We start from the raw sequence: 72,089 nt of genomic DNA on the forward strand, positions 1-72,089 counted from the left end.
ACCAATGGCTTCAAGTTACATGAAGGGGGATTCTGACGAAATGTCAGGAAAAACTGTGACAGTATTTTACTTTGTAGAACAGCCTCTACACTGAAGGAACTCCATAAACCATATTAATGTGTAAGCTATATAAGAAATGCCTTGTTTTCTTGCATCAGAATCACTTTATGAGACCTTCCTCTCAAATTCTTATAAATGCTCACCTGTTAATAATGATATTTAAATGTCTCTTGAGATAAACACCTGCATCTTCTGGTGCTTCCTATCAGTTGCATCATGGCCAAGCTTGCTTGGCAACTGGGCTTCAAAGTGAGTGCAGGAAGCGATGATGGCGATGAGCCATGCTTCCTCCTACTTGAAGAGAAACAGGGCTGGATAATAAGACCTAAGATCAAGGCCCTGACTAATTGCGGTAATTGAAAGGCCTTGTGATTCTGTCCTGCCCCACTTCTCCTTGGGGGAAGCTACCATTCTGTCCTTTATTCCTATACTATGATTTGTTCAGAGGCGCAGGAAAACCGCTCACAAGCAGGAGAAATTACAGGTGGCACCCGCAACAAAATCTTGCAGTGCAGACTACACCTAAGAGCCAGCCATGCCCTCTTTCAGGAAACTCCATTCCATTTCTCCTTCCTCTAGTTTTCTGTCTTCCTGCCCCCAACAGTCAGTATAACATGCCCACGGCATGTGCTTAGTCCTCAATAGATTGTTTTTTATTTACACCCCTGAGATTCCACCCCTGAAATATTTTTCTTTTTTGCACTTCTTCAAATCTCAGGGATCCTCCTAGCCTGCTAATAACTCCCCCTTCTATGTGGATGGTGCTTTTCTTTGGCTGCATACAGGATCCACAGGTTCACTATAAGTTAGTTATTGCTTAATTAAAAGTCCAAAATAATGGACGCCAAGCTTGCTGAATATCCCCTGTCCCCAATGTATCTCATCTTCATTGGACACACAGCAAACGAAAACAAGCTTGCAATTATAAAAGAAAAAGGGGAGGAATGCCAAGTATTGGAATAAGGTTGTGCAAATGACCTGCTACAATTTACCAAAGGATTATTAGGACTGATTGAAGGAGAAGCTCAGAACCAGGAACTAATATCAGTAGATCTGTACTTTGCCAGTTGGTTGGTGTTGATAACAAGCCAGAAACCAGCAGAATAACCCACAACTGGTTGGCCTGCCAGTCCCCCGGCCATCACAGGCTTGGGTGTTATGGTCAGGCTACAACAAAGTCAGCATAACATACACACCCAGCAGCAGAGCCAACTGCGCAACTGCTGCAGAAACAGAAGCTGTCAGCTTTTTCCTGTGCTCAGGTGGCTACGGTTGCTTGGAGGGGCTTTTATCAGCTTCAGCTGATATGCCAGATGTGACCATTATTACCTGGAGAAGGCAAATTTGGCTCCAGTCATCCATGCTTCAATTACTTCCAGGACTGGATTACTGTAATTCAAGGGTGGGGAACCTTAGGCCTAGGAACTGAATGAGGCGCTTCAGGCCCCTCTGTTTGGCCTCTGGGGTTGTCCCCTGTCATACGTGCCTCACTAGCCTTGCATTGTACCCTTACTCCAATGTTTGGAACGTGTCCTTTATTGTAATATACAGTTACTGACTTTCACTTGTGTACAAGTTCCCAGTACAGTGGTACCTCAGGTTAAGTACTTAATTCGTTCCGGAGGTCCGTACTTAACCTGAAACTATTCTTAACCTGAAGCACCACTTTAACTAATGGGGCCTCCTCCTGCTGCTGCGCTGCCGAAGCACGATTTCTGTTCTCATCCTGAAGCAAAGTTCTTAACCTGAAGCACTATTTCTGGGTTAGCGGAGTCTGTAACCTGAAGCGTATGTAACCTGAGGTACCACTGTATTAGTTTCTGGCTGCAGCAGAAGCCCAGCTGAGATAGCAGGACCCATTCCATTAGCTCAGCGAAGAATCTAGCTGCCTTTTGGGTCCTCCTCTCCCTGCACTGTCTTCATTCAAGATGGCCATACTAACCATGATGTGGTGCCTGAGTTTGCTTGTTTTCCTTTGCCCTCCTCCACCCCTTTTTCTTCTGTGTTATCTCTTTTAGGTTACAGATGGGCAGGCCCCAGACTTGCAGGATTTAATTTGTTACTTACCAGAACCCTGAGGTCCACCAGCCTGAGCCAGGTCCAAATAGTAGCTTAGCAAGGGCAGGCATACACCAAGAGGGTACAACAGAGTGCTTCTGAGCATATGCTCAGCTCACAGATTTGTGATCCGTACTAGAAGTAAGGTCACATATTGTTTCAGATGAAATGCACTCTAACCTACAGTAATTTGGGGCAGGGGAAAATGCTTTTTAGTTGTTGTGGTTGTTGGGTAACTAGGAATCAAATGACCTTAGCTAATTTACTGCCAGTCACCCAGAGATCTACCAGTATATTCTGATCTTGCCACCCGTGTTTTAGAGATTGCACATTTGCAATAATATATTGTTCTTCTTTTTTTAAACTGCGTGTTGCTTAGTAAATTTAGATGCCTTATAAATAATGGCGATGATTGCAGGAAGCCACTTGCCGTCATGAAGGCACAAGATTTATAAAGTGGGATTGCTGTGTTTACCTTTCTTTCGGCCTAACCTGCCCGCACAAAAGGTCATTTTTACATTAAGAGTTTCTGCCTCTCAAATCTATTACGGGCAATCACTGGAGCTTTGAAATGCAAATAGGTGAAGTTCAGAAAGCTGTCTAAGTTTGCTTTTGACCTCTAGTCAACAAACCACACTCTACCTCTTGGAAGAGCAGCTGACCTATTTTATACTGTCGCACCTTTGTGAAAGGTTTTGGCAGCCGTTCCAGGAAAACACTGAGTAATGGAATAAAACCTTGGTTTCAGAGAAAACTTTCCATGAAAATAAGTTTTCTGTAGCGGAGAACGCCTCTGATCACAGGGGGGACAGTCAGCACTCGGCCTTAATGTAAAAAGTGGCGAATGATTATTTGAAAAGTAGGGCAAGAATCTACACATTGCATGTGTGTGCGCATGTAATTCTGGCAGTGTTGCACCTCAAGCATAATGCATTATGTCCCCCACTCCTCTGATATAGGACACTGAATGTCATGCTCTAGGAAAAGAGAACAGATATATTTAAAAAAATTAATGGACATGCTAGTTCCAATCAGGCATAAATAAAGAACTTCTGAGTTGCATGGCTAAAAGCAAATGTAAGACCTGAGTACATTCTGTTGTAAACAAAAACTGCTCCTTTTCCCTTATGGGGTACACGAGAGCCCTTAGAGGCCTTTGTAGGTTCTCCATCAGTAGGAGAAAATAACCGGCCAACCAGAGAATATTGAGAAGCAAAGCAGCTAGTAAGCCTGATCTTTATTAAAGCTGTTGCAACAGGGTGCTCCGCCCACACGCAGGAGAGAGGAGGAGGACCCAGGACAAAGGTGTGCAAGCCCTTATACAGACTTTTGAACTGCCCACCCTGTAGCTCAGAACCACCCCTCCATACATCATACGTACATCACAGAAGGGGCAGACTACAACAGAAATTTGAGTTGTTTTTATCCTGTCTGCCTGGTTACCTGACTGGATTACCCGGGCATCCTGGCCACTCTTTTGTTATGATAACTACTCAATTCCTGAATCCAGGTCACAGGCTTACCCTATTCAAGTATTAAATGTGCCCTTGAGACAGGATTTGTGAGTAAAGAGACAATGGGGAGGCTCCCCATTTCCTTTGACCTTGCAGAGAAATATTTGAGGTCAATTTGGAAGAGACAAATGGTTTCAGGACTTTTTCTGTAGGGTTTTAGACATGTGGTTTATACATTTATGAATATTTATTATATATATATTATATTATATATATATATATATATATAAAAGATCTTAAAATTCTTATAACAATACAGTTTGAAAGCCCTTAAAAAAAAAATCTCTTCCCAAAACAATGAGATACAGTGGTACCTCGGGTTAAGTACTTAATTTGTTCCGGAGGTCCGTTCTTAACCTGAAACTGTTCTTAATCTGAAGCACCACTTTAGCTAATGGGGCCTCCTGCTGCTGCCGCGCTGCCGGAGCACAATTTCTGTTCTCATCCTGAAGCAAAGTTCTTAACCTGAAGCACTATTTCTGGGTTAGTGGAGTCTGTAATCTGAAGTATATGTAACCTGAAGCGTATGTAACCCGAGGTACCACTGTACTTTAGCTGAGATTCCTGCATTCTACAATTCTGTGTAAGGCTGAACAATGGGCCTGATCCAGGTGAAACTCTTTCCTCCATTAGCACTACCAAATAACTTATTCCCAGGGCTGCCGGATGTGCTTACACAGCCCCCATTCACTCCAATTGCGCCCACTCACAATATTAGCCATGCTCTAGCTGGCGCGATGTGGGATAGCAAAGGAAAGGAAAGGGGATCCTTTTACAGAGGAAGGAAACATTTAAGTATCAGTAGGCATAACAAACCGCCCGCTTTTGCAACTGACAGTTTAAAGCCTTTCCACTCGTGGTATTTGTTTGTAGCTCAGCATTGCCCAAGTCTAACTGGAATAGTAACTAATTTTGCAATGTTCATTGCTCAAATACCTATCGAAATGCTCTAGAAATGGGGTTTTTTTGTGGGGAGTGGGTGGGGCCGGAGGAGAAGAGACTCTGGCAGTGCCAGTAAGCTTTGGAGAGGGATGCCAACAGGATTTCCTAGGCATAGCACCTCCCTGGCCCTCAATCCATTGGCAAGAACTGCTGCTAATGTACATATATTAACATAGCCTAACCTACCTCACAGGGCTATTGTGATGATTATTATTTGATTTATTGCCCACCCTTCACCTTAAGGTTTCAGGGCATGTTACAGCCATATAAAACCCGATATTAAAGCAGTTTTTTAAAAAAGCACATTAGTTAGAGGAATAGGTTGGATCCTATTGTAAAGTTGAAAGCGGAAGAAGGGGGTGGGTAATTTACACAACCTTGAGCTCCTTCGTGGAAAAGCAAAATGCAAATATAAGTCATTCACACTGGTCCCCTTGCTTTACCGCAACATTTCGAAGTCCTTCAAGGAAAAAAAGAAAAAGAAAAGGGCCGACTCTGATAAGGAAAAATAAGTGCACGTGCACACACACACACACACACACACACACACTTAAGTGTGTGCGGTTTCACTGCTTGGGTGTCTGAACTGCCGACTCCCAGCCTAGCTTCCCTCTCAGGGCTGTTGTGAAGGGGGAAGAGGAAGACAATGTATGCAGCCTGGAGCTCCTGGGAGTAAAATCAAGATACAAATCTACAACCACGAGCACAAGTCACAGCTCTCAGCAAAACACGTACACAAAACTTTTATGAGAAATAAAAAAGGATCATTGAGTTAATACATTGCCTATAGGAATTTTAGCTTGCTGCAGCCCAAACGTGTTTGCTGATTCCTTTTGCATTTTCTATTTTGTTTATGGTTGCTGCATATTCATAAATAACAGCCCAGTGATGACAAACCAATCAACACCAGGGGTGTTGCAATAGCATCTTTTTTTTCTAAGTAGGAAGGAAGCTTTATTTATTTCAAGTGAGTTACTTCTGAGTAACACATACCCAAGTCAGCCAAGTTGCCTTTTATTCTGTAAAGGCAGTGCTCTTGGGGAGTGAATTAAATCATTTGAATGTAGAGGAAAGTGCTTAACCATTTCCCAGGATCCACCTCTGTCTAGCTTCAGGCTAGTAGCAGCCACCACTCTTGCTGGTATGGGGGGCATCCCAAGACCCTGGTGGGAGTGGTCAGCCTTTTTTGCTTTGATTGTTTCGCAACAATGATTAAGTGTCCTTAGCAATGGTGCCTCCACATTTGGTGTGCTAACTTTTTTCAGAAATGTCTGATTGACTAAAACAAACAAACAAACAAAATTTAGGAGTCTGAGGTCTCTGCTGGCTAAGTACATGTGAAACCCCTGTACTCCTATCACTGGTCCTGTTCAGGGATGAAGTAGAATCATAGAATTGTAAAGTTGGACGGGACCCCAAGGGTCATCTAGTCCAACCCCCTGCAATGCAGGAATCTCTGCTAAAACAGATGGAAGTGTTCCAATATTCACCTCTCAGTGCTTGTGCCATGATTATTAAAAGCCTAAGAAACAAATGATGCCAAGTTGACTGTAGACGAGAACACTACAAGCACTCTTGTGAAACCACCACAGCCTGGATAAATTGCAGAAAAACAAACATTAAGACTTGCATTTGCTCAAGGTTATTAGGGGGAAAGCTAGAGTTTGGAAACATGCATGCTCATGGTGGGCCAGAGTTGTTTTATCTGGCCCTGACACAAGCAAGCCATTTCATTATACTCTTCCAGTTGCTGCCGGAGGAAATGTTTTTTGTTTCATTTTGAAAGCAACACATTTCAACATAAAGGAAATGTGCAGGTTGTATTCATGTGTTGTTTTTTTACCTAGGCAATTGCAGCCCTTCTTAAATAATAGGCAGCCCTGTTTAGGGAAGTTTTTAATATTTAATGCTGTATTGTTTTTAACACTCGATTGGAAGCCACCCAGAGTGGCTGGGAAAACTCAGCCAGATGGGTGGGGTATAAATATATTATTATTATTAATTAATAATTTTTTATTTATACTCCCTCTTCCCGGTTCAGAAAACTAGGCTCAGGGCGGCTAACAACAAATTTAAAACACTTAATTGATGCAACAAAAAACAGCATAAAATACAGTATAAATGATGTTCCAGTAGTCGTTCACATTTACATGTTAAGGTCCTTTGAAAGCACATTGCTCCCCACCCCACCCCACTGAATACTGGGAAGTGTAGTTTGCTAAGACTGCTGGGAATTGTGGCTCTGGGAGGGGTAAATTAGGATTCCCAGGATTCTTTGCTGGGGATGCCCTGTGCCTTTAATGTATGTTTCCCACAAACATCTGCTTGGAAACAGGATGCTGGACTAGATGGGCCATGGCCTGATCTGGCAGGCTGGTCTGCTTAGCCAAGAGGGTGGGGAAAGGATGAGAACAATGCTTGTTTGTATAGACTATTAGCCATGAGGACTCGTTAAAATTTGTTCAGGCCTCGTTCTAAAGGCAGGATCTCCAGATGTACAAGGCCTTGCCACGTTGACATTTGGCCAAGATGCTAGCTCAGCACATATTAAGTTAAAAGGTGCCACATTCTGGATAATCATCTTCCCGGCAGGACCGATGGGAGACCTTAAATGCTGCAGGAAGCAGTCTTAAGCCGGCCAGTACATACTGTGTCTATTTGCAGCATGTTCTGTTCTGTGCAGAGATCTTCGGAGGTCATGTCCAAAGGTTTTTTGTTTTGATCTGCCTCTTGATTTAATTCAACCGGACATAGATCCATGATACAAATCCTGCCTTTTGTTCTTACCTTGGTTTATTATATTAAATGCTTCCACAGAACCCATAGTCTCTGAAGTCCCCGTTTTCAACGTTAACAGATCCGAGTGAAAAATGTTTGTAATGTTTCCATTACGAAATAAAAAGCCACCTGGTTGGTTTTTTTTTTAAAGGGCATTTTAGTTAAGAGTAAAGCAGTTTCATAGGCAAGACACTTGAAAATATCTGGTTACTGCCCTATAATTCATATTTCTAATGTTTGATTAGTAGTGTTAGTGAGAGAAACTGCATAAACCATCTAGTTCAGGCATAGGCAAACTTGGCCCTCCAGATGTTTTGGGACTACAACTCCCATCATCCCTGACCGCTGGTCCTGTTAGCTAGGGATGATGGGAGTTGTAGTCCCAAAACATCTGGAGGGCCAAGTTTGCCTATGCCTGATCTAGTTAAAGGAACTGACGAGTTCACCATAGATTGTCAGGAAGAAAGTTTTAATTGTGGACAGACATACTTGTATGCTAAATACTACTTTGGACATGCCTTTTTTGTTTTTTACTGTAACTCATTTAGTAAAAGAAACAGCCCTCACCTACTAGATAATACAGTTCCTGTTCCTCCTGTCTTAGGTCATATGCATACCATACCTTGAAAGCACACGGCTTCCCCAAAAGAATCCTGGGAACGATAGTTTACCCTACACAGAACTAAAATTCCCAACACCCTTAACAAATCAAGAGAGCACAGGATTCTTTGGGGGAAACCATGTGCTTTCAATGTGTATAGTGTGGATGTGACCCTGTTGAATGTGATTCTTACCTGCCCCCCTGATCTACTGGGAGGTCATAAAGACATTCTGTGCTGTTTCAGAGGAGTATGTATTTAAAATTTTAGCAACAGAATTACACTACTGATGTTATCTCATTGACTCAGTGCACTGCCATTTTGGTTCCTGGCCACAGCTTTGTAACACTATTATTAATTTGGCACTGTCAATATATGTGACCCTTAACAATTTATAATACTCCGTTTCCAGAGCAGTTGCCATGTTAACCTTCTGAAGCAAAAACAGCACTTAAATGACAACAAAATCATATGCATTTGAAGTCTAAAGTTCGCTTTGTCCAGCTGTGGGAAATGAATTTTGTTTGCAGAAATATTATGTTAAGGAGAATGTGGATTGAGAGGTTAGTGTGTGGAACAACTGGACATTTCCCAGGCCTCATGGAGAATGTGCACATAATCCGCCCACAAAGAAGGAATTGTGCACATTTCTCAGACAATCTATGTAGTCTCCAACTGGCCTTGGTAAATACACATATATTGACTGAATTTTGTCCATTCTCAGGTCATTATGCATTATGTCCAACAGGCTATGAGAAATCCTGTCAACGTATACAAAAGGAGGATGGAAAGAGGGAAAATGTAAGGTGGGGGTTCAACGGCAATGAAATGTGAAAAGTACATTCAATTAACACTTAAATGTATATTCAATATAATGCACTGGGCCAGATGGTGTATCTTGTCTAAGGCCATGCTGTGGGTTCATGGGTGCACTGAAATTTGAACTTAGAACTTTTTGTTCATAAATCACTTCGCTATACTGCTACAGCAATTCTCAAATTACAGTTCATTTAAAGTAGTTGTCAGCTTTCAAGGCATGTAATGATGGAACCTTAGAGAAATAATCACTCTTCAGCTACTTGTAAACAAACCTGTAAAATCATGAAGTGCATGCAACTTCACGGGTGGATTTATTTTGCATTATGATGTATTACAAATGCAGCATTAGTGCTTTACAATCTCTCTGCCAATTAGCTGTATCACCACTTTGAGCTAAGTAACCATCATTCTGGTTTTACAGGGAGGAAATGAGATGGAGGAAGTGATTTGCCCAAGGCCATGGCTGAGTTAGGTTACAAACCAAAGCTTCTCTGCCGCTCAGGCTGATGTCCATGCACTTGCAGCAGATTGAGATTTCCCACTCAAGTCTCGTAAGTAACAAAACTACATATGACAACTGGTCAAAAACCAAGTTTGATATTACTGTTGGGTCCTCTATGCAAATAACATGAACATAAAAAAGAATGTTGCCAAATGCAATTCAGAAATTTCTGCATCAGTCCACTAAGCCTTGAAAGCCAATACACCAAAAAAGTACTCCTGAGGAAGAGGTTTGACTGTAGTAAGTCATAATATGTTAAAATACACTAAAAAGCTGTGAAAATGTATGCTTTGTGGCTAAAATAATGGGCTGTGAAGAGGTACATGGTTTCTTGTGAAAAATGTTCCAGATATTATAATTTTTTGTCTTTAAAATCTGAGTCCAGAATTTCAGAGTTATATGTGTATAACGCTTACAGTATTTGTATGAAATGTACCATGTTCTGCTGTACAGCAACACACAACAACTGAGTTGATGCTGGAGACAAGTTTATTAAAGATACTACCAAAATTTTGGCAAACATTCCAAAAAATAAAATAAAATCAGACTTGTAAACATAATGCTTCCCTTTTCAATTGGCAGCACTTTTGAAAGAAATATATTAAGACAAAAGAAAAGACAAGTATAAGTCAATTTTGTGACCAAATAACTTATGTTCCCACATGATAAAGTGACGGTTTAACTTAAATTAAACCAATTAACTGCATGAAATGAAAGTTTGTGCTGTTTGATGATCACAGTATTTTATAGTTAAATACATCTTTGTTATATTCCTGACACACAGGAAGAAAAATCTTTAAATATACATTTCATGTAGGCAATAGCTTCATTGCATATTCTCTTCAAAAATACTTTTATAGCAGTATATAAATAGGTCACCTACATGTTAATTTTATAATTTTGCCCCAAAACTATAGAATATTTTTTTTGTAAAGTATCAATTTTTCCTGGATAAGAAAGCTGACAAATCGTTGAAATGGAAATATTTGTCTTCCAGAACAGATGCAGCAGTTTTATTGGGAAAAAACCCTGCATTAACACTTGTCAGTTGTCAACCTGAACATTTGGCCTATATAGCAGATTTACCCCCCAACTGTGTATGAACACAACCCCCTCCTCTCTCTCTCTCTCTCTCTCTCTCTCTCATGCACACACGCAGACATACACACACACTTATTTCAGACACAGTAGTGCTTCCCATTTTAATGTACCGGGAAGCAGTGTTTATGGAGAAATGGATTAAGTACAATTCAGATACATAAGCAAACAATGTAAGGCAATCATTGCAGTGGGGGTTGAAATCACAGAAATAAGTTACTCTTGTTGATAGGTGTGTGCATGTGGGCATTCACACATACACACCTCTGAACCCTCCAGAAACAATGTTTATTTTATTGTGCAAATTTTTAAACTTTCTACCATTTAAGGCAAATCGTTTTTGCATTAACAAGAAAAAGTCAGGAAGAAAACAGGCTTGTAATTCATCCAAAAGCATCTGCTTCTGCTACAATTTATATATATATATATTTTAAAAATGTGCACAACCTCAGAACTACAGAGACTGGATCCCCAGTACCCAATGGTAAAATGATTTCCATGGATAAACGAGTAAATGTTAAGGATAAAAAGGGACCGGGGGAAAAAGCAGCTTCAACTATGTAGGGAAGCAACATCCTCACCATCAAGAAAAACAGCAACTCGGCCTGCTAATGCTGAAACTCCCGCATTAGAGATTTCACTTTGTTTTTAAACCTTAGAGCAAGTCATATGGAATTTTAAATAAATAATCTTTAGTTTATTCACATCTTCTGGTCCAGAGCCCTAGTGCCATGACTCTGCGTGCCGTTGGTCATATTCACCTATAAGTCTCTTAATGTGAGCCAGCTTGTTGTGGAGATATTCACATCTGTACTTTTCTTCATGGTAGTTAGGACTAGACTGCAACAGAAACAAACGTAAAATTCTAACTATATACAGAGTATATATTTAGCATATTTATATCTCATCGTCCTATCTGACACTGAGGGTATATAAACCACAAAACAATGCTAAAAAGTAATGAAATATGCAAGCATGTAAAACCACAGATAAAACAAAACCTAATTTGACCCCCTCCCCGCCACAAGCATCTCCTGAAACCTACCAATTCAGAAAGAATTGGAACCATCCCAAAGTTGGGCTCTTAAACCCATCTCAGATACACAGTTCACGAGGACACCATGGTCGTTGGCACTGATGCCGAGAGGTCCTGCACAATAATCAGGGACATGCTTCCCCTGTCTAGGATCAGTCACAAAATTGGAATAGAAAACAGACTGAGAAGATTCAGACAATCAAATTCCATAGAGGAAACTTTTGATTTCAGGTGTTGTTGTTTTTTGTTAGCCTTTTTTTTGCCCTTTGTATGCTATGCAACCCATGCCCTGGCATTTTCCATAATTAATCAGATAGTTAACAAAACTTACACAATTATACAGTGTAATTCACTGTATTCTGTTCTCTGCCTATCAAGCAACTTGTGTGTTTTGCTTAAGGCTGGTGACAGATCTGGCAGCGACCACATGTTTTAAAAAATGAGGGTACTTCCTTCTCAGAGAATCCATGGTGTAACCTGAGACAACTCTTGACATACACAGTATTCAAAAGGCATATCTAACTAATGCTACATAGGAACAAGCAATGTTCCAATACTAACGTGGCCTTGCGGTTACAGTGGAGGTTGGCTGCATATCGTACTGCAGTAGAAAGGACAGGTGCCATTTTGTTTCAAAACAGGACTAGCTGAGATGTTTGTGAAGTGCTTTATGTGGACCCAGGATGTGCTTCTGGAGACATAGTGCATATAAAGTGTGTGACATGTCCACAAATACAGCCATGGGTTCCCAGAACTAATTTGATCACTGTGGTAACTGAAAAAAATGGTTACCGCACAAAAGAGAATTGAGCACAGCTATTGCTTTTGGACCCATGGCTGAACCAGATCATGTACTACTTCCTCCACACTGCTGGGTCCTTGCAGTCACTCTCACAGTTTTAACATGGGTTTAACATACATGAATTGACCCAGAATTTTTAGGAACTTTGTAAAATTCTGGAAGCAGGAGGTACAATGCAGGGAATACTAGGTACTTCTAAATCCTACTGTGCAGGGGGAGCCCAATGAACACAGTTACATGAGATAGGATGAAGCCTCTTGCACTTTAGTGGGATTCAGACATTAATGTATCTCGATTGCTCATGTGAAAAACACTTGTTGTGGGGTTTCTACCACCCTCATCTGCCTCTCTCCACCTCCGCCAATGGGACCAGCTGATGTCCTTCTCAGTTCATGCCTCTCTGGCAGAAGGCTCCTCCCCAATCCTCAACAGATGGTTCTTCCAAGGTCTGAGTGACTGTCATTTCCCTTTCCAGCTCTGCTCTGCTTCCTAAGTTATGTGCCCAGGCTCAGAAAGTGATGCAGCCACATAAGGCATACAGATGCTCAGTACCATATTTGCAATTACTCCTTCAGTTTTAAGCAGCAAATGAGGGAGAGCACATAAGAAGAGGCATATGGTCAATTAGAGCCTCATTTCTAAGTCACATTTCTAAAATTCTCATTGTTTTAAGAGCACTATTTATAATTCTGAATATCTGGGATCAATACCAAGCCTTGGCTGTCACTATGGCTAGAGGATTCAGTTGGAGAGTGGAATGCTATAGAAGGCAGGACAAAAATGTGTATCACTCATATGAAGATTCACAATTCACATTGATCATAGAAGCCAAAACAAAACACTTGCCACAAACGTATTAAAAACAGACAAATAGAAGCATTTGTCCAGACTGAAAAGCAAGCCCAATGCAATGAGAATCCGAGAGGCAATGATCCAATATGGTTTCAGTATTTAAATACACGTCACCTAAATATGTGTTTTAATCCATTTCACTGTAAAATTAGAAGTGCTAGAATTCTATACAGTGAAGCCAATATGAGTACAGGAATTAGGTCTTTTTGATATTAACTCTGAGCTCTAATTAATCCTATTCAACTGCCATGGCATACTGTTTTATACATACACCATACACAATAATTAAGTATAGGTTATACAAACCTGTTTGATCTTCCGATATTCTTGTAAAACTTCATCATGAAGGATCTACAAGTTTAAGGATAAATTTATGGTTACTAAGTACAGCTAGCAATTAACAATTACCTTAAGATTAACTGAAGACACTGTACCACACCTGTACAGTAAGAACATCCATCTTAACACATTCCTGGATCACACATTCATTTTACCAAAAACTCCCACTCTCCCCTCAAGAATTGGGATGGTGTGAATTTGGTATTACAGTTTGAAAACCCATTTGGTAGAGCCCCTCATTTCTGCCTTCTCTGCAGAGAAAAAGAATCGCTCACTAATAGAGAAGAACAGTCAGTAACAAAGAGTCACTGAGCCAGTTCAGACAATCATATCTCAGCTTACTAGGCCAAAATATGAATAAGACTATAAACCAACTTCAAACTGTTGCTTAATGTCTTGGCTTGTTCTGGAGCTGGTATCCATGGAATACTGAAGCTACAGTATCCCAGTTTGGATGAAACAGGAAACTATGATTTGTGGGAGAGCTTTGTTGTTTTGATGGATGTCACTGGAGGCTAGAGCTTAAACAACCCCCCCCCCCAGGGGACTATGAACTTAAAGCAATGTTGAGATACAACTTATGTTTAAGAGGAAGAACATGGGCCAAAAAGTAAAAAGTCACTGTGGAGGTGAGAGGAATTTTGCAACGTATGTGTGAAGCGGTGCAGGGTCTCTGGAGATGCTTCTGATGGGAGCGGGATGGTGGTCACCACTTGTCAGCTATACTTGGAGAAAAATACCCTGCCTTCAGACTGAGGAAGAAAATGGCAATTTCCTGTTGATCTAGCTGACCAACTGAAAGGAGAAGACTATAGTTCCTTTGGAACTTCCTACTATGGGATGGAAGGGACAGGAACTGAGCAGAGGAAGATTGGAGTTATACTTGAGATTTCAGCTGTCCACCCCAATCACAATGGAACAACAATACAGTGGTACCTCGGTTTACGAACTTAATCCGTTCTGGAAGTCCGTTCTTAAACCGAGGCGTGCTTTCCCTAGTGAGGCCTCCCACCACCGGTGCCCTTCCACTGTTCGGATTTCGTTCTTAGACCAAGGTAAAATTTGCAAATCAGGACAGTACTTCTGGTTTTGCGGAGTTCATAAACTGAATCGTTCGTAAACAGGACTGTTCTTAAACTGAGGTACCACTGTATTGTGACCAGCCAACAAAGAATGCAGTTTAATACATTAATGGCAGATACACAAGACCAATGAATGTCAACAACTGGATTTATCAGATCACATCTGGACTGAAAAGAAAAGAAATATTGCTCCTCACTTGATGTTATATGAAAAGTTAAATAATATAATACAATGAATGGAAATCATTAGGAGTACAGCTGTTGACTAAGTGATAATTTTATAAAATGGAATATAACCAGAGGTAAATAGGAGTATGAAACACAGTATTAGTAGATGATAAAGACGCATCAAGAATGGCATGTGGGAAGCCACTTAAACAAAATTGTATTAATTTGGAAATAATTAGTATAATTTTCATAATCAAGCTAAAATTTGGAAAACCAATAAAACTGACAAAAAAAGAAACAGGAAGCTATGGCTAATTAGCGGCTTTCTGGTTGGTTGGTTTACACTGCATGCATACAGCCCCTTTGCTCTTCCATTTGCAGTGTGAGCAAATGTTCATCTCAGTTTATTAAACCAAGATATGCTGAATGTGAATGCTGAATGTGGACATTGCCTTTCAGCATCAGAGAGCTTTCCGACTAGACACTTTAGGAAGTCGTCTCTCCTCCTGTTGTGTTTGTGCTAAGCAATACTCCAGGGGTTAGAGGCTAGGACAAAAGAACCAAGTTTATACAAATATATTGTTGATCCTACCACAACATGAGCATCATCCTGCTCTTGCACAACTCTTTGTCATCACTAATCATTGGTTTTAAGACCCAGCAGCAAGCACTACTTCTCATTTATCTTAAAGTAATCTGAGGGCACAAGACTGATGAACCTACATCCCTAATCACTATATTGGTTTGAACCAGAGAATGGGAGTAAACACTGCGGATCAGTTCATGATTGATATGTAAATAATTCTCCTAAAATAATCCAATACTAGTTTAAGCCTTGCCAAGGAAAGTAAAGATCCATCACTTCCCAAAATAAAAAGATGTGACGGGGTTTACAAAATAGAACCAGCCTCTGCCAAGTCTGCAGGACAGGAATGATCACAATTGTGGAACATTTCCCAAAAGTTATTCTCTATAAGGCCTCCATGGAGGGATTTGGCACATGCAAGGTACAGTCAAAAGTTCTTATAGAACTTAACATTATGGCCATACCATGGGGAACAGATGTAACGTGCGTCCAACAATACTAATCCAAATCATGAGGCATACTTGGATGAAGGTTAAAGCTACATTAACATCAGAGGAAAGTGGAAAGCAAGTTTTACCTGATATTCTTTTGATCCTGGAGAAACCAGCTTACGCTGTGCATCTAGTTTCATAAACCTTCTAGTAACACTCTCCATCCTTGCATGCAAGGTTCTATATTCATCATATTCTGCGTTGAAGTCATCCTTGTAACTTTGTCGTTGCTCATAAGAGATAATAGCTATGTATTTTCTTTTTTAAAAAAAAGAAGAAATAAAATAAACAAGATTTAAAATTCATGGTATTGTAATTTTTTTAAAGGTTACCATAATTCACTTCCCCTTAAAAACTTATTAAGAGGTATAAATTACTTAATTCCCCCTTCACTGTCATGGTGATCTAACCACCTTTTAACTAGTCAGAATTTAGTTTCTGCAATCTCCAGGTTACCGGTTATTTTGTTCAAAAAAATGTTCACAATGACATGCATTTTTTACATAGGAACCAAGAATATTAAAATCAAACACTGCTGGTTTTTAAAATTATTCTGTGAATCTGATTATAGTTTATGTTTCCTACAATTAATACAACTGAAGGACCTTTTAAATATCAGGCAAAATCTCATGACTTGGGTGGACTAAAGAAGTTAATAAAAAGCCCAGGTGGCTAAGACTTAAGAAATGGTTACAGTACTGTATCAACTACGATTGTGTGGGAGGAAAGATAAACAGCTTCCACCTCACTGAAGATGTTTTAGTGGAAATACATTTTATGCAATCAAATTAATTGCTGCCTATTGCTACATATCTCCAAGCCTCCCTCTCTGCCGGGTTAGGGGAATTAGAAGGAACAATAGTATAGATTGTCTCCTTTCTGTTCTTGCATTGTCCTACGTTATACCCTTCACTTTATCATTATTCACCTTTTCATCGCTCTGACCATGCAACAGCCCTCTTTAATTCCCTAAACTGGCTTCCTGTTTGCTCCTAGATCATGCACAAGATTCTTATCCGTACCTTCGCAACCCTCCATGGCCTTTGCCTTTCCATATTCAGTTCTTGTATCTTGACACAACCCTAACTGTAGCTATTACTCATACAGCTCCACCCTCAACTATCTGAAGGTCTTCTCCTACCTGAAATAACTTCTACCCAAAACTGTCTTCCTGAACACCTCCATGTTGTTTACTCTCTTCAAGTACTTCTTCAAAACCCGCATTTGCCATGTTATGAAGCCTCTGGGACAACCCCCAGTCCCGAGAGCCGATTGTAACTAAACCCAAGTACATTTATGAGAAATAATGGTACATTCTACTTTTATTTACTACTGCCTCCATCATTCTCCACTTCCTTTATTTCCCTTGTGCCTATTTTTAGACTGCAGATGCTTAAAGACCCGTTTTCTCTCTTTTTGTAAAACGCCATGTACATAGGCAGCACTGTAGATTAAAAAAAACATTATTCCACTGGCCTTGCAACCCTTTATCTGTTTTCTGCATGACTGCTAACAAACAGTGCCTTTGGGAGAGAAATTGCTAGCCACACCGTCAAGTGAGTTTCTACAGGAATGCAAGACACCATCGTCTCAGATTTTTCTGCACAAAAGGAGTGTGTGCTGCCCAAGTAGAACAAAACAGGGCTCTGTGCCAGTTACAGCTGATATGCGATAGACATGTGCAGGCAGCGTGATTCCAGGGACAAGGGTCATGTGAACATGATTGGAGTCATTGCACTCTCACCGCCCTGTTGTACAGTAGCACTACTGGGCAAGGTTGTGTCAGCATTTCGATTCACAACATTCAAAAGCACACACTGCTCTTCCCCCCCCCTTTTTTTTACACCAAGGGTTATTAGGTTTACTGCATGTATTTAAATCCCCAGTACAGATGGTTTTTTTTAAAAAAAATCTTGTTAGAGAATGAGAAGTAAATCTCTTTCCAACACATAGGGGTGTTGGAAAAGCATTTCAAGTAACTCATAAAAATGTGCATTTCATTTTCTTTGTCTCAAGAAACAATTACAAACAGGACATACTGAAAATCAGCAACCAGATGTTTGAAAATAGTTACTTTTCAGCAGGATTTCTACAATACCACTAACTAGTTAATAATTAGCTAATAGCTAAATCTGTGACTGCTGCAAACTGGACATCTACCAAGAGGAGATGTTATGTCTGAACAGTGCAAAGTTCTAGTTGTAGAAATGTTTACACCCCAAGCAGGCTGCAGTCCTACACCACTGGCACTGCTGAGAGGCCAGCTCCACCAGATGTTTCAGCTTCCTCAACTATCGCCTGACAGCAGCTATTCCATCAGGTTGCAGGAAAGAGCAAGACTTAAGCAGAAGAAGAGCAACTATTGGCTCCTCCTCTCCTTGAACCATTTCTCTCTCAGCTGGTCATTAGAAAAACTTAACTGAGAACTAATGCCCAACTCCCCCTCCCCTTCCTTCATCCTAATCTCTTTTTCTTTTGTGTCTCTTTTTAAGCCTGAGGGCAGAGACTGTCTTATCGCTGGTCTTTGTGAGGCACTCTGGGAGCCTTTTCAGATGAACAGCTGGGTGGGAATGCTTTAAAAAAATAAGTGAGCTTAGTTGATTGGACAATATTTTTGTTTTTTACTTCCCCCACCACTATCTCATCTAAGAAGCACACACACTCCACATGATCTATTTCAACTTTTAGAAAAACAACAATGATTTTGAAGCACAGACATATTCTGGGGAAGAGGAGCAGAGAAAAGTCAAAACAATAGTATTTTTTACATGAAGAGTTTTGCTGTTTTTATTATAAACAGTCTGCATTGCAATGGCTTTTTCAAAACAGGTGTAGCCTGCTAGGCCACAGGAATATTCATGCAGCCATACATTCATGTTGTTTTGATGCCTATTTGTTTCCTTGACTGCAATGGCTTTTGTGTCCCATTATTCTTTTTCACTCCCTTTTGCTTTCGATGCCATTTATCAAGGGTGACCCACACGATTTTGTTTGCATCTGCGCCACAAAATTGCAAGGCATACTAGTGTGCCGTTGTCAACAAAATCACATGGACTGCCATGGCCAAATTAAAAGGCGGAAAGGGAAAGGAGAAAAAATGGTGTTTATAATCAGCCGCTGCCAAGGGAACAAAATGGATGCAGAACATACCAAACAAAAAGCCCAAAACAAATAAATTCAGAAATAGTGTCAGACATCACTGAAAATATGAAGTGCTTTTCAACAGAAAGCTATAAAGTGATAGGTAAAGGTAAAGGGACCCCTGACCATTAGGTCCAGTTGTGACCGACTCTGGGGTTGCGGCGCTCATCTCGCTTTATTGGCCGAGGGAGCCGGCGTACTGCTGCTTCCGGGTCATGTGGCCAGCATGACTAAGCCACTTCTGGTGAACCAGAGCAGTGCACGGAAACGCTGTTTACCTTCCCGCCGGAGTGGTACCTATTTATCTACTTGCACTTCGACGTGCTTTCAAACTGCTAGGTTGGCAGGAGCACGGACCAGACGACAGGAGCTCACCCTGTTGCGGGGATTCGAACCGCCGACCTTCTGATTGGCAAGTCCTAGGCTCTGTGGTTCAACCCACAGCGCCACCCGCATCCCTTATGAAGTGATACTATGATGCAAAATACAAAGTTGTGAAGGAGCAGACATGACTCACTGAGTGGGGTGGAGCCACAGCAACAGCCTCTAGGAAGAAGCATCACTGTTGCTTACGAGGGGTGAAATGGTGGTGAGGTTGCGGTTCTGTGCGCACCCCTTTGGGAATGTGAATTAGCTCTACCAGCCCCAACCTTGCCACCGCCTCCCCACTCCCAGTAAGTGGAAGTGGCCCTGCTGTCGGGAGGCTCCTGCTGCTGCTGGGCTCCATAAGATAAGCTGCTCCTGTCAAGGAGTTGCTTAGGATTGTTCTCTATTACTACTTTTAAATGTGTAAGTACACTTATTTTGCAAGCTTCTCTGAGTGTAGGAAAAGCAGCATACAAATGCCATGAATTAATTAAGTCAAACCTTTGCTCTATCACTGTGACAGTTGATGCTAAAGCCAAGATACATACATAGAAGGGAGCGAACTGCATAGGAGCTGGATCCGAATCATATGTGGTTCAGGACCCCTTTAACGTTAATTCTTACCATTTGCCCGAGCTTTTCCCTGTGCAGGTTGCTGAGAGTCATTTGACTCCAAACTTCTGGGAACAATTTGAATTCAGCCAGCTATCTCATCTAAGAGAGTAACTCTTTTAACAGATTACACTTTCTGGAAGGATGAACGGGCAGATCTCAATACCAGGAATCAAGATGGCAGACAAGCTATCCAAAGAACACAGGTACTTTTGACTATTTTATTCTTATGAAAAGGCTAGAGGTGAGGTAAACATGAACTTTATTCACAACCAGTCCTCGAGATGGCATATCAACTAAGAGACTTTTCTCTTCAGCCTGGGAATTGGAGGTCAAGTCATGGCAGAGCTGCAATAACGCAAGTCTACTTGAAATAGACTTGAAATGGGACGCAGGTGGCACTGTGGTCTAAACTACAGAGCCTAGGGCTTGCCGATCAGAAGGTCGGCGGTTCAAATCCCCACGATGGGGTGAGATCCCTTTGCTCGGTCCCTGCTCCTGCCAACCTAGCATTTCAAAAAGATGTCAAAGTGCAAGTAGATAAATAAGTACCGCTCCGACGGGAAGGTAAACAGCATTTCCGTGCGCTGCTCTGGTTCGCCAGAAGCAGCTTAGTCATGCTGGCCACAAGACCCAGAAGCTGTCTGCGGACAAGACGCCTGTTCCCTTGGCCAGTAAAGCGAGATGAGCGCCACAACCCTAGAGTCGTCCGCGACTGGACTTAACGGTCAGGGGTCCCTTTACCTTACTTGAAATCTTACACAGAGCAACATTTCCAGACAGCTTTCCCCTCTTTACTTAGTAACTTTCTTAGTTACTAAGTGCTTTTTCACTTTGAGGGAGCACTGCATAAATTGTTTCCTGCCACTCTATCCCCTTTCGCCAGCATTATCCTACTTACACAAAGTAGTCCGGTAGTTCACTTGTTGACAAAGGATCTGTGGTGGAAGCGCAAGTCTCTTCAACACCTATAAAGAAATACAAGTTTACACACTTTGATAAGAGATTGTTCCCAAACCAAACTGGATTTGACTTTCAAGTGCCTACACAGAGGGTTCCTTTCTAGGCATTAGCTTTAAGAGACAATTAAGAGCAAACCACCCTATTGAATATTTATAATAGTAGTTGCATGACAAATTCTCAATCAGCCAATGGCAGGAACTTAAAATGCAAAAGAAACTTTGGTCTGCATACAATAAAAGCAGTCCAGTCTTAACCTAAGGTCAGCCTTCTATTATTTCAAGACAAGTTGTGGCATCTGCACAGCAATTCAAGAATTTCTGTGGCAGATGTCGGTGGACAAAAGGAGATGGGAGTTTTACATCAACATCCAGCTTTCACTAGGGCACAATAAACAACAATGGAGTGGAATGCCAAAGTGCTTTTCTTTCTGCTAATTCTTCCCCTTCACACAAAGTTATGAATATGCAAAGATAATCAAATAATTTACTATAAAATAAGATGACAAGCAATTACTGGGTTGAATCTATCTGTCATCAGAATGGCAGGGTTAAAAATAATTGCTTGGATGTAAAGAATTTCTTGTATGAACAGAAGGCACTTGCACTTACATGTGAGGCAATATATATATAGATTTCTTAAAATGCTGCCAAACACACACAATCAAATATAGTGGTAGGTTAATGTATTTCATATCAATATATAATCCAAGTTAACACATTAGAAAAGGAAAAACTTATTTCGTATTCCTAAAAATATAATTTTAAAATGTGTTTCTTTTAAGCTGGACTTAGTCTGATAAAGAAGACCAAGAATCTGTGATAGTACCCTGTGCGACCAAGCAACTAAACAAAGACAATTCATATTGTCCCAGGCCCTGACTAGGACAACCAAGTCATGAGCCTCAGTGAATTGGAAATCTATTGTATCTAGTCAGCAATAATATTTAAACAGGAATTTGTTCAAATATGTAGTCAACTCTTTATTTAACTTCACAAAATAGTTTTAATAGTTCACAACTAAATTTGGCTCTACAAAGTGTGTCATAGGTCCTTTAGAAAGTTACAAATCACAGTGCCATTGCTGATATTCAATAACTTTTTTAAAAAATAGCAGCTACATTTCCTCCCTGTCTGGGTTTTTTTAACCACAGCATCTTTGTATCCTTTCTAAAATAGGGAAGGCAACAGATAGGTGGTCAACTTTCAGGATAACAACTCAAGTTCCCTGAGTGGCTGTCACTACAACTATTGGGGGAAGCCTGGAACTCTGTATCTAAATACTGTGTCTTGAGACAATGTCAAATCTAACAGTTGAGAAATTGAAAGAATGGTAGGAATAATTATTTCTAGCTATTTACTAATGGAATGCCTATGTACTTTAATAATGTGCACCAATAACTTAATCAGGCTACAGCCATCAGTCATGGTTGCATTTTTCGCTATCTGAAAAGTTATGAGGTGTGGTTCTTGAATTGGGCCACAAGTGTGGTCACAGTAGTCAATATAACAAACTTGTGCCTTTCGGCTGTTTATGCATAGCTCCAGCCTATATCATATGGGGAGTGGGGGCTTGTCACCTTGACTCTCTGCTCTTGAGACACTTCGAAGTACAAAGCAAACCCTAGCCCTACTCTTCAGTTGCAAGCATGCTGGGGCTTATCTCTAAGTATTGTGATTTCAGCAACACCCCACTAGACCTTCTCAAAACTCAACTCCGAGGTGAGACAGTGCCCTGGTGACTGTAAGTTTGCGGCTGATAATCAAGGCCAGCCAAAATTTGTAGACTGCTGCATACTGGGTTCATTACTGTCAATGATTTAAATATTATTCCTGTCCCACCCACTAGATTAAATCAATACAAAGAAAATCTGTGGGGCAGGTTAGAATAAATGATGGTCAAGAGTACATTCCCACAGCTTTTTGCAGCTGTTACTTCTCTCCAGCACTGAAACTGTGTATGCAAGTTAATAAAGAGAAAAACAACCTTACAAGAACAGGCGTACAAATATATACTTCAGCTGATTAGAGAAATTGTTCGGAGGCAAGATATATACACCGTATAAAGCTTTCATTCATGTGGCTCTGAATATGCATTGGTCGTTGGCAACCGATTTCAAGTTCAGGCAAAAGGAAAGAGACAGGGAATTTCCATGTATTACATTTGCATGGGTTTAACTGCTTATGGGCTGGCCCCATCCTGCACTAAGAACAGGAATGCCTGCATCCTGGAGACAAGGGAGGGGTTGGCATGGGAGGTAACCACTTCATTCAACTATCCCTTGTCTACCTGTATGCAGGTATTACTGTATGCAGGTATTACCGTGGGCAAATAACTCCCATGCTTCAGTGCTAATATAATTATAGGGCATAGGTGCCTTGGTCGTCCAAAGTGAAAAGCAATGACAATACCTTCAATCAATTTCAGGCTGGAGTTCTTCAGTTTGACAATTTCCTTCTTTTCACAGTCTCTCTCCTTCTCTGCAGCATTCCCAGTGTTGTGGTCTTTGATTTGGTCCTTCTCCTTATGCTTCTTGGACTTCTTCTTGGATTTTTTGTGCAACGCTGAGTGTTTCTCATCCGTAGACTTTGGGCACACTGACAGATCTTCAGCAGGTGCTGGGATTTCCAGCGGAGTCCTAGAAGTATATTTCTGATGCTGGTCCCCATAAATGCTGCCATTCTGACTCAAAGTGTCAACAGGCAGGTCTTGAGTCCCCCGGCCTTCAGGAGTGCTGGGGGAATTGGAGTTAGAATTCACAGTCCGAGGAGGATTTGAAACAGGAAGGCAAGTTGGAGGAAGTGGCAGAGCAGCTGGTGTTGCAGCAACTGCAGGGGGAGGGGGAGGCTGAGAAGCTTCAGCGTTCTTTTCACCAGAAGCAGTCAAGTGACCATTTAGTGTTGGTTGAACTCTATTGGTAAGATGAGATATCCTTGGTTTCTTGCTCATTAAAGGATCAATAAAATCAGAATCCAAAAGCCGTTTCTGCAATAAATTGAGGCACGCAAACAGCACTGTTATTTTTGCAGTTATTAAGAAATGACAATTAGAAATAGTTATATAGCAAATATAGAAGATAAAGGAACACTATTTCAAGCTTTAGAAGAAGAGTTGTGTGAGCAGAAGGGAGCTCCTGCAGTGGATTTTATTTATGGTGCCATGGGAATTCTCTGTTGGACGTTGATAAGATCTTAAGAAAACCAAATAATTCACACTGTGATAATTTAGATATTAAAGGAACAATGTTTGTACTTAACATGTCAACTGGTGCTAAATATTTTCTGAAACCACTAAACACACTTTCCTTGTCCTAATTTCTCGTGTCCACATGCAGCCATGGCCCCAAATATTTTGCTGCCTGAAGCAAAGCATCAAATTGTGACTCCTTACCATGAAAGAATCAACTTTTTAAGTTTTGCTACACTCTTCAGACATTAATTTCTGCATTCATCAATCCCTTTCACCTATGCTATCTGAAATGGTCAGCTTCACCTTGCTACAGGATAGGACCAAACTTTTTCACATGGGAGGAAAGAATAATTCCAATATTGTCTGAAGTCACTCTCACCCAATAGTGGAGTTGTTTTTTTAAAAAACACAGAGTGAATATATGCCCAAGAGCACGCATGCACACACCCAAGCTAGATGCTACTTTGCCAAATCAGCACTTTCCCGGGGAAACAAGAAGCCACATTTTGAAACTGAAAAGCTTAAAATGTGCTTTGGTGGCATGGGGCTGCCAAACTGGAAAGGCAACTAATGCCAGGTGTATGTGTGCTCAAGTAGTCAAGTGGGTTGTGTCCAATGACTCATATCTGTGAGGACATGGACTGTTTCAGTACAGTGCAGGAAATCTTACCAGAAGGGCTCAGCACCAATCTACACAACAGATTTAAATTAGATGTGAGTCAGAGAGAGCGCACAGAAGAGACAGAAACCAGCAGACCAAAAGCAAGCACAAAAAGTCATTCTTCCTCCTTAAGGCAGATTAGAACTGCTCCTGATTCTTTTTCTCTTGGAACACTTATTAGGAATTTTAAGCCACTCTGTAAGTGCAATATTTTCAACTTTGGAAGACTGTTGTAATTCCCTCTCCAAAACGGGTGTTACCATAATATAGATATCTATAGAAATACTCAGAGAAAGAGAAGCTGCCTTATATCAAACTGGAACACTCAACCTTCTAGTTCAGTGTTGTCCATAGTGGCTAGTAGCAGCCAGAGGTGTAGCGTGGTGGGTGCCGTGGCCCCGGGTGCAATTTTGAAAGGGCACAAACAGGCGCCCCACAGCAGGCTCCTTCATCAGACCCTGGCTCCGTGCCAGAAGAAGCTATGCCTTGGCATCGACACTTGTGCCTGTTGCAGTTCCACCCCCTGGGTCAGGCCTGACCCGGGGGAAGGAGAGCAGGCAAGTGGGTGGAAGAGCTGCTGCCCACCCTCCACGGCACACCTTGCGCCTGGCAGCAGCAGCTCTGCCACTGGGTCACTTCTGGAGAGCGGCTGCCACCCACCCTCCTTGGCTGCGAGGAGCTTTCCTGCCCCTCTCCAATCCTGAACTCTGTGCCCTGCCCACACCAGGCAGCGTGGGCATACGCTCCAACACTGGTAGCAGCTCTTTCGAACTTCAGACAAGATGCCAGGACTGAACCTAGGGCCTTTCTGCATGCCAAGTGAGTGTGCTCTACCACTGACATAGCTCTTTCCCACTAGTCAGCTGAAGCTTCCAAACATACCTCAGCATTTGTTATGTGTTGCCTTGTTGGATGAATCAGGGTATAAAGAGTGATAAATAAAATACCTGGGAAGGAGAAGCAGATGCAGCATCTTTTTGAGAACCCAGAGGAGATTCCAAGTGACCGGTGCTGGTGACATTCTGAGATGAATTGAGTTTTCTGTAAAGATCACCCACATTCCAGGTTACAAGGAATATCAAGTTAACGATGTTCTAGCAGTTATTATTTGTAGGAATCAAATAGCTTCTGTTTTCAAGTCAACATATTACAAAGAAGGGATTGAACTTACCGGGAGAGTATTAACTCCAGCGACTGTTTATCTATTTCATTGTACCCAGGCCAGTCTTTCTGAACTTCCTTATAAACATAGTCTTTCAGTGTATAAGAGTTGTCCTTTGGATTCAAATTCGCTACCTACAGATAAAGTGATAAAAATACAAACAGTATCAGCAAGTTGACAGAACCTGGTGTTCAACACAGCAAACCATGAAGGCAGGTCTCCTCCACAGTGGTGCCTACTCTATTGAATGCCTTCCCCCAACTCCAATGTTTGGGAGGCACAGACTGTTGGGTTTGTCCACTGCTTCCTAAAATCCCACTTAAACAGACTTTCCCTGACTGGTAGCACTACACCCTTCCTAGTTTTATTCCTGTGAATGGGCTTCTTAGTATTATTTACTCTTGTAAATAACTTTGCAAGTGTAAATCACCATACAAGTGGTATAGAAATATTATTAAAGAAATAAGCTACAGATAAAATTTGGGTAAGTACCATGCAAGACTGATGTAAAAGCCACAACAGCTACATATAGATTTATCCCATGAGTTTAAAGAGAATATAAATACCATGTTAAAAATAGTTTTGCTTATTCAATGTATGTGTTTGCACACAGACTCATAGAAATGTTTTAAATACAAAACATATACATACACATGATTAAATACGGTTAACCAGACATATGATCTGATATGATGACTGAATACACCCAGATTCCATCCTAAGCACAAATTTGGTTCAAATTATCACACACCTAGGTCACACAGTATTGAAATATGTGTGAATGTATATATTCTGAAAAAGAGGTGGCCTACATTGCATTTTCCCTTCCTACGTTTTAACCTGTACAATTCAACATATTAGTCTAATCCTGCATTTCTCTACACCTGAACGTTACCTAATTATCCTCCTAAATTGCTTTGGTTACTAAAACTACTGCAAAATAGCTGGTGTTCTTTCTTATGTTTATCCCACTTGTTTTTTAAGACATATCTTTATTTCCTTCCTTATTCTTCCTAGATAACGAAAAGCAGAATTCTTAGCTAACCCTGATCTCTCAACTGGCCTAAGATATCTGCTTTCTTCCCTAAATCACTGCCCCATCCACCAGAACATTCCAGATTCGTAAAACCTATGTAAACCATGGAATCTTTGCACTTTCTAGAATCAGTGGCAGAGCATATGCCCGCGCTGCCCAGGGCAGACGCGTTCCCGAGGGGCACGGGGGCGTGTTCCCGGGGGGCGTGGAGGGTGCCCTTCCAGGCGCAGGATAGCCACACGCGTGCACCCACCGATCCCACTTCCTGCAATCTCCCCTTCCCGCTCCCCTGCCTGCTTCCTGTCCTCTCCCCTGCCTGTCTGCCTCCTCCAGCTGGGAGCATGGGAAAATGGTGCGCTGCCCGTCCATGACTCCTGCGCCTACTGCCAGCCATCAGAGGAAGGGGGGAGCTACTGTGCCATGCTCCTGGCTGGAGGAGGCAAGCAGGCAGGCAGGGGATAGGATGGGAAGGAGGCAGGCGAGTGGGAAGGGGAGAGCAAGGAACCGGCAAAGCGGCGCAGCAGCTCCCCCCTTCCCCCAACGGCTCGCGGTAGGCGTGGGAGTCCCGAGTTGTGGGCGGGTGGAGCACCAAATGTCACCCCTGCTCAGGGATGACACCCAGAGCAGTGCACCACCCCCCCCGCACCCACCTTCCTCCGCCAGTGTCTAGAGTGATATGAGTAAGTGCTTAAAAGATAACCGAATATGAAATTATTCAACTATTTTATGCGGTCACTTTTAAACACCAATCAAGTATAGCTGTGTATCCCAGATACCTAAACGATGGCTATATTCCAAAGAAAAGATCTGCATGTGCAGGAGTGAATTGCACATGAAGCTGGAACTTTACTTATTGTTCTTGGCGCAGCAGTTTCTGAAGAAGCAAACTGCTGTTTAGCTTAAAAACCAGGTTGCCTCTCTGGCAGTGAGAGTAGGAATACAGCAATGCTGCGTCAGTAGGAGTTAACTTCAGATATTCTACTCAGTCAAGACTTCTGAAATATACTTCCCAGCTACCTTGTAGTTTCTGCAGAAAGAAGAGTCTACATTTTTACACACGTGGAATTACTTCATTATCCCACTTTGAAGGCTTGCATTTAGCAAAAGAGTTCTCTTCTGCCCACGCTTTTTCTAAATTCTTTTGGAAGTAGCTTAGTCTTATTTTCTATTTCCTTATTCTTGTCAATTTAAAGACCCCATTATAATCACTTCCTAGTAAGATTTCTCCTTCAGCTAATAAAATTAATTTAGCTGGGGGGGGGGGAGGGAGCATTATAGATTCAAGTTTAAAGCATAAAAATTCTCCCTCTTTAAAATATCAGGAGAAAAATTTATTGAGGAGTTTGTTTTCTCAAGTCTTAAAATGAGAATTTTAAAAAAATGCTCTTTTTAACTGGGTTGTTTAAATCCATTGGCTTGGAAGCAAAGATGCCTTCCTTCACTTTTTCATTCAAGTGCTGTTTCTGACCAAGCATAAATGTGCTTGGTCATGAAAAATATGACCCCAGATTCAAAGTAGTCCTCCCATTTGAGCAAGCTAATGCACAAGTTTTATCTCAAGAGCTTTTACACAAACCACACTGTGGAACATGTTACAAGAGTCTTTAGGTTTAGACCCAAACCTGCAGTTTTTTATATAGATGGATGTTGGCAAAACTGGAGGCATTTTCAAGATATGCAAAAGAAAAACAAAAAAACCCAAAAACTAATTTGGCATAACACCACTAGTTTAAGCATGGCAATATATGTACCATAACCACTGAAAACAAAAACATGAGAAAGGATAGGCGAGTAAAACAAAGAATCTCACCTGTTGAAGAATAATTGCAAGGGAATTCCTGTCTTTTTGACTAACACCATCTTTGAGTAAGCGAGCAAGAAGCTCCGGTTTCTTATAGGTTTTCAGTGCCAATAAGTGAATCACTCTATCCCTATATGGCCGCTGAGAAATACTGTTGTTTGTATGCGTCTTGCGTATTGTACTTGCTGGGTTGATGGGAGTGGACCTTTTCCTTTCAGGCACTGCATCTGGAATACTTTGTGGCGCTTTCCGAATTTGTACTCTTTTACCTATATGCAAGATAAACAACCGTTTTCATTTCTCTCCACCTTAGACACAAACGAGTTACCCAAAATTTACTTCCAAACTGACTGCTGGAGAAAACAGATTCATTGACTCAAGTTTTTATGACATATTGGGGATTTTTTTTTTTTTTTTTAAAAAGGATTTCCAACCGTTTCAGAGATTTGTTCCTTCTTTGTGCCTATAGCCTATATTAATATCGGTAACAGTGGATATAATTTCATTACCTTATAATTTAAGACTCAAGTAAATCCCTGCAGTATATTTCCAACGGGCAAGTTTGGTCAATGTTAAGGCTATGTAATTTGTGGGATCATCAACCCATTTCTTTTTATTCTGTAAAATTTAACTGTGGCATCCTGCTAGTGCAACAGACTAGGTGAGTCCACTATGTGCTAGTTGATGAAACTGAACCATTCTCTCTCTTTTTTTTGTCGGTATTATTTTCTTCTAGTATTAAATTTTCTGCTGGTGTGTGTCCGTATCCTCTGCTCTCAACTGTTCTTTTTAATGTAACTAAGTCCAAGGATCACTGACTGGTACCCTTGCTATTGCCCTTTACAAATTCTAAATAGGGCAAAATGGATTCAAAATTTAGTAGAAGAGACAATCTAATTTTACTAGCAGTTTCCTGGCAGCTATAAATAAAATAATTGATCTTTTGACACCTGATAGATACTAGTTTTCCAAGTCAGTGAAATGCCCAAATTCAAAGCCATACATGGCTAAACTCACCAGGTTGCTTTGAACAAGTTTATTGTGGGATATGGTTTATTTATATACAGTTTTTAGTCCAAAGGCCACCAAAGTGGTGAACTATATTTATATTACTACAAAAGACCGCTATGATATTGCTCACTCTAACCTATGCCACACAGAGTTACGACAGACCACTAAAGATGATAAGCAAATATGTTTCTCGTTAATATTGCAGGATCCAATATGCCTAGTTATTTCCACAGCCAGTCAAAATAGTTGCTATGAAGTTTCTCTGAAGAACCCACAACTAGCATGCTTTGGTTCTGAAGCTTTGCTGTATCTTTCCAGGAAAAGAGCTTTGCATCACCACAAGCATTCAAAATTATTTGGCAAGAGCTGTGCCTTTTAAAAAAGTTCTGCAGTGCTTCATCTCTTCTGTAAATCTTGGTAACTGTGTGGGAGGAGGAGTTCTAATGAAAACCACCTGAACTCCTTCCACATACACACAGATCCCAGATCTGAACAACGGATGACGTGGTTTCAACAACAGCTACTAATGCTTGGGAACATGGCTATTTTAGAGTTCTTTGGTGTCGTGAGTTAGGAGGTGACTGGCTGAGAAAGCGGATGACAATGTTTTGTAGAACTGGATTATACTAGGAAACTCACTGCTTTGGAGGCCAACTAAAGGTAAAAGACAGAAAACTAGATGGTTTTATTACTGCTATACTAAAACCTTTGTTATTTTTTTTATAAAAAACCTAACACACTTAACCAAACACAGGTAAAACCTATGTTATTTAAATAAACTATTATCTTATTTCAGCCATCCTGTAATAACACTTCAGTAGATGTTCTCTCATAAATCAGGTTGTTATTTTCTTGTTTTAGAAATAGCTTCCTCCCAGTTAACATAATAGCTTCCCAGTTATTATATAATATATTGGCAACTTGACTAGCATTTTACTATTGCAAAAAAGAACCAAATGCTTCTCTAATGCTAATCTACTGCAAACAACAAATTCACCAGAACCAAAACATTCTTTGGAAGTTAAATGTTTACTGCTAATAGCAAATACAGATTAAATGATCTGTTTACATCATGACACAGTTTGCTTGAGAATGCTAGAAAATTACTATTCCTCTAGGTTTCACTTGGCAAAAATATGTTTGCATGAACAAGTCTGGAGTTTTGGCATCCTTTGCCCATCTGTGAAGTGAGAATCATAGCCATCTACCTTATAGATTGCCAAAGAAAACAATAAAAGAAGAATAATGCGACTAGAAATTAAGAGTTACAAAAAATTTTTTGGCTAATTTTATAAAATTTAGCTTTTCTTCCAAAAGACGTTTAATGATTTGCCAAGTGGACAGCGCATTACAAAGAATGCCATTCCGAGCATGTAAAACCCAAGTTTCTAAAGTCAATAAAGTAAAAGATAACTTGAAGCTCATATACAACATGCAGCAACTTGAATTCCTGCTACAGAACATTAAAATAGAAAAAAAATTAAAAGCACTAATCTAAATGAATTAACTGCAGTTGATTCCTATTAGCCTATGCAGCTTAATCCTCACTACTGTGTTTCTTCAAACTCCTGAAGAGCCATAGAGATAAGGGAGGATAGACTAGAAGGACCCTTCCTTCTCTGTCCTACCTTATCTCTATGGCTCTTCAGGAAGCTGAGCCTTCCCTGGCACATTACCCAACAACCAAAGAGTATCAAATAGTATAGATTACATATGGAGTCTCTCCATTTTCCTTTACTCAGGCTACAAATCCTATACTCCCTTGCTTGAGAACAAGCCCCACTGAATTCAGTAAGTCTTACTCCTGAATAGACCTATATAGGATTGTGAAGGAAGCCATACCACAACAACTGAATGCCAATCCACCTATTATTACAATTCCCGTCATTAGCAATCCTGTAGCTACCACTGGTATAAGAACTAGCAGACAGCAGCATAAATATTCTAGCTTTAATACCTACGCACTTGGTATGTCAGCTGCAGCTGTCAAAAACTTCAGCTGGCACAACTTCTGCAGACACTGGACATACTTTTTTTTTAATGCACACAGAAATGTCTGGGTCAAAGTATCTCTGCATATGGTCTAACTTATTTAACACATCTGACAGAATATAAATTGGCAAAACTGGTGTCTCAATTAATCTCTCTTCTTCATATCGCTCTTCCATCACTGTACACTGTAGCTGCTAGTGCCATCTAAAATCCTGTTAAAATACTGCCTCCAACATAAATTTGGACACTGAACTAAATAACCTCTGAGATCCCTTCTAAATCCAGTTCTATGATTTTAAGATACTAATGTTCTACTCCTGAAAATCAGAAAGATATTAAAACAGCAACTTATATCTGCAGAGTCCTGAAATGCATTAAAATTATTGTTCAAACGGTAACTATGGTATCCAGCAGCAGAATTCAGATGAACCTGACATGATGCCATCAGGATCAAGAGATACATCACTAACAGATAGTCATTCCCATAGCACAAATGTCAACCATCGTTTCCTCTCAAACAATGTATTCTGGTGCCATATGGATGCTTTCAAAAAAAAAAAAGGCAATGTATGAACGTTGCAGTCCTATATATGTTTACATAGCAGTAAGGTTCACTGAAACCAACAGGTTATACTTCAACCGTTACAACAGTTAGCATCAGGCTGTTACAGAGGGGGAGAAAAAAAGAAGAAGACAGTCATACCTACATATGGTCCACCAGGTTTTATGACCTTTGTACTTCGATTGCGAGACTCCTCTTCTGCTTGGGTCATACGTTCTCTAGTCATTTGGTAAGAATCATTTGTTGCACATACTGTGATTTTGTCCTGTATAAACCCCAAGCAACTGAGCTGGGAAGTTCCGGTACTAAGCAATAATGAGGGGGAAAAATCCTTATTTAAAACATTTGGATGTAGATGCAAAGATATAGCAAAACTAAGTATGAAAAGATACTATTTTATTTCCTTCTGGTCATTAAAAGCCAAGTTATGGACTGTAACATATTCATCTGTTTGCCAGTTTTGTATATAAATCTGTAATAGATGTTTTTGTAACAGAGAACTCAGGCAACAACATAAAACAGCATAGTGGTTTATATAAATATACTGCAGAAGGGAAGTGAAATGAATTGATTTCTTAAAGCAAAAGCAATGAATATGGTGAAAAAATTAAGAGCAGCCTTGATGGATCAGATCAAAAATTGAATCAGTCTAACATCCAGTTTTGGCCAATCAGATGCCTCAGGACACCCCATAATCAGGGCTAGAAAACAAAAGTCCTCTCCTGTTGTTGATCCTAGACAATTCTTAGTGGTCTAGTTTGTACATAATGCTAAACCATGGTTAAGTGCTCTGTGTATAAAGAGGATAGATTCACCGTGAGTCTTGGTCTCACACAATGCTCATTCCTCCCTGGTGACTGAAAGTCAGGGTTGAGGAACTCTTCTTCCACTTGGCTTTATAGAATGAAGAGAGAAGAGTGGGAGCCAGAGCCCGAGACTCATAGCAGCTCCTCTCTGATTCTGCACATAGCTAACCTATGGTTTAGCAGAACTGGGCCAATGTTTTTAGTTAGCTGCCCGTCATGAAGAGGCATTTGAGCCAGACTTAAGAACTAGATTTGACACTTAAAATTTACAAAAATGATCCTAAACATTTTTACTCAGAAATCAGTATATATACATAGAAGTGCGGACTTCTCCATATTCCACCAACTCATAGTAATATTTACAGGTGCTTCAAGATCAAGAATTTACAAAAAGGCAAAACGTGCCTAAATAGACACTTATCTGTTCAACCCCCACTGATCATTAGATTAAATATTCTGGTGCCTACAGAAGAAGCCACAATAAGTAGTTTCCAAGAGGCTGTAGCCTTAAAGAAATTTTAACTAAATTTCTATAATACACACAAAGCAATTGTGCCAAGAATACATATTAACATTCCTTTCATTCCATTCTATAGCAAAGGCATGATTCATCAGTAGTATCCTGGGTGCATCTGCCATATTTAGCAGGCTGAGTAACAAAAGTAAACAGCTCTTTCTATATGCTCTTTATTAAATGTGTGAGCACCGTGGATCATCTCTAAGCATCACATGTGTATGCCTCGTAGAAAGAAACTCAATAATGTAAATTGGACAGGATACTTTGGCACATTTATAGGATAAAGAGTGGAAGGCACTTCATATCAAATAGCAGAAGGGAAAGAAGTGACATTTTTTGTCAAACACTAAGTCTCAACAAGATTATTTCCCAGACAGGTAACTGCATTCTGCAGCATATTGTAGCACATTTTAAAGTAATGTTTAAATTTGGAGAGGGATTCCTCATCAATAGTTCATTGCAATTACTCTTGAGATCATAGCAGCAATTAAAAACAAACAATTTCATTTCCCTTTCATAAACATTACCTTGAAACAGTTTGCTGGACGCAGTCAAAGCTTCCCTGAGGATTATCTTTGCCAACATTTGACAAATAGAAATTAAAGGTATGCACTTCATTTGGGAGATCAGTTTTGGGAATCTTGACAAGCTGAAAAAGCAATTAAAAAAAGACTCAGAAATGCTTACTTTAAGGAAAAGCACCATATCTGATCATTAATACAGTGAATAATACAGCAGACCTGACATGTCAGCTGCTTATTATCATGTAACAGATGCAACTGAAAGATGACAACTTGCCAAAGGGACACCCACTGGGTGATATCCAACCAAGTCATAGAGTAGATCTTCCGAAATCAATGGAGTGAAGTTCACTGATTTCAATAGATTTATTCTGCGTATGAATAACACTATATCTCACACACTGAGTCTAAGAAAGAACTGCATTCTAATCACAAAAGCACAAGCAAAAATATTGCCACACATAGAAATATTTTAGAGTTCACAATATATTTTCCTTTCACTGGTTTATTAATCCATAATAAGGCATACAACAAACTAGACATTTCTTGCAAGGTATAGTAGCCCTAAATGCACCTTTACATAATTCATTTACATTCAAAGTCTCAATAATCTCATGTGTACACACAAGGGGGGGTGTAATTGTTTTGTTCTTGTTTTTATTATGTATTTTGATCATGTAGGTTTATGCTGTGAACTGCCTGAGATCGTCAGATGAAGGGTGGTATACAAATTTAATAAATATAAATAAATGAATAAATGCAGGCACAACAGACTTCTTCCAAATTTATTGGCCATAGGATACAGCAGTAGCGATGCCAGGCAGCTTGGCCACTCAGCATTATCTACAAACCCAGAATATTTCATTTGGGTCCAGAGGGCCATTTTGGACTTGACATATTATATGTCCACTCTGGTGTCAAGCTAAAGTTGCTAGGGTTTTCTTCTTTATAAGAACTGAAGATATAGTTAGGATAAAATAGGGATAACTATGGTCCAAATCTTGACTAGCATAAATGTCAACAGTATTACTTCATTTTTAAAGTATTTTTCATTAATGCAGTACACGTCATAGAATTATAGGCCAGTATTTCATGGAATTATAAGCCTAATTAGATAGGTATTTCCAACAGAAGTTCAATGGGGTGAGGACTTTAATTGCATCTTCTTTCTTGCTCTGTAGCTGTTGCTATTGTCAAAAGGTAAACGGCAAGAGATCCAAGAAAGGAAAATGAGGCTGATACAAACATTGATACCTGCCCACTACAGCAAACATTCCAGTGGGTTCACAAGTAACCCTGCTACTAAAGTTGGCTTCAAAATCACTCTGAGGACCCAGCAACTTCTATCAACAGCTTTTGTACAAAAGCATAATGGGGCCAGCATAATGCAGCTATGCTGTTCCACTGACTGCAACTGATACTGTATTCTAGTAGAGATTATAAAGTACTGTACTGTGCAAGCACAGATAATGTATACAAAAAGGGGGGGGGGAGACACTCTGTCATGTGGCCCACTATACAAAGGCATATGTTATGGAGCAAGTATTTTTGAATAGGTAAGCAACACTAGAAAATGTCTAAATAAATTAAGCAAAGGGGATCTAGTTCAAAGATGATGTCTATGTCCAACTAGAGTGATCTATCTAGGGTTTCTTCCATACCTGGCGTATCACACCAACAGTTTTCCTGTTGGTGCCCTAAACAACCACGTGCCCTAAACAGAAGCAGGAGAAGGGAGACACACAGTAGGTTCACCCTGGCTGCTCCTCTTCTTTGGGGAAACAGAAATTGGGTGTGGAGTAAGACCCCTTCTTTGGGGTGTCGGGCAAAAAGATTTCACTCAGAATCCCCTCACGATGCAGATATGCTGGGGCTTTTATTGGAGCGGAAGGCAGGGTCTGGGAGCCTTCTGAATGTCAGCTTCAATCTACTCTATGAGAATATAACTACTACAACAGTGGTTGCATAGTTCTCTGTGCTTGTGGCTCTTCATTTTGGAACCTTTATGCAGTATTCCCAACTGAAATATTTTTCTTGCATGTGTGTTCTTTTTCCAAAAAGTCTATGTGTGTTTTAGATTCAATTCAATTCAATATTACTATTGCAGACTGCTCTTTCTATGATAATAGGGTTTTTTAATGGGACCAAAAGGTGGTATAAAGATGTCTTTATAAACAGATTTATAAATAAATAGTTGCACCTACTGGTTTACATTCAAACAGGTTCTTCAATATATTGATCTTTGGGGTTAAATCTGATTTTGCTCCTGTAATATTTATAATTATAAAGTATTATGGATGATAGCCAATGTGGTGCACTGCTTAGAGTGTTGGCTGCAACCCAGTCATGATGTTCACTGGGTGACCTCGCGCCAGTCACTGTCTTAGCCTAAAATACCTCACAGGGTTCTTCGGAGGATAACACTGTGAAATGAGAGAAACCATGTATGCCACCTTGACCTCCTTTTTCCTCCAAAGAAAATGGGATGTAAATGTAATAATTAATTAAGGTGGGGAGGGCACAACAGTCCATGAGTACATGAAGGCATTTCAGCCCCCTTCCCAATTAAGCTCCTTCTGCCTCCCCAAAAGGTGTTCCTGGAAATCAGAGATGCCATAAAGTGGCATTTGATATGACTACAACCAAATGGAAAAATTGCGTCTGTAAAATAACACATTGTAAGTGAGATAATTTAGCATTAAGGTAACTTAATTGAGAATTTGCATATTTGGAAAATTCTTTCCAAGGACCTCTTTTCTTTTTGCTTCCTAAGGTATTTTCCTAAAGGTGCAAGTTCTCTGCATAGTCACTGAAGTCTTCCAGAAACAAGGAAGAATAAGTAGCAACTAAATGTGCTTGCTTACAAACTCCCATACAATTTGGGCATAACATATATAAGGAAATGTTTCTAGTTCCTGTAATTCTCTGCACTCTAAGGCATTACCATCCATGCAACAAGGACTGAGCATATAGGGAAGAACTCTATGTGCCTGTCTGCCCCAGTCCTCTAGGGCGACTTGCTGAAGACCAGACCTAGACACCACCTGGAAACATTTTTTATTTGGAACTAGCAGTTTTGTACCCAGTATTGCACTGGAATTCTACACTCCTGCTATCAGTGCAGTTTAATCAATGGTTAAAGGCAGTAGAGTTTTCAATTGTGCAGTCCATCATTTTGATTCAAAATGGTACCCAACTGTATCCAAGCAGAAACAAAAACCTGCTCCTTGATCTTGGGAATCATCATGCACAATTTGGTTATGACACCTTAAGGGGTGTTCAAATGCACAGTAAAAGAACAACTTTGCAAAATATGGTAGATATTAATGGGCTTAGATGACTGAATTGATGTATTGCCCCTTTTAATATCAATGGCTTGGATCCAATGATAAGGGAGGAAAGCTTTCCATTCCTTCATCCCCACGGCAACCCTCTGAATAACATCTACATAGGAATATGTGTGTGTGTATGTTCTCTTGAAAAATGCAAAATGGCATAGGAGGAAGAGAATATGGAAACCTTCCATGTATAACTGTAATCCTATATACATTTATTGGAGTAAGACCCTCTGTACTCAATTTACTTCTAAGTAGATAAATATAGGGCTAGATCCAGGCTTGTGTTGAGATGGGGAGAGGCCACAGCTTAGTGGCAGAGTGTGTTATGTTAAATTTCCATTTCCAGGGAGAACTGTAAGAAGATCCCACCTTGTTTGAGACCCTGGAAAGTCATTGCTTGTCAATGAAGACAATGCTGCACTAGACAGACTGATATTCATTATAAAAAGGGAGGGGTAGCAACACACCGTGAATATGCTACGGACTGTTTCAGGTCAGTAAAGAAATTTTCAGAAGTATATCCTTTGGCAAGAGAAAGGCAACATTCCTTATATTTCTGCCAGGCACAATAAACTGGATGGCTAGGGGCTGACATATCAGCAAAAATGAAGTAGTTTATTAGTCACCACGTTAAAGGGAGATTCACACGTCACTTCTTTAATTATAGCAGAAGGTGTAATTTTCAAAAAGTTTTTAATTTTTGAAGTTTCTTTATACATTACCACCATTTTAGAAGTGGCATTGCCAAATATAATATTTGGTATGAATCACAAATAGTATGTGAAATTCTTCAGATGTATCTTATCTACCACTGAGAGGAATCCATGCCAGTCGAAACAGAACCAACATTGGAACTGTATCTAGTTACTACTGTGGTACCTCGGGTTAAGTACTTAATTCGTTCCGGAGGTCCGTTCTTAACCTGAAACTGTTCTTAACCTGAAGCACCACTTTAGCTAATGGGGCCTCGTGCTGCTGCTGCGCCGCCAAAGCACGATTTCTGTTCTCATCCTGAAGCAAAGTTCTTAACCCGTGGTACTATTTCTGGGTTAGCGGAGTCTGTAACCTGAAGTGTATGTAATCTGAAGCATATGTAACCCGAGGTACCACTGTATTCTTAAATACAGTCATACCTCAGGTTAAATGTGCTTCAGGTTGAGTGTTTTCAGGTTACGCTCCGCGGCGACCTGGAAGTAATGGAGAGTGTTACTTCCGGGTTTCACTGCTCGTGCATGCGCAGATGCTCAAAATGACGTCACGCACATGCACGGAAGCAGTGAATCGCGACCCGCGCACACACAGATGCGGATTGCACTCGCTTCAAGATGCGAATAGGGCTCTGGAACGGATCCTGTTCGCATGCAGAGGTACCACTGTACTTAACTTCTTCAGTTGTTAGACTTCCAATATTTGGGTATATACAGGGCAGTCCAGTCTTCAAAATCTGGCTTTAAACCTAATGAAACTCTGAAGGCTGTAAAATAGCAGATGGCATCATCTTTGTAAATAGATCATCAGTAAGTCTGCCGATTCTGAGGAAGGCATTTAGGTACTGCGGCCTGCTTAGTTCAGCTAACCAACCAATGTGGTTAAACAGTAACCAGATGTGCAAGCAGAGAGACGGACAGAAAAGTCAACTTCAGACTCAATCCAAAATTTAAGATAAGATGAACCAAAGAAAGAAAATACTTCCCAACAGTCTAGTGGCTTATGGAGAAGCAGAGCAGTGGTGGCTTTGCATGCTAAAATTTAAGATGCAAATTCACAAAATCTACAGAGTTTCATACAGAGTTTCTAGATACTGCCAGCAAAGAATTCAATTTTGTATTGCCTTATTTTTCCAAGTGTTCATACCTATTATAAGAGGTAATCACATGAAGCAGCCACAGTTATAATACAGTGGTCCCTCAGGTTACAAACATCTCGGGTTACAAACACTTTGGGTTACAAACTTCGCTAATCTGGAAGTAGTACCTTGGGTTGCAAACTTTGCCCCAGTATGAGAATGGAAATTGTGTGGCGGCAGTGTGAGACCCCATTAGCGAAAGCGCGCCTCAGGTTAAGAACAGTTTCAGGTTAAGAACGGACCTCTGGAAGTTCATAACCCAAGGTACCACAATATAAGAATGCCCTCTAGTCTGTTTAAAATTATGGCCTGTATTGTTGTAGTAGTTGTTAACAACCAGTCCCAGAGATCAGAGAAAGCCACCTGACTTATCCAGGGGTAGCCATCATAGTGCTCTCCAGATGTTGTTAGACTAAAACTCCCATCATTCCTTACCACTGGCAGTGTTGATGGGAGCTATTGTCCAACAATGTCTGAAGGGCCCCATGCTCCCTACCCCGAAGCACTGAATAACCAACAACTGAGCTGTCACTTCTCAGCCTAGAATTTATATTGAAACTGGAGTGTCATGAATTCTAGCAAACACACCTATTAAATCTTCCCCGTGTCTTGCCTTCATATTTAATTTAGTTTTTTCCCCTTCCATCACTTGACTAGGAGAGTCCAAAGCAAACTGGCATTTAGAGCAATGTTGGTGGTTTAGAATAGTAAGTACACTGACCGTAAGACCAGTTTACTTCAGGAAACACCTTTATTTATTGCATGTATATGTACTCCACCTTTCGTCCAGAAAGACATACTTAAGGCTCCCAAGTTCCAATCCAAGCACTGACCTGACCCAGATTTGCCTTTAGTAATGTATACTAAATATGCACTTTTAGAAGTCTAACACTCAATATCATTAAAAGCAAGATTACTTAAAAGCTTTCCTCCCTGTCCCTTCTGTTTGCCTTAGACTTCAAAACTTCTCTGTCATACTAAGGAAAAGCCTCTATACATCTTCCCTCCCAAGTCTATCCTTCCACATTTCCAAAAAAGTTAATGAAAAACATTATAGCAAAAATATTAGATAACTATGAAAAATGCACTTTCACATATTTCAGTTTTCCATATATTAATGTCTCCCCTCCCTGTTTCTTCCAAACATGTTCACATGTTAAGTTTTATGTCACTCTGTTCTGAGAGTGCTCGTCTCACATATCCCAGAAAGTCAGTTTATGGAGGCACTACACATGTCAGAAGAGAGAAGCTTTTGTTAACATGATAATAGTTATTTTTTAAAAAAAGTAAATACTCACCCCTTGGAGTCCTTGAAATTGGATGGAAGGTCGAGAAGGAACCAGATTCTAAAGAAGAACAAGGAACAATGAGCTCTCAAAGAAAAGAAAAAAATCAAAGCTACTTCAACAATCATCTTAAGTATTTTGTTCATACTTGTAATTATTGTACAAAGAAACAATGATTAATGCACATTAAGTCTGATCTCTGAAATGACATTAGCTAGGGTCAGATGCAATGTCAAACCATGGCTTAGTGTTACAGGAATGAGTTGCAGCAAGGCTTGGGTTTCTGCATTCTGCCCATCCCTGCCTCCCATGCTGTCAAGAGGACTTCTGCAGTACTCACTTTTAGTTTTCTTGAACCCTGACTTCCACTACACTCAAACCCAGTATTATGGTTTATCCCCACCTATGGTCAGTTTGAAATAAAGGCAACTTCAAAACATGGGTCCGCCTTCTAGCTTCATGGAAAGAAGAAGAGGGAGCAAGGCTGAAGCCCACCATGGCTCATTCATGTAGTACTAAACCATGGCTTAGCATTACACCCATAGTATGCGCTCTGAATGAAACAATGTTGTTCCACTTGCAGCAACAAGTGGAACTAATGTAAGTGAAGGGAAAACAGTTCTCAGTCATTCCTTCTGCCCTCTGAAGCCCCCTGCACGACCATCTCCACTGCTCTGAATAGGCTTTCAGGGGTCTGCAGCAGAAAAGCACTTCCTCGCCTTCTCTCTCCTTAGCAGAATAGCCACACTGAACATCACCCATTATCTTTATCTCAGCTGGTCTAACACAAATGTAATTTGATTCAGCTAACTTAGCTGGGAAAGCATTAGATCCCACAAAAATGAAAACAGAATGAATCAGGTAAAGTTCTTCACAAAAAACTAAAACAAGACACAACTGTGGGACATATATCCCTTTCCACTAATTCAGGGGGGGGGGACCAGACTATGAATAGCATTTAAAACATTTAATAGTGAATGGTTTGTTACCTTTCAGCAGGCTTATTTAATATATACAAACAAAAAGTCGTCTGCTATTCCCAATTTGTTTTGGTACAAGAAAAACCTACGACTGCGAATGGAACCTTTGGAAATTATCCAAATACAATAAAATTGAATGAATGGCTTTATTGTAAGGATACTGAACATGCTTTGCAGAAAGCGACAAAAACAGTGATACTTTACTAATTGTTAAAGATCTAATTTGATGGTGCCTCATATAAGATGAATTACAGCTTTACTGTTGCAATACTCGGCTTTAGGCCATAAAAAGGCAGAGGAACTGAAGAAAAGAATTTCTACAGCCCAATCCCAAATTGCTCAAAATGGTTCATATAGCTGGATCTTTCTATTTGATGTTTTGTAACAACAACCAAAACCTAACTAGATTTGGTTTTGACAATGTTGCATCAAACTAATTTAGCAGCTTAGGCAATTGTTTTTGCAACACCAATGGGGAAACTCAGGCCCAGGATTGGATGTGGCCCTCTAGACCTTTTTATCTGGTCTTTGCAACTCTCCCCAAGCTACACCCTCTTTTCCTGGGCTACACCCTTTGCCAGCTCTGCTTTAAGCCCTAACTCATTTCAGCCCTTTTGTCTGCTTGATGATAATACCTCCTTGTTGCATGGATGGAGGGATATGCTTGGGGGGGTTGTGTAGAAATATTTGAGGTTGACTAGGAGGAAATGTGGCCTTCAAACTGAAAAGAACTCCTTAGCTTTAATCTAAAAGCACCTCAGTGGACAAGTCCAAGACACCTCAACAAACACTGCCAACAACTGAAATTAGGTTGTATATGACAAAACAGTTTAGGTTCTAGTTCTGCAGTTGGTTATGCCATGGAATAGTCATTTTAAAAAGAGCAACTCTTCTGTACATATTTGCATTCCTCAACAAGCACCTCACTATTCATTGCTCTAGTGTGGATGCATAAACTATGGTTTATGTGAGATTCAAAATCCTTAAGCGTGTGCACTGCCCTATTATATATGCTGTGGCCATAAGGAGACTGGAAGCTTTCAGGGAAGTTTTCAATTAACTGCATTTTATAATTATATTTGAGCCTCAAGCTGTGGTTCATCTTTTAACTATATTTTATTGAAACAAGTCAACTTAATAAACCATGGCTTGAAGTTGGCTTATTTCCATAAACCATAGCTTGGCTAACCAGAGTTTGTCCAGATTCAACCAAACACTAAAATGTATTTCTCTAAAAATCAAAATGAAAGCTTTGGCTCCCCTCTCCCTGCTGTACAAGAGACTTGATGAAATAAGATTCTTTTGCATAACACTAATGTGGAGTTTAATGTCACAGTCAAACAAGACCAATATCTGCATCAGTTTCATAGTGACTTGAAGCATTGCAGATTTGTTTCCAGAAATGTATGTGCTTGCTAAGACAGCTGATGCTAAATGCCTTGTGCGTCAAGCAGGTACCTCCTTCCACCTTCATTTTCTTAATCTTCTTCTACGCATGTTTAATTTCAACACAAGCAATACTATAGCTTACTCAGAAATAAGGCTCACTGTGTTCAGTGGAGCATGTTTTGAGGAAAGCACAACAGTACAAAATATACTTTCGTTATAATTCTTAAATTCATGAAGCATATTCAAATATTTGTTAAATATGAAATGACAACTCAAGTATGCTTGTTTAGAGTTTTCAGACTCTATTCCATTCAGATTCACAATATAAACTGTAATTATATTTGATGCTTCAAGGGGTGTGTTACATCACTTGAGTTGATTAGGAACTCAAATAACTTTTTGATTAAGAAAACTGAAGACATCAGCCTAGGACTGGAAATGGGAAAACATTTTGCAAACCTTGACCTGTGTGAAATGTCAAACTACCTACATATTAGCAACATATTAAATATTGAAAAACTATGCAATAAAAATCAGCCACAGCTTGATTGCTTAATTCTGTTGCCTTAAAACTACTGTATTCTTACTGTGTTACATAGGTAGGCATTAAATGAAAAACAGCTCTTCATAGTATAGTAAAACCAAGCACCTTTTAAACCAAGTGTCCCCTTAATCTCCATACTATTGTTCACAATTCCCTTCATTTTCCTGTACTCTGTTGCCTATTTATTTTTAGATTGTAAGCTGCTTTGGGCAGAGGTCTGTCTGTATTACCTTTTGTAAAGCTCTCAGTATATTTTTAGGTGCTCCATAATCAACCTAGAAGAACGATATATGTTACAAAGTGCAACACCACCCCCAAACTTGTATTAAAAGGGTCACCTTAAGACTTTTGCATGTAGAGTTTATATACTAATAAGCCAGTTGCCTGAACCCAAAGGATCTACATGACACAATGGTACAATCATTTTGGCGCCAGGTTAAAACTCATTTATTTGCCTGGGCAATTTAAAGTCCAAAGTTTTAAAGTTGATCAGTATCCAGCCTGTTGCTTGCTTTTAAAACTGTCTCCATTGTTTTTATGTTGTTGTTTTATCTTTCATAGTATTGTATTGTTTTAATTTTTTTAATTAACCTTTGTATGCCATCCAGGTATCTCTGTAGATGAAGGGCACCCTAGGAGCATTTATAATAAATAAATAATCAGCAACAAGCACCAAAGCTTGACATCAACATTATTAAAGTGTTACAATTCTAAAAATGTTATGTGAAGAGAAAAAGGGACTAGCACAGTGATCAGACTTTTAGTAGATTAGAATAACTATTAACACCTGCCCTGACCCCAAAGTTCCTACTGGTTATTTATGGGCACATAAAAAGCTGGCCTTGACACAAATCAGATTCCTGCAGTATTAGTTGTGAGGCCATCCTTCAAGAGAGTGATCGCATTCAGAATAGTGCCAGCTTGTAAGCAGTTATACAAAGTCTGATCACCGATCTGCAGCAGGAGCCAATCTGGTCCTCTGAAGAACTCACTTCATGAACTATTCTGAATTTCCTATTCAAACTAAAGAAATAAAATAAAAAGACAGGCTGCTGGAATGATCTGATTAAAAAGGTACAAGATGTGTTTCTACCATAATAAGATTTTATTGCATATATGACGTTTCAGCTTAGCTAAATGTTTTGACAGTACCTATAAATGATACATACATTACACAGCAAATGCTTTGCACCCACATCATGTTTATGACTATAAGCATTTGAAGATAATATTTCTTAAATCCCTTACACAGTGCCTATGGCTTCTTACAATATTTTAATTAATTTATTTTTCAGGAGGTTATTCATGCATGTTACATATTTTTAAATGCCAGGCAAAAACATTCCTCTTCTCCCAGGCCTTTAGCTAATTAAACAACCTATGGCTTTTTAAATTGTATGTGTGCGCACTTGTTATTGTTTTTGTTATTATGGCAAGTATTGTTTTGTTTTCATATTGTAAAACTGCCCTGTGCTTTTTGGATGAATTCAATGAAAATAATATCTAACTACTGTAATATAGCAAGAATAAAAAGAAATTAACTACAAATTTCCCTGTGTTTTGGACGGCTGGAAGAACTGTTCAAGTTAGAGATGTTTTGCTGTTTAATTAATTAGGGAAATGAGCATAGGGAAAGCTGGTGAAGATTACCAATGCAGGCAAGCTAAAAGCCAAACTGACTTTTGTTCATCAAACTGTCACTTTAATAGCTACTTTATGACTCTGCAGGCAGCTGATCAAATGGTGGGCAAGTACTGTTCCCTTCCGTTACAAATTCCCGGTATGTTGCATATTGCAGAACTTACTTTGAACATATTTGCACAGTAATATTTTACCAGACAAGGAAACAGCAACTAGCTTTGTTACTTCAAATTTTATTTATCTCAATTATAGGTAAATAACATCTGTATACACACAATAATTCTGTACGTAAAGTAAACTCCAGGAAATTAAATTATATTTATTCTTATGTAACTGATATTTCACATTCTAAATCACTAAAAAAGTTGCAACTAGGCTCCTGTTTTTAAGTTAATCACATTTGATTTTACAACACTAGGGCAATTATCTTTCTCGATGATGCATTTACCTACAAAATGCAGACTAGCTGAACTCAGCACAAATTTTAAATAGTCATGTGTTGTAACATGCAAGAGTGTCACTAAGTTTAGGTTAAATTAGGTATTACATACATGAGACCCTATTCATAAGAGACTCCAGAAGAATGCTTAAAATTAAACTCAAATCTACAGTTTTATATATATTTTACATTTTATAGGAAATTAAGTTGATGTGAAAATTATGTATTTTACAATTACAACTTCAGAAACAGTTTATTCTGTGCCACAAAAGTAATATGTCTTACATTATGGAGACCTATAGCATTACGGAATTTTAAAAGCTAGCAATTTCAGCCTCAACAAAGCCTTTGGTTTCTTTAAACTCTACAAAATAGGCAAAAATTATTCAATATGACTACTTTTTATGTTCTAAATATTGACCGAAGTTAGTTTCAAGACAGGAGAAGAATGATATTTAAAACTGAACATAAAATTGGTATACTATGCAACTCAATTTTTTATATTAAAGAACTGCTATAACTCAATCTCACTTTAATTAGGTTAAGTCTGAACAACAAAAAATCCTCTGAAGATATTTACTCTAAAACTTTCTTTATAAGCAGTTTGGTTCACAAGTTAATGAGTTTATTTTTTAAAAAACACAGAGTATGAAAAATAATTATACCTCCAACCACACGCTGCTTACTCCAAAATTCTAACTTTTCTTAATTATTAAAAGATGGGGGAGGGGAACACAAGCAACTCTCTACATTTAAAGAAGAAATCAATAGTGTTTAAAACTATCACATTCCAGAATATGAGCCTTTGAGCAGCCTTGACATAGCAATAAGAGTTTGCAGTTCTTCAAGAAACATATGCAGTGGAAAGCTGCAATTTGAAGTTGATTTCGAAGGATCATTTGGCAGAAGTAATGATTTCCACTCAGGTTTAACAAGGGAAACAGCTGATGTACTGCATAATTGTGCAGTACAAAACCCAGAGTGGCTATAATACACTGTTCAATGGCTAAGGGGCAGAGAGAATGATGGCCCAGACACGCTAGAATAGAAGGGGCAAACTCGGTGAAGGAAGCTTACTCGCTTACTCTATTTTAGATTCACCTACTTATTATGAAAAACAACCATTAGTCATAAGAAAAGGCACAATTTGGAGGTCAATTCTGGGAAAACCATGTCTGAGTCATCTTTTTACATGAAGAACTACATAAGGAAAGCAGCACTGAGACTCTGAGAAGAGAGACTGTTGTCTGTCAAGAACCTGTTATTTAAATTCTGTCTGGTTTTAGTATGTTCCTGGCTTATCTTTTAAGAATTGCTCCTAGAACTGTTTCAAAGGAAATCTTTTGGAAGAAAGCCTGCTGGCACTACAAAAGACATAGAATTTATTTTTTTTAAAGAAAAGAAAAGCAAAAAGAAGAGTCGATCAGCACCTTTTCTTGGGATTCATTGTACTCAAAGTAACAATCCTCCAAGATTTCTCAGAACAGTAAGGGAGAGGGGAGAGAGTAACAAATGGGCCTTAGGGGAAAAAAATGAGACAAGCAACATTTAATTTGAAATTCCATGTTAAAACACCAGCTAATTAGAGCTTAATCCTCCTTGCTGGGACATATAGCCACTTTTAATGTGCCCTGAACAAACACAAGCGGAGGCTCAAGTTTCCAATGGAAAGCTACAGTAAGGAAAAACTAAAGAAGACTATCAATTCTCCTGTCCCCTACTTTTGCAAGAGAAGCCTGACAGAGAGAGATCTATCATATGTTCTTTTTAACTGACCCATTCCCCTGAGTCTAAAATGCCCTTCCCCTATGCTGTTTTTTTTGGGGGGGGTGTAGGGTGTTAAACCCCCAAACAAAGACAACATTGCATGAATCCAACATATCTCCAGAATATAAATGAAAAGGGGAACACAATCCAGATATAAACCGATTTAAAATATTTCTACATTATCCCCGATGTGCTGAACAATTTATACAGCTGCTGTTACCACTGGAATGTGCTGTGGAACTTGTCCCCATCAGGATTTCTCACAAGGCAGCTGTTACGGATGGGGGTGGGAGAGGGACAAGGTATTGGTGGTGGGGGACACAGGAAGACAGTGAGAAACAGTTTTCCTGACAGCATGATAAAGATGTACAATAAAACTGTCATAGTTGCCATTGTCCCTTAAAAAAAACAACCAGGGCCACTTCACATTTTCGGGGTGGGCAGGCTGAGAAGCTGGGCCTAGGGAAAAGCTCAGCCCATCCCTCTCTCCCTGCCCCGGGGAGGGAGAGCGAGCGAGATCAGCAGGCAGAAGAACTAAGCCCATAAATAAATGACAGCTCAGCAGAATCGGCCTCATCTGGGAACGGCTGGCTCCGGTCACGGCCAGCTCCAGAGGCACTAGCTGGCACCGACACCGAGAAAAATGACTTTCTTGTGTAAATGCCATTTTCAAAGGATCGCCCTCTGCCACGGCCAACCTCCTCCTCCTCCTCCTCCCTTCTGCGTGAGGTACATACATACAGGGCAGCTGGGGGCATTTGTTGCCCCGCAAAACTTTTTTTCCCTTCCCTTACGCGGAAGGAAAAGAAAAAAGAGAGGGGGATCAAAAGTTGGTGAGAAGGAAGAATGTGGAATTAGTATTCTTATTCCCACCCCCCATGCCTATAAATAGGCACGAACCATATGGAGAGACGGTCCCATGGAAAGGGGGGGGGGGGAGAAGAGGAGACTTTTCTAAGGGATCCTCAGCCGGACCCAGAGCAGAGTGTGGGGCGAGATTTCACGCCCTGGGATGAGTGGGGTGCGTGGAATTCCTCGAGGAAGCGGCCCCTCCACGCCCCTTGCGCCGGCTGCGTGTCCCTCTTCCCTTCCCGGGCGTCCCAGCCCGGGCGAGTGAGGACGACCGTCGACCCCGGGGCGCCCCTCACCTTGCTTCCCTGGTAGCTCTCCAGCGCTCGGAAGGCGGTCTCGGTCAGCTTGACATGTAGCACCGTGATGTTGTCCTGGGTGACTCTGCCGCAGGACACGCCATACCTGCCCCCTTCCTGCAGCGCCGCCATCTTACCAAGCCGCCGCCAACGCCGCCGCCGCCACCTCCCGCCCCACAGCCACCACTGCCACCGCTGGGGCCGCCAAGCCGCCACCGGAGCCTGCTACTGTTGCTGCTGCTGGGTCAACAGCTACAGCCATCCTGCCGCTGACGTACCAGCCAAGCCCGCCAGCGCGCAGACGCCGCCAGCGCCGCGCCGCCGCCGCCGCCGCGGCACCCCGCCCACTCAGCGCAACGGCCGCCCTTCCCTCTCCTCCTCCTCCCTCTCCGCACACCTTAGCCACGCCCCCTTTCTTCCCCCCACGCGACAGGCCCGCTGCCAGGCCGCGACACGCACGCCACGCCCCCCTCCCCGCGCGAAGACGCCTCGCGCCGCCGGCCTCGCTGATTGGCCGAAGCTTCCCCAGCCGGGATCCGCGCGAAAGAGGCTTACCCGAGGTCAGCCGGAGAGGAGGGGGGCGGGGCAGCACGCTGACGTCAGCGCAGGCGGCGTTCAAGCGCGTTTATATCATTATTGACGCTTAGGGTTGAGTCACCTGTAGGACCATTATGTACCCTGGGCTGTCAGCGGCCGTGCTCTGTGCCGCCTGTTTACCCACATCAGTGTTTGCTCTCTTCCAGGATGCTATTTCTCCCCACATCTGGATCCACGAGGCTGCATATCTCTCTCTGTGTGTGGCTTGTGCTCTTATATTGCAGGGTTAGGGAGCCTGGGGTTCTCCAGATGTTGAGGCTTTCAACCTCCCTTGTCCCAGACTATTGGCCATGCGTGCTGGCTGGGGCTGATAGGATTTGGAGTCCAACGACCTGCCTCACAGGGTTGTTGTTAGGATAAAGGGGGGGGGGGAATACCACATTGAGCTCCTTTCAGGAAAGATGGGGATAAAAATCAAATAAGCCTTTGGAGACGAGCCTTCTTCAAGCTGGTGACCTCCAGCTGTTTTGAACTACTAAATCTAAGCTATGCTGGTTGGGATTGATGGGTGCTGGAATTTGAAACAACTGGAGAGCACTGGGTGAGGGAAAGCTGGTTTGGAGGATCAGAGGATTCCCATCCTCGCTGCTTAGCCAAGTGACTTGCTAGGTGGCACAGAATTTAGTTTTAGGTGGGTGAAATCAGGAGTTTCCTTATGCCTGATTTGTTCTTCGTTGAAAGTCTAAATATCAGTGAAGGAAATGTGTGGTGGGGGCAGCTAGAATGAATGTACTTCCTTTGCCCATTACCAGTCAGTTTCGACAAGATGCTGGCCAAATGTCTGAAGCAGAGAGTCTCTTATATTTGATTGTATATATTTAAAGTACATTTAAAGACTTCATGGCCTTCATGACAACCATGGGGCTATCTCAGATGGGCATTCAACACATCGGGCAGGGCAAACCCTTGATGCTTGATGCCATCCCTCCAAATGTAGCTCTCAAAGTAATCTGGAATAATAAATATATTATTGAGTGATTTATATAGTTCATTTTTTAATTGTGCAAAACACTTCATAATTCTTACATTACGTATCATTTACTGTTTCCATGCTGTTCCATATACAGTACTGTACAGATAAAAATCTCCACTGTATCCGTAAGCAGGCACTGAAAGAGGCTTAGAGTTAATCATTTAGTGACATTTTAACTATTCAGTTTAGCTCCTTTCATGCACTCATCTCAGGGAGTTTGGAAGACATCCCTCCCTTCCATGAGTTCAAGGGATATGTGAGAGGTGCCCATGCCTGGCTAGTTCCTTGCTTTCCTAGCATTGCACTTCGTGCATTGGGGATGTGGCAATCACACCTAAAGCCCTTTCTCTGGTATCAAACCTGTGACTGAGGGCTTAATCCCCCTTGTGTGAAAGGGGCAGTGTGGCTGGCTGTGAAAGTGTGCAATTCCCTGGCTGCTCTCCTTGACATCCATGCACTAAGTGCAAACCTCTACAGGTTCAGGAGCAGAGTTTCACCACTCATGGTCTATGCTTGTAGCTTTCCTCTTCTCAAGGGGACATTCATGGTTCTCCCCTCCCCATTTTTTAATCTTCTCAACAATTCTGTGAGGTAGGTTATAGACTGAGAGATGATTGGCCCAAGGTCACCCAGCAAACTTTATGGCCGAGTGGGGATTTAAACCCTGGTCTCTCAGGTCCTCCTCTGAAGCTGAAGCCATATACTACTGTGACTCTATTCAGATCCGGGATAAAGGCAGAAAGAGTGTTATGAATGTAATCCCAATGGGGGTTACAAATTTAATCCCAAATGTTTATTATGTCATGTAGTCTTCTTACATTTGCCATATAAAGGCATAGATGATAGCTAAGAAAAAAAGCGGGTGGAACATATTTTTGGAGACATCAGTGTGCTTATCCCAAAACTGGAAATATCTCGAGAAATCAGGACTGTGTGTAATGTTAGAATCCTAGAATTGTAGAGTTGGAAGGGACCCTGAGAATCATCTAGTCCAACACTTTGCAATGCAGGAATATGCAGTTGTCCCATGTGGGGATTGAACCTGCAACATTGGCATTATCAGCACCATGTTTTGTTGTCCTTGTTTTGAAATTCTGCATGTTTTTGTTTGTTTGTTTGTTTGACAACTAACGTGCTAGCTAATATTTATGTTCTGGTGTTAAAGGAAGATGGCAGATTACTACTAGCAATAGCTGGGTTTGGGGAATCAGCTACTGTTTTAATACAAATTCAGTACATTCCAGTATTTGATACACATACTGAGAAAGGGAGGATGTGTGATTTGGTGGCGGGTTGCAACAGATGGTTGCATAATCCTGTTTGTCTCCATTCTTCCAGGGTCAGGTACTATTTCTCCTTGCCAGGGTTTTTGTTTTCTTTTTAATATGAAGTCTTAAACAGTTGGATGAACTATTTTGCACTATTTTCTTCCCAGGATAAAAGGCTGCCTCTCTCTCTGTGACGATAATGGCATATGGCACAGACAATGGTTAAAACAAAGGAAGAATCACAGAGAATTGTTCATGCTGAAGTTGGTAGCCTTCAGAGCTGCATGTACTCAGTTTCCAAAAGCCTGCGCCAGGTTATTCACATTCCACTACAGGAAAAATAAACACATTTGAATGGTTTCTGTGATGCTAGTGTTTTAATGTAAGATTATTCTGCTTGTGAGGGAATAGTCCAGGAGCACTGGAGGACACTGGAGCCTTGTTCTCTGGCTTCCAAAGGCTAAACTACAGGTAACATTGCTGTTTGCTATTAGTATCTAATCAGGATTGGGACATCTGTGAAACACAGAGAAGGCTGCTACTGCTGTTTTTAAGCCCTCTCCTCCTGTCTGAGGCACCCCTGAAACTGCTATTTAACAAAGAATGCTGCGGCACGATTGCTGACAGGAGAGGTCTTGTCACCATATAACACCTGTGCTCAGAGAGCAAGAAGAATCCTGAGAACTAGTTTGTTAAGGGCAGTGCTTTTTTCTGGGGGTACACATACCCCTAAACATTTTGTGAATCTAACGGGAGAAGAAACTTTTTTTAAAAAAAATAGTTTCTTCTCTAGCACGGTGAATTGTCAGTTCTGTTGCCACCCCAATGGTGGCCTCATTTCCTGTCACGGTGTTTCCTGAGTCTTGGAAGAGAAGTGAGTGTTTAATGTGTGAAGTAGGAGTTGGAATCTAGCATGGTGATTGGTCAGTTTCGTTGTTATCACCTCCGATGGTGGCTTCCTTTCCTTTCCCCATGTAATGCATGTCCTTTGTACTTTTGTCCATTTACTGTATTTATTTCCCCCAATTTGAGCTATAAAATGGTGATTTTCTTGAGTCAAAATGAGAGTAATTTTTTTTTTTAAGGACTGGTTAAGGGTGTTTGGAATGGTGGCTCTGTGAGGGCTAAACTACAGTTCCCAGGATTCTTTGAGTGGTGCTGGGAATGTATTTTAATTGTATGGTCTCTGTACGCAGCCTCTGAGGTAACTGAAAGAAAAATGGATCCAGTTCACAGCCTGACCAGCATGCCGATTTTCCAGGAAGGAAGTTCTGCTGTGTTCAAGTACCGTAAATGTGCATAGGGCTGCAGTCTTAGGTGTACACAGTGATACTAGCACCACCACCACAACACTTCCTAGAATTGAAATAGGATGAAAGCAGCCTTGCATCCAGTTATGCTCACTTAAGTCCCATTCAGATTGATAGAACAACTTCAATCAGTGGGACTGAATCATGCATAGTTGCATGCTGGATTACAGCCATTGTGATTTATTCCTCCTGACAACATCTCCTTAATTCTCCTAAGTACTGAAGTGAGCACCGTTTTTTTAAAACTTGCACTGACTTTGAAAGAGTAAAAGCTTAATGAACAGGCAGAAGTGTCCATTGCGCTGCATCCCTGTTTATACCATGTGTGTTTCTTGCTAGACCGCTTGATTTTATTTATTTTTTACTGAAAACAGGCTGCAGTTGCTGTGGTCCATTTGTCCCATGGCTGCAAATCAGGATGACTTTGTTCAGAACAGGACAAAAGGCTTAGAATCCTGCTTTGGAAACATGTTTTGTCTGTAGAAGGGGATTTCCTAAAGTACTTTAGCATCTGATTTGGAGAGTTCCCATCTGGAGGGGAGCATTGTTAAAGTCACACTGGTGCCAGAAAGTGCAATGATAAGGGCTACAAAAGAGATCAATTGAACCTTCAAAAGTCAGACAATGAATACAAAGAACTTTTACAATGGAGACCATTTGATAGGAGTCTTCTCTCACCAAGGTCACTGGCAAAGTGTCCATACACACAGGTTTTAGGCTTAGATTTGAGAGGTTAATCGTATTTTCAACATGTGAAACACCTGCTGCACAAAATGCAATGCAGTGTTGCTGTTGTTTTGTTTATTTTCGTTGTGCAACATTCTTGTAGAGGGTTCACACCAAAGGTGAAAAGGGTTTCCATGGAGCAGCCCTCACAAGCTATTCCAGGGAATAAAATGATAAATGCATGTTAGACTACTGCTGGAACTCATTTGCATCTCACTCTGTTGACCCTCTAGATTGTAAGGTAGACTGCCATCACCCTGGGGAAGCTCATGCCCTAAGGTTGGGGAAAAGCTTGGTCTATTTCCTGTACTACATACTGGTCTTCATGGAAATATGAACATGTAGTAAGGTGGGCCAACTTGGACAGTTGGGTGTAACAATTCACCTATCAATCACCTGCCATCATTAGGATGTCTAATGGTTGGGCAGCCAATCCAGTTGTGTCTCTCCCTGTTCACATATGATGTAAAGTGTAGGGCAGTTGGGTGGTTTGGGAAAATTGCCTCCCGGGCCAAATTTGGATCAGTGGTTCCCGTCCTTAGGTACACCAAAAACCAACAGACGTTTCAGCTGGATCTTCACTTTGTCTTCCTTTGCTAGATCCTTAGAACCGACCTTATCAGACAAAATGTCACTTTTTGAGGTGCAACCTAGAACAAACTTTGGCTTGTTGTTGGTGAGGACAAAGCTTAAGCACAAGCCCAGGTTTGGATGATGTGCTCAGCCATAGCTTAGCCGGGGCAGACTTGGGTCTTTCAAATTGCATCAGCACCCTGTTCAAGGCCAAAATTTGGTGCCCTGTCCTGCCTCTGGCCTTCCATTCTGTTCAGTTCACTATGCCATAGTTGCAGTGCTCTGCAGTGCCTCTTAGACTCAGTGCCCAGTGTGGGGAAGCCAGTCATGCTGCTCTTAAATCTGCCTCTGAGCTTGACTTAGCTGTCAGGGCTTGAGGAAGGCGTAGGCCAGCAATCAAAAACAATAAATCACCCAGGGCCAGTGAAGTTAAATCTTTATCCAAAAAGATTATCCAAAAATAAACCACAGATCAGGCCCTGTAGTCTCAGCAACTCTTTCTTGGAAGTCTTGCCTCATTGACATAGTTGCAAGGACTAAAGGGCCCCGCCTTCCTACCTCTCTCTAAGGCTCCTCCTCTCCAGGGTTTTCCCCACACAGTCTCAAACTGTGTCTGCACACCTCTGACCTCTGTTCTGCTCTCCTCATTATTCTGTGCCTTCTTGGGGAGCTTGTTACTGCAGGAGGTGGAGAATCTTGACCCCCCTTCCTCTCCAGCCTCTGCCTCAGAGTCTGAACTGCATTCAGCCACAGACTCTTCCTGCTCACTAAACCCTGTTGCCCCTCCATCTTCCAACACACCCCCTCTTCTCCTTCTGACCACTCATCATCGTCCCTCCACCAATCCCCTGGCTCTGAGTCTTCTTCCCCTGAGGGTTCCTCTGCTGGTGCCTCCCACCACTCTTCTGTATCCAGCCAGTTCATGACATTAGCTCATCATGGTGTGGTGGCAAAAAGGGCTTGGGAGCAGCAAAGCAGATGCAAGCTCTTTTCTAAGGGTCCACAGGTATGTTGTCCAGCCAAGGCTTGGTTTAGCATGCCATGAAAACCAGGCTAGAATTGTAGCCTTTTAAAAAAAACTTGTACATTCCTCAGCCCTCTGGATCAAAATGTGAATTTGTTTTTTTCGGTACAATGTGTCCCCACCAGAAAATCATTAAACAAATTAGAGGGGAAGGAATTTGTTTAAAACTATAATTGCTTAAGTCTGGTGGACTGCATGTAGGTAATTTAGCATGTAGCAACAGGTTCAGTTTACTATTCCATTTTAAAATATATAATTGTGCCCAGTGTTTAGATATTGTTCCTTAAATAGGAGCCCTGCTGTTCCGGTTTTGTATTTGAAAGTCTCTGTTGTTGTTGTTGAAGCAATAGAATTTTTATTTCTTTTGCTGGAAGAAGTTGTAGCCACCACTTAAGCCTTCATTAGTTCTGTCAAAACACTATAACTGCTGTGTTTTCTAGGAAGACGAAGTTTTGCCATTATTTATAGAACCGAAGCTTGTAAATGGGGCATTTCTTATCTTTCATAAACACTATGAACACAGTAGCCAGCAAAATGGAGTACTTGAAAATAAAATGTAGACCTTTTATGTGAATATTTTATTACACCGGAGTGAAGTTTAGGCTGCAATCTTGTGCACACTTGGGAGTGAGCCATACTCGGGTTACAGACGCTTCAGGTTACAGACGCTTCAGGTTACAGACTCCGCTAACCCAGAAATAGTACCTCAGGTTAAGAACTTTGCTTCAGGATGAGAACAGAAATCGTACTCTGGCAGTGCGGCGGCAGCGGGAGTCCACATTAGCTAAAGTGGTACCTCAGGTTAAGAACAGTTTCAGGTTAAGAACAGACCTCCAGAACGAATTACGTTCTTAACCCGAGGTACCACTGTATAGGATTGTGCTGTTAGGCCACAGTTTTTAAATGCACTTTCTAAGACCACTGAATGCAGTGGGACTAACTTCTAAATCCCACCTTTCCATGTCTCACAAATTGGCCTTTTAACCATCAGGCCCTCTTCACAGGGAACTCTGAGAATTATAGCTCTGTGAAGGGAATAGGAGTTGCCTAACAAGTCTCACCACACTTAACAAACTACAGTTCCCAGGATTCTTTGGGGGAAGCCATGACAGTGGTACAATACCTACTTAAAATGTAAGTTGCAAGTGTGGCATTAATTTTTTTAATGTTGCTTATAGTTTAGCTGTGTGCACTGCAAACTATTGTGTTGATAAAACACAAACCATCTAACACCCAGAATCTAGCATTTCACTATCCCAGAGACAATCTATACATATACATTGTGTATACATCTAAATGTGCATATGTAGACTTTATGCACCTTTATGTCATGACTTTGCACCTAGGTTCTGCCCTCATCTGATTCCAAGGTGATTTTGTAATTAATTAACTATTTGTAGGGTTGCTATATTTCAAAAAGGAAAAACCAGGGCACCCCAAAAGTTGTTGAGCTTTATGTTACAAAAAAGCCAAAAACCCCACAATTTTTCAATTGACTTGCCTAAGATCCTGGACGAAGCACCACCTTTCGGAAATTCCCCTCAGACATCAATTCCGCCTTTGAAATCTTGGAAGTGTCCCGGAAAATTTGGATGTATGGCAGCCCTACTATTTGCACAATGTTTGTGTACTCAAAATGCTTAAAGTATGTTATCCAAAAATACCCCCTTTGCCTTGAGGAATACCACTTTTCAAGATTTAATGCTGGATCTAATCGTTGTGTATGCCAAGTTTACAAATATGGAGATTTGTGATATTTTAATGTTATTTCTTTCTTGACTTGTGTGGAAATATGTATTTCAAAATAAGGCTTTCTAAAATTTTCAGCCGTTGGAACCCTTAGCTAAGGCTTACTCACTAGCCAGCTATGTCTCACTTAATGTAACACAAATATATCAAAGTTCATCTAGCAAATGTTAAGAGTTTTGCACAGCCCAAGTGTACAGAAGTTTGAGAAACAATTTTGAAATTAGGTTAAGAGGCCCCAAACATATTAAAACGCTGGATGCATCCAGGGCAGCGCTTTCACTTTTTTTTTGTTCTTATGAATATAAACATGCTTTCACCACTTGGCAATGTTGGCTCAGGGTTTTGTTTTGTTTTTAAAACAACAACACTGAGTTTGTGCAATTACATTTGCACCCTTAGGAAATGTGTGCCAGATATGTCTGATGCATTGCACATTGGTGAAAAAAATGGAGGATGGGGAGACTTCAGATGGGCCGGGTGAAATTTCCGCATGGGACAATAGTGCAAACTCATAATAGGAATGGGTCTTATGATTAAAGAAGAGGGATGAGACGATGGCAAGGAAGACAGACAGCAAAACACAGAAAGGTTTGTACTTCTTCAGGCTGCAAGTGGAGCACTTAGTAACATCATATAAATCATTGCAGACTGCACCACTGGCACGCAAATATCAGCGGAATATCGTTCAAAAAGCCTGCTATCTATGTGCAACAGCTGACTTGTCAGCTGAGGAATCTAGAGTCAGACTATTGTCTTTCAGGAAGCTAGAGAAGGTTATGTGAATGAAATATTGTATATTAGAGCTGATTCACTGACAGATATGCTGAATGTTAAGTCTCTTAATGATGCACTATATGGGGAGAGCCTCCATGCACCTGTAATGGCCACTAGTTTCAATACTACAGAAGCCTCCCTCTAGCTATCTCTTGCTCTGTGCTCCCAGGAAGGACAGAGTTTAGCATTTGCTCGCTTTGGCATTAGCTTTGCATTTTCTTGTTATTGAGGACCCAAACAGTGCCAAAGGTGGTTCTCTTTGTTAGTCTCTCCTTGAAGCTACAGACACTTGTACTCACTCTTGAAACTTGGTAGCCACTACAAGTGTATGGAGTGTTCTATATATTAGGCTTCCCTAATGCATATTAAGTGTGTGTGGGGGGGCTTAATATCTGAACAAATCCCAGCCTTCCCCAACCTGATGCCTTCCAGACATTTTGGACTTCAACTCCCTTCAGCCCCAGTCAGCATTGCTAATGACCAGGATGATGGGATTTGTAGTACAAAACTTCTAGAGGGCAACAGGTTGGGATAGGCTGACCTTCCACCATTATCCTATGTGCTTCTTCATGAAAGTAAGTCCCACTGAGTTGAAGCTCCATGGAATGACTCCCAGGCTTAAGCAATTGCAACCTTGCACTACAATTTAACCACTTGCTCCGATATTGAATGTTGCTATATAATGGTGGTTTTCCCCTACACTATGCTTGCAGACTTTCACCTACATCAATATTGCACATTTTCATCATGTAGGACAGTGGTTCCCAGATAGCTAAGTACTGCAGACCCCCTGCTTTTCAAAAGCCAAGCCGTGGACCCCCTACTTTCGAAAAATTTGATATCTCCCTGGTAGGTTTTTAAAAATGTGAATGGTGTCACAAACCCCCTGGGTGGGTTATGCAGAGGCCCTGGGATCCATGGATCACTAATTTGAAACTGATGATGTAGGGTATTTATGCAATGAATTGCATAGCCTGCCTTGGACAATGTAAAATCCCTAAGGTATCTCACCTGATTCTTGCAAAGTAATTGACTGCAAGCAAATCCAATAGCTAAGTAACCCTTGTTCAGAATTTTAGCAACTGAGGAGTGACTCTAATTAACTTTGTGGTGTTAACTTGGAGGGATTGTCAGAAGTGCTCCGACCAGAAAATTTACTTAAGATAAGAACCTTGCCCATGCAAGGACACCAGATATTAAAGCAAAACCTGCATGCCGCAGATGTGTGTCTCTGCTTCCACAGCTAAATCTGATCTTTTAGCTTTCCTTTCAGTGTAACTTTGCTTTTTCTTCTAGATCTTATAGGTTTAGGGAATTAGATGTTTTGCTGTTATTAGCAACCCATATTTAATTCATAATGGATATCTCAGAATCTTGGAATATGTTTAGCCAACCAATTGCTGAAGATAAGATTTGTGTGAAGTTTTCAATACAATTTTCGGTCTGCCTCTTTACAGTAAGCAAAAACTGCTTACACTGCAAGTGTTCACCTTATACATGTCTGCTCTGGTAAACCCAGTTAAGATCAATAGGACTTAATCTCTAGCAAGGATGCAGACTGAAGCAGGCTAGCCTAGCCTCTTTGAGGCCATATTCACACTATATACTTTAAACAAAGAATACTGGGAGCTGCAGTTTTGGAAGGGTGCTGAGAGTTGGTCTGAGGCCCCTACAGTGTTTCCCATGCAGAAGTACAATCCCAAGAGTCCCCTGTTAAGAGGGATTGATTGTTAAAACCACTTAGCTTTAGCTCAACCTTCTAGGTTGAAATCAGAGAGTTTAACCACTGGTCCCAGAATTTTTATCCATGTCATTCTTTACAGATGATATAACAAATCCACCTGGTATAGGGTGGTGTATATATTCTAATAATAATAATAATAATAATAATAATAATAATAATAATGGCAACTTTGACAATAAACCAATTTCCAATGCTTCTTTTGTTTTATATTTGTATGTGTGTGTAAAATCCTAGTATATTTGCCAGGATTTGTAATTATTTAATAACTGTACATATTAAATGAATTAAATGTGCATACATTCAGTTTGCCTTTTTGCTAGTTTCAAGGGTAAATTGTAAAAAAATAATAATATCTAGGTTGCAGAAAGATCTGCTCTGTTAAAGGGGCTTTAACAGTGCAATCTGTATCAGGTAAAGCATATAGGAGTGTACTTAGTCTGAATGCCCCTTCAAAGGAATGTAACAGGGAGGATTTACTTAACAGGTGTGTCTTGCTTGCTTAATAAATTGGCTTGTTATTATATAAATATGGGCTGTGAGATAGTTAACAGCATTATCATATAAGAGGCAATAACAGGACTTCAAAGTTAACTTTCATGAATGGGAGGAACATGCACATTCTACAGCTGCTGTTTTTATCTGAACTAGAACTAGATCAGAAGACAACATTGTTTCAGTTTACATTGTAATCAGGACCAGATTAAGGGATTACAAGGACACATGGCTATAAAATTTGGGGAGGGGTGTTCTTTCTTGCTTAAACTGTGTCTTTTAAATGGGTAATCACGTGAGAATGATCTGAAAAGCTTCACTGCTTTTTGTCGGGCTCTGTCCATGACCCATCCATTCTTCACAGAATGTTAGCCTTATGGTAGTCTCTAATATATAGTTACATATATACGGTAGTTATTTCATTTATGAATTGCTTCCTATAAAATATGCAGAAGCAATTTCACAATTAAAAACATCTGCAATAAAAACAATCACAGTTTTGTATATTAAAAAAATTACAACATTTAGAAACACTTTCATACGTAAAAATAGTTTCAAATCATTTTAAGTAATATTGTTATATATAGAGTCTTGAAATGTAGTTTTTTGTATTGTCTTCTAGGGGACAGAAATACGAAACATCTACAACAATGCAAAAATCTATGCAACTAGCAGCCAAGAACGTCACAGGTGGGAAACATTTTATGACATAGGGAATTCTGAAGAAACATCTGTTCTGCTCTTCCTGAAAGAGTTCTATGAATATTTCTTGCCTAATAGACTTACTCACTTAGTGGCATGACCTCTTTGGCAGTACTCAGAACTGCCCATCTAATATTGAGAAATACACAAGACTAATCAAGACTCAAGTCTAAGTGCACGTCTCAAACAGGAGAATCACAGGATTCTCTGCAGTTTAACTTAAGAAATTTGCGAGTCCTTGCACAGTTCTGACAGTTTTCCATTTACCCATTGCTGTAACCAAGTTCCTTACACATGTGTGCTTGAAGCATACAAATTGATTCCTAATATATATTTTGGTTATGAAATACGGAAAGAACAGACAGTGAGTTCTGCGTTAGATGTCATTTCTTCATGATGTTCTGCAACACTTATCAGCAACAAGCACTTCATAAAGACACCACACATTCATCCTGGCCCTGCACTGGTCATAAATTTGAGAAACATCTGTGCAAGGATTGGGTGGGAAGGGATTCCCCCCCCCCCCCAGGTCTGTTTTAGGCAGGATGTGAGAGACTTCATGACTTTGAGCAGGGACTTCCCAGGAGCACCTCTACCGTTAAGAATACTTTCTCCCCAAGAAGGCCTGCCAGGCCACTTCCTTAGGGATGCAGGAGATGACATGCAGGATGTCCCTTGGGTTTTTGTTTGTTTTAAAGTTAGTAGCAGCTATAAGACCATGATGCTAGAGAAGGATTATTTTGAAGACTTTCTGTTTTGCACCATTTTCCCAATTAAAAATGTCCCTCCCTCTTGCATTGTTAATTTTCCTTCTATTGAAACCAATGGGAGGGTGTTTTTTGTTTAAAGAAAGGATTAAATAAGTTAAAAAAAAATAGGAACGAGGAGGAAAGCTGCTTCCTCTACCTTCTAATCTGGTGGCACAATTTCACCAGGGCCATAGGAGCCAACTCCTAGAGGCTGAGGGGTCTTTGGACCCCCCAATAAAATATTTGAGGGGGTCCAGCCCCCCCAAGTTGATGGGCATTACCATCATGTGATTGATTATGCAGGGTGGGGCTTACCTGCCCCCCCCCCGATATTTTATTCAAGCTGGCACCCCTGGGCTAAGGAAACAATGGTTTCTCTGTTATAGCATTGCTCTACTAGTGTTTTGGATCTCTTGAGGAGAGTGAAATATTTTATCCATTTCTTTTTTAAAAACTTGTCTCTGTGTTTCTAGTATACTCATTTTATAATGTTTCTCATTTTTATTGTTAATGTGTTTAGCCTTGGGAACTTCTTTAGATATTCAGTTTATATATTTTAAAATAAAAATGAGTGTAAGTATATTATTGGCTCCATTCTTTAGTCCTGATTGTCTCCCTGGCTATCTAGTTTACTCTGGAATACTTTGTATACAGCTTGCATTTTAATGCTATTAATATTGAATTATACACTAAGCACAGGTTGAAATGATTAAACAAACATTCATTATTCACACCATTAATTGTTTCTTGCTATTATATCATTGGATTTAATTAAAAAAACTGTGTTTACATAAGTGCTTGGCAACCACACTGCTACATGAGGAAGTGCCTCCTGACATCGGTGGAGACATTTGGATTAATGTGTTAAAGGCTGCTTATGTATTTATTTTGATCCCTCAACCCCTGCTCTACTGTAGTTGACTGGACGAATCTTCTTGAACGAGAGATGCAAGTTGGCACATGCATGTTCAGAATTAAACAGATGGTGCTGATTTTCACCCACATTAAATAGCTGATAGCTCCTGACAGGAAAAGTAGCCTGTTAAAAACTTGTATATGAGAAATGAAATAAGTTGTCTTGCATACAAAATGTAAACCAAAACACTCAGCACATTAGACTTAGCTCCAGGACCAGCTCCAGAGGGTGACAAATGCTGGAGAGGAGTTGTCACAATAATATCAGAAGTCCCACTACCCTAACAGTGCTGCCATTTCCACTTTGCACAGAACATCCTAGAAGATCAGATACAACTTAAGAGAATTCTCAGGGTTCATGTCCTATCTCTACCAGGTTCGGGGGTTTCATGCCAGAGAACCCCTCAAAATCCTGAACCTACTTAGACCAGGGTCCCCACACAGAAGGAAGATAGCTCTTCTCAGCATCTGCCGCACAAGAAGAATGAAAGAAAAATGCATTATTCCCTCATTCTTCCTGTGCTGGTGGACAGTAGTTACAGACTGCTGCTTAAACTAGGCCATCTGATGTCCACACATTATCTATATGATATAAGGGTACATGCGTCAGAAAGGCAATGTGACCACTTTGTACCACTGACTTTTTATACATAAAAAAATGAGACGAAAACCCCCATAGCAACTGTTTTTCATTTTAAATAGGTGGCAAAGTCTACAGCTCTGTGCTCAGGAATGCCAAAGGGGCATTAAACAGCAATGAGCCAAGTGACCTCTTTTCAAGATCTATGGTTTAATAATTTGCTTTTAGCTTTCTTCATTGTCTGAAAAGAACAACAACAGGAAATGTTCCAGGTAATAAGCTACCTGTTAAAAGTCTGAGAGCTATTATCCTGACACAGCTGAATGCTTTCTTCTCGCATCTGTGTTTTTCAGTTTCAAAGTCACACGGTGACAATGGCAAAGTATTCAACGGCTGTTTTGTCAATTGCTAAATTTTCCTCCAATTTATTGATACTTCTGGAGTTTTATTTACAATGTTCTGTAGTTACTGTGTATTTAAAAGGAAACATTCACTGTGTTTTTAAAAAATGCCGACCCTCATGGCACAGTAAAATGGGATAACATTTCAATAAGAGTTTACTGACTTTGCTGGTTACTGTGAATTGGCCATTCACTTCCTGGATTAAAAAAAAATGTTAATGTTTCTTAATGGATGTTTGCTAAAAGGGGCAATTTACCTGCAGAGGTGAGGCCTGAGACAAAGGCATAGCAGATTGTATTCAAGCATAGTAGTTTAGGGCAGAAGCAGAGGAGAAAGCCTGATAGCTGGCTGAATATAAAGCACTTTGAATCTAATATGTAGTTCTGGGTAAGTGCCAAGACTTCCAGAATTTTACACTGCTCAGAGAGTGGGGTGGCGTGTTACAGTATGTTTGTTATGAAGTCACACCTGATGTGTCTCCAGTGCTCCCTCACCTGAAGGAAACAAACCTAGGTGATGCTGTCCCTAGAAGTTCTTTCACCAACCATGGAAGCTGGCAGCATGTAAAAGTATTAATTGGCAGCATGGGTGTGCCTATTACCTCAAGGACACACCTCAGCATAACTCCGTATTGAACAGACGTTGCAATACATGCTTAGGCCCTGTAATTATTCCCTTCCTATTGTTCGACTTCAGCTTTCTGTCATGAGAGAAGTAAAGCATTCGTTGTGTCTGTACAAACATAATCTTTGTGATATAATCAATTTGTAGCAGAGCGTCTTTGGAAATCTATATTGCTCAAGATGCCTCTATATCACTTTAGCAACCTGTAGCCCAAGTTTAATGTTTTGATAGACTCTTCCCAGGGAGGCTCACCTGTAGGGCTGTCTTAAGCATATCCAGTGCCGTGGTGCAAAGCTCCCTCCGGCGCCACCCCCCCATTTCCCTGAATTGTCCACCTTTTTTAGGGATGATGGCGCTGCCGGCGGGGCTGGAGGAGGTGGGCAGCGGCTGGAGGGTGGCTCCTCCAGTGGGAAAGAGGCAGGGGCTGGCTGCGGCGCCTCCTGGCTCAGCTGGCCGCTTCACGCCGTGGTGGCCACGGCAGACAGAGGCTCTGGGCAAGGGCGGCGAGGTGATGCCAGGAGGCACTGCGTCCAGCCTCTGCCTCTTCCCTGGCACCTTCCAAAACTTGGCACCCTGGCGCCTTGCGCCAGTAGCCTCTCTGGGTAAGAGGCCCCTGCTCACCTGGTGCCTTCATTCTGTATCTTTAGGCATCAGGAGAAAACGTTTCTCTTCAACCATGAGTTTGGGTTTATTGGGTTTGTTTTTAATTTATTATGTATTTTGTATTCTTCTGTTGTGAACCAGCCTGGGATCTTCAGGTGAAGGGCATAGTAATAATAATAATAATAATAATAATAATAATAAAAAAAATAATAATAATAATACAGTGGTACCTCGGGCTACATATGCTTCAGGTTACATATGCTTCAGGTTACAGACTCCGCTAACCCAGAAATAGTACCTCGGGTTAAGAACTTTGCTTCAGGATGAGAACAGAAATCGTGCTCTGGCGGCACGGTGGCAGCAGGAGGCCCCATTAGCTAAAGTGTTGCTTCAGGTTAAGAACAGTTTCAGGTTAAGAATGTACCTCAGGAACGAATTAAGTACTTAACCCGAGGTACCACTGTAATAATAAATAATGCAAGTCAGGTTTTGTGTTTTGTTTTTATTTTGGTTACTTACATAGTTTCTTGCTTGTTATAAGGTGGAGTAATCTGGGGTAGAGACAAATGGGATAGAATCTGAAAAAGCTCCTTACATGCACTGCTCGAGCTCCTGAGTTGCCCGTTTATTTTGTTCATCTCTTAATGCAAGAGTGACAGATGCAGTCCTGAATGAGGAAAACAAAACTTTCAGTGCCTTGTTTTTCTCCTTGGCAGGGCTCTCTGTGTCACTACTTGCTGTTCCACCATATTAGCATTTTAATAATAACCACCTTTGAAGTTCTGTTGTTCCAAGCAGGTTTTTGGAGAAGGCTTATTTACACACCTCTAGTTGACAAGCATCATTGTGGGGTGGGGGTGGGGGTGGGGGTGGCGGAAACCTTTTTATTAGAACAGCAAAGAGCAACTCTGGTGATAGGGATAGGACCAGTCATGTCCAATGTTGTTTCAAGTTGGTTTTAAGGTAAAACCCTTTTGCCACGACTGCGTGATTATGGTCAGCCTTGTGTTCCTTAACATGACTCACTGTGGTTTTCTGTTGATGCAATTTTCAAGGGAAGTCAGTCCCTAAGGGGGAAAAAATAGTTTTAATTTTTTTGTTCTCCAGACAGCTTTATTCCCTTTATGTTTGCCTATTTATGTTGTAATTGACGCCTCACCTGAGGGAATTTGTCCCTCCACACTTTTACTCAATGTCTTTAAATTCTGAATAAAAGAACTAGCTTGCACAGTGCTTCAGTGGTTGCTGCCAACAGCCCCCTGTGGACTGTTTCTCTGTTCTAAGGTACATTTTGAGGGAAGAACAAGGGAGTAGACAATAATGAGACTTATGCCCTCCCACCCCCACATTGTCTCGGTGCTGGTCTTCCCAACCCCCCCAGCATCCTTTCTTATATTATCTAAATGTTATATCATGTTGCAGAACATCTAGGCATGATTGTTAGGCTCCAGTTTAACATCCGTCACAGAAGTGAAAACAAAAAGGGATTTTTATTTATTTATTTATAAGTGAAGCACATAGGTAAAGGTAAAGGTAAAGGGACCCCTAACCATTAGGTCCAGTTGTGGCCGACTCTGGGGTTGTGGCGCTCATCTTGCTTTATTGGCCGAGGGAGCCGGCATACAGCTTCCGGGTCATGTGGCCAGCATGACTAAGCCGCTTCTGGCGAACCAGAGCAGCGCACGGAAACGCCGTTTACCTTCCCGCCGGAGCGGTACCTATTTATCTACTTGCTCTTGGATGTGCTTTTGAACTGCTAGGTTGGCAGGAGCAGGGACCGAGCAACGGGAGCTCACCCCGTCACGGGGATTCAAACCGCTGACCTTCTGATTGGCAAGTCCTAGGCTCTGTGGTTTAACCCACAGCGCCACCTGCATCCCCCGAAGCACATAGGTACAAAGGGGCAATCCGGAAAGGGAAGGAAAACAATTTCCGGGGGTGGGAATCCAACTTTTGTAGTGTAGTTTTGCATCGATGGTCATTCAAGCCGGCTCCAAGACTGTTGCAATGAGCTCTGTGCAAGGCTAAACTTAAAAGACCGTTTGGAAGTTGCAACTCCTTGCAGAATGTAGCAGCCAGGTTGTTGGTGGCGGTCAGCTGCAAAAATGCATCAAACGCCTGATTTAAAGCAGTTGCACTGGTTGTCTATTAGATTCCAAGCCCACTTTAAGGCTCTCATATCAGTTTTAAGTCAAACTAGCTGAAAGAGTGCCTCCTCCTATACAAACCAGACCAGTGAAGGTGGCCCTCCTGGTGGTTCTGCTGCTCTCAGTGGACAGTGGTAGCAGTGGCAGCTTGTGAGAGTAACTCGATAAATATGGAATTCCCTTTCTATAGAGGTGTGTCTGACACCATCTCTTTATAGCTTTCATCAGTTGTTGAAGAGGCACCTCTTTACCGTGAAAATTGAAGAAATTGATTTTGGTGTCCTCCCTGTAATGTGTTTTATAGAATTATTGTTCTGTGGTTACCAGTTTGTTTGTTTTTAAATAATCAAATCCCTGGCTTTTATTAATTTCTAGGGTTTACCCCAAATCTCTAACAATATGCTGTAACACACCCTACCATCTTCTAGCTAAGGGCTGGTAAAAAAAATACTACAACAACACATGTTGTACTCACATCTGTTTATGTGAGACATCTTGGAAAACCAATGTTTGAGGCCTCTCCGTAGGCCAAACATCGCTTTTTCAAGTGAATATTTACAGAAGATGAAGTCATTTTCCCCCCCTGTCAAGCCCCAATTAGGCTTGACAACACTTGCAAATTTGAACCAGTTCCTGGGCTTTTTAAGTGGGCATTTAAAGTCTGGGTAATCACTGAAGACAGATGAGATGAGGAAAGGATATTAGAGCTATCAGGGCAGTGACCTTCCTAAACTATCAACAGTTCCTGCCCATTATATCAATCAGGGCTTGGGGAAGACCTATACTAGCAGTCAGAAATCCTAAGATTGCGCAAGAAACAGAACCCATGATTACGTCAAGTAATCTCAGTGAAATCTTGGGCTCAGTTTTACTATCTGTTTAGCTGGTGTATAAAAATGGCAACCCAAAGGGCTTTTCCATCGCGATATTATTTTCCACCTCCCTCCCCACGCCCTTAATTAAGCAATATCTATCAAATACTGCAAATAAAAATAAGAATAATGCGAGCCAACAACTCAGAATGGAAAATTCTGTTTACAAAAAGGTAATGAAATTAGTAACACACTTTCAGCTCCTGTTGTAGAAGTCAGGGCACAATGTACTGTACTTTAACAAAGTATATGTTCTGTTTTTATATATATCTATCTATCACCCCTGAGGCTTCCATTTAATCATTTACTTCTTGATGACTAACTGCTGTTGCTCAGCCCATGGCGTCAGTGTTGCAAGTGGATCCTCTTGCCTCCAGGAGGGAAATGACGTAAGCATTCCCTGTTAGTGCTGCTTGCTTTGGGCTTTGTAGCATTTCCCCTGTGGGATTAGCAGATCTAAGGAACAGAGGTTAAGCCATTTCAGTTTTAAATAGGTTAAAAGGAGGACGTGCTTGCCTGACATTCCGACAAGTCAAATGAAATGACAGTTCTGAACATTGGGAAAGAGTGGAACTGCAATCTTGATTTTCCTGTTTAATCATCCTTGTATACAAATACTATTATCTAGCTTCTGCTTCTGTTAAATGTCAGCAGCAGCAGCAGCAACAGCAGCAACAGCAACAGCAGTAAATTAACTTTTCTATGACCCATCAGCATGCACCCAGCATGTTCTGCAAGGGAGGTGGATTAAGGCTAGTTCAGATCTGAAAATTAATTCACATGACTTTTATAAATATTCTGAGTCCTCACTCAGGATAGTGAGCCAGGCATTTGTGAGTCATAGGTCTTTCAGTCCATTCTCTCTTCTCTTTGCCCCTCAGATAACACAGTAGTATGACCTAGTGGTCAAAGTGTAGATCACACATACTGTGTGTGTGTGTGTGTGTGTGAGAGAGAGAGAGAGAGAGAGAGAGAAAGAGAGAGAGAGAGAGAGAGAGAGAGAGAGAGAGAGAGAGAGATCAGGTTACAGTGGTACCTCAGGTAATGGATTTTGCTAACCCAGAAATAGTACCTCGGGTTAAGAATTTTGCTTCAGGATGAGAACAGAAATTGTGCGATGGCGCGGTGGCAGCAGGAGGTCCCATTAGCTCAGGTTACCTCAGGTTAAAAACGGTTTCAGGTTAAGAACGGATCTCCAGAACGAATTAAGTTCGTAACCAGAGGTATCACTGTATTACAGTGGTACCTCGGGTTACAGACGCTTCAGATTACAGACGCTTCAGGTTACAGACTCTACTAACCCAGAAATAGTACCTCGGGTTAAGAACTTTGCTTCAGGATGAGAACAGAAATCATGCGGCAGCAGCGGGAGGCCCCATTAGCTAAAGTGGTACCTCAGGTTAAGAACGGTTTCAGGTTAAGAACGGACCTCCGGAACGAATTAAGTTCGTAAACCTGAGGTACCACAGTATTATGTTCCAGCTGCACTGCAACAATGTTGTATTAGCAGCATCTTCAGTGAAAGGTCTGTGAATTCTTCTCTTCTAAAGCTTGAAATCTATACTTTATACGTACTTGGTCCTGTGCTGCAGTTTGCTGTGTAGCCAACACAAGAAAGAAAAAAAGATCATGGGAAGTGGTAACAAATCAGAACGGCTGCGGATCTCCACATGCTTCCCAATTTTTGTTATGAAATTGCATAAAAGGCAGTAAGATCTTGCCTTGGACCTTCTTGGTAGTGGCACCCACCCTGTGGAACGCCCTCCCACCAGATGTCAAAGAGAACAACAACTACCAGACTTTTAGAAGACATCTGAAGGCAGCCCTGTTTAGGGAAGCTTTTAATGTTTGATGCATTACGGTATTTTAATATTTTGTTGGAAGCCGCCCAGAGTGGCTGGGAAAGCCCAGCTAGATGGGAGGAGTATAAATAATAAATTATTATTATTATTATTGGAGAAAGAAAATATTTGCAATGCTTTGGGTTCTTAGAATGTAAAAGCAAGTCTTCTCACTTGTCCATCTCTGTAGGGAAGGCCTCTGAGATGAATTTCACTGGGGCATTGCAAGGGGTTGGGCTAGATGACACTTGGGGTCTCTTCCAGCTCTACAATTCTATGGTTCTAAAAATAAATATAAAAATAAATATAAAAGAGGATCAGAGATAAGAGAGCACGTTTGATTTGAACATTTTTGTTCATGCTACAATACAGATAAGGTGAAAGGATTCACAACGAAACATCCTTTCATATTGCAGTGCAGATCAGATCATCATAAGACGTTAGAATTAGTAAAAAAAAAGATAGGTAGATAAACCTATTATTAAAAAATGAGCATTTCCAGGGGCTTGTGAAAAATTTCACATCATAGCATGAACATTAATTGTTCTTTGTTTTTCTGTTGCATCAGCTCAGGGCTTTTTGGGCTCATAGTAGCTGGCTTGGCTGGTTTATATTTGGAAATAATTTATTTCGTTCAATATATGCATGTATACCTTATGGCGTTCATATAGAAGACAATTAATAAATCAGTGATGATGGTGATGTTGTTGTTTAGTCGTTTAGTCGTGTCCGACACTTCGTGACCCCATGGACCAGAGCATGCCAGGCACTTCTGTCTTCCACTACCTCCTGCAGTTTAGTCAAACTCATGCTGTTAGCTTTGAGAATACTATCCAACCATCTCGTCCTCTGTTGTCCCCTTCTCCTTGTGCCCTCCATCTTTCCCAACATCAGGGGCTTTTCCAGGGAGTCTTCTCTTCTCATGAGGTGGCCAAAGTATTGGAGTCTCAGCTTCAGGATCTGTCCTTCCAGTGAGAACTCAGGGCTGATTTCTTTAAGAATGGATAGGTTTGATCTTCTTGCAGTCCACGGGACTCTCAAGAGTCTCCTCCAGCACCATAATTAAAAAGCATCAATTCTTCGGCGATCAGCCTTCTTGATGGTCCAGCCCTCACTTCCATACATCACTACTGGGAAAACCGTAGCTAATATATATTAAAAACTGTATGCAATACTACTGCTGATAATAACTATTATCATCTTGTAGGGTGCAGACTTTGGTTTAAAAAAGGATGCAATTGTCTCTCATTCTGATAGGTCAAACGGAAATGACAGTTTGAAATATTGGGAAAGAGTGAATCAGCGAACTTAATTTCCCTGTTCAGTCATCTTGGTATACAAATAGTATTATTTGGATTTTGTCTATGCTACATGCCCTACCAATTAAAGCACTTCCGTTATTTCATGATTGAGGGCAATTTCTCATTGTTTGGTCTGAGAATTAAGGGATCATTTGTTTTTACTGCAACAGATTAATAAAGCTACCCCACAGGAGCGGGAGTGGGGGTGGGGGTGGGGAAAGCCAACAGAGTCATATGGCACCTTTAAATATGATTACATTTCATTGTGGCATAAATTTTTGTGGAGAACAGTCCCAGTCATCTATACATGAAGTGTTATTATAGGAATACACGGCACCCTGTTTTTATTGTAGCTTTATGGTTCCGGGGATGCAATTACAGTATGAAATAATAATAGTAATAACAGTAATAATAATAATAATAATAATAAACATTAAATATGGCTTTTCCTTCTGACAAAGTGCCCAATCCAACCTCAGAAAAATACTTTGATTTCAACTTGAGATTGAGTGTTTGTGTGTGGGGGAGGGAGGCTCGGTTAATTTCATTGTATGCAGATTGTACATTGACAATAAAGGTATTATTATTATTATTATTATTATTATTATTAACATGAGATAGTTAAGTGCTTGTCACAAAATCACAAGGCGATGTCGTGGAGGAAATGGGGAAGAATGGGAAGAGCTCAGAAAGTTGGAGTTTGATGATGCTGTGAAGGGACTCAATTGGTTGGGGCGGCAAAAACTGCCCCCCAAGAAATGTCAGAACCTGATGAGGGGGCCAGTGATCCAGAGAGTAAGGAGATGGATGCAGGAGCGGGACCAAGTGACAGAGAAATGTTCTACCTCTATGATTTTGACTCCTTCTGGTTAGATACTTGTTGTGGAGCCTCTCTTCTGGGGAGCCTAGTGGAGTGAGACTAAATCCGCGCCGATTCCACTCCTGTGTTCATGGACACAGAAACACCAGTGTGAACCAACTCCACAGGCCCAACCCACTTGAAGGAATGCCCAGTCCCTGGGCTCCAGCTGCTTGCTGCACTGAGAGCTGTGCCTGCCCCACTTTGAAAAGAAGATGCAGGAGGCATGTTGGATCAATGTATTAATAATTCTGAGCCAAGCAACTATGCTTTTCTTGCACCTGCTAAACCTTGTAATCACTGCTTTGCCTGTGTACTGATCTTTTGCGTGCATTAAAGTCTTCAATGGGAATCAGAATGGAGAGTTTGAGTTCTTCATCTGGAAGTAAATCAGACAGGCCTTCTCCATTGCCTGAATTTAGAGAGAAACAAATAAAGAGCTCCACATGCTTCATAATGAATCAGGAAGTCCCTTCCCCATTGTATGCCTCCCTGTCCCCCGGATAGGCCTGGGCCCTGAACCCACTCTAGCCTGTCTTGAGAGCCTTGCTGTCCTTCATAGCAGCCATACAAGTCTGCAAATACATCTCACAAGCTGCTTTCACCATGACTGTTGAAAGTGAGCCTTTGTCACACTCTCTTTCAGTTTATCAGTGTCTTGACTTTTCAAGAATACATTCATAATAATACATTTGACTTTTCAAGATTAGTAATACATTCCTAAGGGATGGAAGTGGTTCTCTCTCTGAGGTAGTTTCCTAGTTACTCTCTTGCATTTTTGAAGTTTCTGAATTCCTGGCCCGGTAGTACAGTGAGTCTATTC

General features: G+C 40.9%; 1 protein-coding gene and 2 long non-coding RNA genes across 3 annotated transcripts; 2 read left to right on the forward strand and 1 right to left on the reverse strand.

The window, feature by feature from the left end:
• Positions 1–9,743: 9,743 nt before the first annotated feature.
• ELL2 (elongation factor for RNA polymerase II 2) lies at positions 9,744–48,759 on the reverse strand. Its single transcript, XM_080972701.1, has 12 exons — positions 48,442–48,759; positions 40,546–40,593; positions 34,070–34,191; positions 32,361–32,524; positions 28,664–28,923; positions 25,827–25,951; positions 25,603–25,696; positions 23,217–23,790; positions 20,747–20,813; positions 15,813–15,984; positions 13,367–13,411; positions 9,744–11,210 (listed from the first exon to the last, which is right to left on the reverse strand). The coding sequence occupies exons 1-12, from the start codon at positions 48,571–48,573 to the stop codon at positions 11,094–11,096; spliced, it is 1,920 nt and encodes a 639-aa protein (XP_080828827.1). The 5' UTR covers positions 48,574–48,759; the 3' UTR covers positions 9,744–11,093.
• Positions 48,760–49,017: 258 nt separating this feature from the next.
• On the forward strand, positions 49,018–60,330 carry LOC308458411. Its single transcript, XR_013977376.1, has 3 exons — positions 49,018–49,236; positions 52,476–52,563; positions 60,294–60,330. It is a non-coding gene; the product is annotated as an uncharacterized lncRNA (long non-coding RNA).
• LOC308458584 lies at positions 49,250–51,639 on the forward strand. The gene is made up of 2 exons (XR_013977583.1): positions 49,250–49,669; positions 51,447–51,639. It is a non-coding gene; the product is annotated as an uncharacterized lncRNA (long non-coding RNA).
• Positions 60,331–72,089: the final 11,759 nt, after the last annotated feature.

The sequence above is a fragment of the Podarcis pityusensis genome (assembly GCF_964106645.2).
Source record: "Podarcis pityusensis genome assembly, chromosome: 11".
Taxonomy (NCBI): Eukaryota; Metazoa; Chordata; class Lepidosauria; order Squamata; family Lacertidae; genus Podarcis; species Podarcis pityusensis.

Excerpts from the sequence above, each read along its gene's own strand:
- ELL2 (XM_080972701.1), bottom strand. The coding sequence starts at position 48,573 with ATGGCGGCGCTGCAGGAAGGGGGCAGGTATGGCGTGTCCTGCGGCAGA. Across the intron at positions 40,594-48,441 it reads AGAGCTACCAGGGAAGCAAG|AATCTGGTTCCTTCTCGACC; the intron begins GTGAGGGGCGCC and ends GTTCTTCTTTAG. Across the intron at positions 28,924-32,360 it reads ACCTGGTGGACCATATGTAG|GTAAAAGAGTACAAATTCGG; the intron begins GTATGACTGTCT and ends TCTTGCATATAG.